This window comes from Chenopodium quinoa, unplaced genomic scaffold, assembly GCF_001683475.1.
Source record: "Chenopodium quinoa cultivar QQ74 unplaced genomic scaffold, ASM168347v1, whole genome shotgun sequence".
In the NCBI taxonomy this organism is placed as follows: Eukaryota; Viridiplantae; Streptophyta; class Magnoliopsida; order Caryophyllales; family Amaranthaceae; genus Chenopodium; species Chenopodium quinoa.
The window spans coordinates 11,253,506-11,325,594 of NW_018744239.1; the positions used below are offsets into that span (position 1 = coordinate 11,253,506).

Genomic DNA, 72,089 nt, shown 5'->3' on the forward strand with positions numbered 1-72,089 from the left:
TTATTTTTATTGAACTTAAATTATTTTCACTGAACTGAAAGTATTTTTACCAATCTAAAATTATTTTTACTGATTAAAACTTATATTACTTATTCTCTAATATTTTTTAAAATAAATTAAATAACAATGCATTTTGTATGCGGCTAATCACACCATCTTGGCCAAACAAAGTAACTCCTATAAAACTGATCGAGTAATCCATGTAATACTACCCCGATCTATAACACTAATTGAGTAACCACTATAACACTTACCAAGTAACCCCTATAGCATTAACGAATTAACTCTGATCTTGTAATAGTTGGTGACACGGTTAGCCAGCTACATATAAAAGTTGTGATTAAATATATTATAAATGGATTTTATTTTAAAGAACTTTTTAAAACGAATTTAATGTTGGAAATAGAATTGAGTTATAGGATTAAAAGTTATGATTAATTTTGTATATATGAAATATTAGTATTTTATCGATAATAAAACTCTATGCAACAATTTTATCTTAAAAAATCTATCTAAAAATTGCTTACTTAGTATCATATGAGTCACAATAATACCTAGTTTTGTGCCCGGACGATGCCCAGATGGTTGATAAAATTTTAAGACAACATTTTTACTTGAATGTTAAATACGGTCAAATAATTCGTTATGATAATGTAGGATATTTAGTCATACGATATCATATGGAGTGTACTTTGTATAGTTTTGTTCGTAATTAGATATCTATGCTATTATTGACTTGAAATTATTTTTATTGAACTTAAATATTTTTACTGAACTGAAAATATTTTTACATAACTAAAATTATTTTTACTGATTAAAACTTATTTTTACTGATTCACTAATATTTTTGTAAATAAATTAAATAACAATGCATTTGTATGCGGTTAACCACACCATCTGGCTGGACAAAGTAACCCCTATAAAACTGATCGAGTAACCCCATGTAATACTGAGTAACCTCTAACACTGACTAAGTAACCCCTATCTATAACACTTATTAAGTAACCGCTATAAACTGACCAAGTAACCCCTATAGCACTAACGAAGTAACTCTAATCTTATAATAGTTGGTGACACAGTTTGGCCAGTTACGTATAAATGTTTGTGATTAAATATATTATAAATGGATCTTATTTAAGGGATTTTTTAAAAACGAATTTAATGATAGAAATAGAATTGAGTTATACGATATTTATTAAAAGTTATGATTAATTTTGTATATATGAAATTTTAGAATTTTACCGATAATAAAACTCTGTACAACAATTTTATCTTAAAAAATCTATCAAAAAATCGCTCACTTAGCATCATACGTGTCACAATGATACCTATTTAACGCCTACGTGGCGCGACACTTGACGAAAAATTGAAATGCCTAATGTCGCTGTCAGACCACGAGACCGACTTTATTTATTAGTAATATATAATATGACTTGACTTGTATAAACATAATAATTTATCAGATATCTTCAAAGAGATTAAACATAACAATTTAGAATAACTCAAAGTTCAATTTAATTCGACCTACCGGACACGAATCGACACCACTTTCTAAATGAAAATCGTCCTACAACCCTTGGTATACGCGGGAAAGAAACCTAACTCACCGAAGCGCTAACAATATTCAATTAAACAGTCGAATTCAATTATTTTAGTTATGTTTTTTTTTTCCTTCCCTTTCTTCAGTCGTGCTTCCAACTACATCACCTCACCTCTACTCTCTCTCTCTCCTCCTTTTTCACCCATGAAGAACCAACGACTACTTCTCCATTTCTCACCATCATTCTCCATTGAAATCCCTTCCTCATTTCTCTCTCTTCCCTTTTCAATCCTTAACGGGGGAGACATTTGAGGTAGAAGACTGAGAAATTCCATCAATGGCGACCCAGAAATCGGGTAAGGAGAGGCAAACATGGCAGACTACATCACCTTCGTCATCGTCCTCATCATCGTCAAATGTATCGGGTAATTCTCTTAATAAAAGTGCTAATGGTCCTATAATCCATCAATCCAATCGATCTAAGGCGCCTGCTACGGCGAAACGGTCCGTAACCCCGAATTCTAGGGCTCATGATTCGAAACGCTCTGTTACTCCGGTTCCGAGAAGTCATAACAATGCCGGAGATGTTGATTTTATCAAAGCACCAAACACCAAGCGCCCTGTTACTCCTCTTAATAGAAGCAATTCTATTGTTGCTCATGACCCAGGTTCGTTCCTAATTTGCCAATGCAAAAATTCAACTATAAATTGAACTATCTCAGTAACTAAAAATTATCGGAGTACAAATTTAGGTATCTTGAAAATCCCATGTCATTATACTTTTTCTGTCTATGAATCACGAAAGCTAATCAAAGTAGGGTGAGAAGTATGTTTTTTAGGCGGATAAATGGATAAATTTCCTAAAATTTGGTTATTATCAAATACGTTTTATTGGAGTCGTATTAAGTTGAGAATATATGACATAATCTCGTTTAATTGGGCGGTATTAATTGATTATTTCTTTTGTACTCTAGGATAGACTTTATATGATGCTTAATCATAGCTAAATGTAACTTATTTTTTTAATTATCCATACTTATAGTTAGGTTAAATGATTGATTGGTTTTTTTTTATATAAATGAGCGCAATACGAATTACAAATGAGAGTGGGGGATTCAGTGTTAACCACTTGGTCAAGACCTCATTAGTTAAATGATTGAATTGTTGATAACCATTTAATATGTCAACTTTGAAGGAATTGTATAAACCATTTAATAAGTTTTGCCAAATGTTGTGAGTTAAATGTACAAGAATAATATCAATCTTTGTGATTTTACTTTGCTTATTACTTTGTACTTTGTATTAATAGTGTTATAATAGAGTCAGGATGATGATAATCATAGCGTTGATAAAAGATCTTGATTATCAAATTTTTGTTTTTTTTGTTGTTCTTTCCTATTGCTCAATTCTCTCTCTATCTTTTTTTTCCTTGATGTTCATGATCTTGACTTCTTGAGTTCAAAAACTAATGAGCACGGCCAACTCTTTTGATATTTGCTTTTCTAAAAGCCTTGTATCAAGCTAGATTATTGTTTGTGTCGATCATCTTGGATTATTGATCAACATGTAGTAGTTTAATTTAGTCGAATAAGGAATTTCAATGCAAGCTATAATAGTTCACATGAAGAACCGGACAATTTGAATAAGTTTGAGAGATATTAATGGACAAAAGAATTGGATATTTGCATTCATGGACAATAGCTTTGTTTGATTTATTTATTTATCTTTTTTTTGGTGGGGAGAGGGAGGGTAGAAGCTTGCACCCCATGGAGAATCAGACTATTATGGTCAAGTTTAGTGGAAAGGAACTAAATGAAGATTTGGACCAATTTTGGGAAAAGAAATACGTTGTAAAATATTTGCAAAAGTGGACAATAGTTATGTATCATTATTCATGGATTAAGGATTTGAATGTTTGCACTAAAATAAATGAATAGCTAAAAATAAGAGGGAGGGGGTGGGGAGGATCTTGCCTCATATGGAGAGAAATAAAAGGAAGCAAACAACTATTATTTATGGATTAAGGGACTACAATGCATGAACCATAGCTTTGAATTAGTTGGGGGTGGGGGGGGGGGGGGGGTGGGTTTTGGAGCTTTTAGAACTTTTGTAAAATTGAAGTTCAATAACTTTATATATCATTTTAGTTGCGTATGCTTTAAAACTTTGTTAAATCTAGGGTTTTTGATACAACTTTAATCTTTGAGAAATTCTTTTTCATTGTATATAGGGAAATTTTGGATGATAATCAAATTATTTGAATAGGGAAGCAGGACTTGCATGAAATGGGATTTTGTTTTCTTTTTTTCCTTCGTTTTACTGAACTAGCTTTAATACTTCCCATTTCAGAACCCGGAAGAGTCAGAGTGGCTGTTAGGCTTCGGCCAAGAAATGATGAAGATCTTGCTTCAGATGCAGATTTTGCTGATTGTGTTGAATTATTACCTGAGGTGATTATTTCTCCTCTTCTTTTTTTTTCAAGAATTTAATGATTTTAATATGAAAGGCTTTGTTTTATTAGCCTATTCTGTCTTTCTTTCCTTTCTTTCCATAACTAAATTAGATTGTGTTTGGGAAACCTGAAATTAATGTTGATTAGTTGAATTTAATACAAGAAATATAAATATTGATTTTCATTGTCGTTTTTAATGTTTGGAGAACATCTGGATTTTAAATTCCTAAACTTGTAAATTTATCTGTAACCTAGTACTAAAATTTAAATCACAAACTTTTCTTTCGTTACTTTCTCCACTCCTGCTCTAGCTTCAGTGTCATCTTCTAAGAAAATCCCTCCACTTGCAGGCTATGAAGTTGCCAACTTTGTTAAAACCAAACTCCTAATATAAACCCTGCCAGCTTCGTACTTAATTTTAAAAAGCGCTCCTATGCACAAGACACAATCCGACGCGAGAGCTGGCGTCTCAGTTCTGTGAGGCGCATAGACCTATAAAAGAGCACACCTATGCACTTTTTCTAGACTGCTTTGTGAGCCTTCACAATTTATGTCGCGTCTTATGTTGTAAGACGTCAATAGCTAATGTGTACGATAAAGCTTGTACAAAAAACACCACGTGACTTTGTGGCGGTCAGGTTTACTTTAGTTCTAGAGGAGAGATGAAATTCGTATCCCCCAATTTCATTTGAAGAACCCTAGGTCCCTAGCCATTGATCTCATGGTCCATACCTTATTTCAGAATTCTTTTTTTGCCTTATTAAATAAATATTAATATCTTTTCTTATATAAATAAGTTGCACCTCACCTACAAAAGGCGCGTGATTTTGCCTTGCACCTAGACCCAAGGAATTTTGCCCCTTGGTGCACCTTGCGCCCTTTAAAACTAAGGCTTCATATTTCTAGATATATATATACTCAGAAGACGAAGTTGGGAGGATAAAATGGTGAAGATTTGATGCTTAAAGGGTAAAATATTTTGAATCTTTGTGCATGGACTTAGAGAACTGTAACATAGAGAGAAAGGTAGACGTGGAGAGATTCAGAGGGGAAGGATGACAAATCTGTACCTGACTTGATCACCAAAATTTTTCATTGCTTGATGGATTGATAACCATGGAAAAGGATCAATTCAATAAATAGTCAATTGCCTAGGATTTTGGAAATTGATGAGGCTGCTGTGATTTTGTGACCTGTAATACTTGTTATGGTCAAGAGCCAAATATTGATTTAATGAGAGATACAAACATCTTTAATCACTATTTCTTATGATCTCTCTATTTTCTCCACCAGTAATTTTTTATAAAAATTCTGGTCTTTTGCCCACCAGACCATGTTCTGCTTCTTGGAACAAGTGCCCTCCCCCCAACACACACATTTCCCAACTGTTATTTTATTAATTTGAGACTTTGAGTGAGGTTACAGTTTATGCTTTTCAGAAATTTTAATTGCTGGTAATGGGCAAAGATGGTGAGATGCTTGGTAGAATTTATGAATTCCTTTCTGTAGCTTCTATTATTTACTTTCTTATAAAGGCTTATGTAGAACCCTATTAGTTACTGTACTTGCTTTGAATGATTTGGATTTTAGAACTAATGTATCTACATACCTGTGTCCATACTAATCATAAGTCCCCAACCTACAATTTGAGCTTTCATAATTTGGACACCCGGGTACTTACCCGTGCCTGATAGTGTAATGTAGGCACATACAAAACTTGTACATAAAGCTAGCCTAGCCTAGAAATTGAATTCCGTAAATGAGCCTTGCTGGGGATATCTTAATTGCTGGTCATTTCTGGAATTTCTTTGTGCATTTTATAGTTTGTTTAGCAGTTCTTTTATGCCAGATCTTTAGGGCACATATTATGCCTTGTTGATTTGGGGAGATTTGCATTCACATGTTTCTGTATTGTTTTTTGGCTGATTAAATATTAATATTATTACTATTTTTTCTTACCAAATTCCAATCTTACTAGGGCTCAAACATGTGAGGTTGTAGGGAGGGAGTGAATCTGCCCAGCCTCTATGTTTACACATTTCTGCTTTTGTATGGTTGTGGTGGAAGGGGAGTCCATTAGTTTCTGCTTCTATAGCCTTTTTGTGGATAACATGCGGTGAGGAATGATATGGTTCTTGAAGGATCTCTGGTCAATTGGTTGTTGTTATTTGACAGTTCTTGATCATATGCTTCATGTACTTTTGGGGGTAGTTATTTGACAGTTCTTTGACAGTTCTTGATCATATGCTTCATGTACTTTTGGGGGTAGTTGTATTGTAGTATTGTTGTATTGAATGTCGTTTCTGCACTCTTCTTTGCTCTCCCTTTTGTTTTATTGGATGCCTTCTTTTTTGTAAAGCTTTTTTGGCATGTCAATAACCTCTTGCTCCTATTAATGAAAAAGGAAAAAGTCTAGAGTCACTTGTTGCTTCATTATTTGGCAGTCTGCGGTGCAATTTTGGCTGGGTGGTTTACTGATTAATTGTTCTTTATTAATGCAGCTAAAGAAACTGAGTTTGAAGAAAAACAACTGGAGTTCCGAATCTTATAAATTTGATGAAGTATTTACTGAATCTGCTTCCCAAAAGCGCATTTATGAAGTTGTAGCAAAACCTGTTGTTGAGGTAATATATTGTTCTAGTCGACTTTAGTACTGTTTCTCACTAACAGAGTAACAGGTAACTTTTATACATCTGTTGGAGTGTTATGTAACTTCCATATTTCATGCCAAAATTATATCATTATTAATGATTTAATTTCCTAATTTTTATAAACGAACTTTCTCATTCCCATCTAATATTTTATTATATATCTTGGAAATTTGACAAAATCTATTCTATAAATAGAAAAATCTGTATACACTGTAAACTTCATAAAGATCAACTTTGCGAGGGTTGTTTTTTTTCATGTTGGACAACTTAGGCTACTACACTTTTGAAATATAGGGAGTTTATGTAGTTTTCGTGTGCTCTTCATATGTGCTACAGAGTAGTTACTTTTATCAATGTGCAGTGTCTAAGCCACTGGAATTCAGATTTTGATTTCCTCCTTGAACTAGCAAAGTGATTTTCTATTATGAGTATTTTTTTGAAAGGTTTGTTTCTCTTCATATATGATTTTTAATTGATTATATTTAATTATCCACATGCTTGGCAGAGTGTGTTGAGTGGCTATAATGGGACAATTATGGCTTACGGTCAGACAGGTACTGGGAAGACTTACACTGTTGGCAACCTAGGCAAAAATGATGCATCAGAGCGTGGCATCATTGTTAGAGCTGTAGAAGACTTAATTGCAAATACATCTCTTTCTAATGAGAGCGTGGAGTTCTCCTACGTACAGGTATTTGACTGCTCTATGTTTTAGAGGGTTATAAGTTGCTGATCCTAATGTATTATAGTAATGGATTAGCATGTATAGTTTGGGGTACTGGCAAATTGGCAATAGCTTTGCTTGCTTAAGTTTTGATATTGGTTAGCAGTAGCGTGGGATTGTTGTGAACACTAATACTAAAAAATGTGACTAGTCATGGTGCCACTTCTATTTTATTTCCTTTTTTTTTTTTTAAATTATCTCTCCTCTCACATCCCTTACTTTTTTTTATAAACTACTACCCCACTATCTCTTTTCTTATTATTTTTTGAATACCCAACAAATCTCACTTACACAGTATTATACTCCATTCAACTCACCTTCCTAAAACTTCTTGCCAGTCAACCCGATGCACTTTAAAAAAACCAGTGGAACTAATTAGTTAATTAATTATAATTGCAATTCTTGGTATATAGTGCTCCCCCAGATGCCACTACTGATATGGCCTATTGAGAATTCTAATAGCATATCTATTCTCTACCATTTTAGCTGTTACTCATTTTTCGTTTATTTACTCTAGCTGTACATGGAAACAATTCAAGATCTACTTGCACCTGAGAAGGTTAATATTCCGGTTGTTGAGGATGCTAAAACCGGGGAGGTGTTGTTGCCCGGTGCTTCAGTGATTAAAATTCATCATCTTGATCACTTTATGGAACTGCTTCAATGTGGTGAGGCAAATCGCCATGCTGCAAATACCAAGCTCAACACAAGCTCTTCGCGCAGTCATGCTATATTAATGGTGAGAATTATTTTAAAGTTGTTTCTTTGTTACTTATCTCTTTTCTTCCATTTTACATATTACTTGCTGTTTTTGTGTCTGCTTCAGGTTTCTGTTAAAAGGCCCATTGTTGGGAAAGGTAAAAATGTTACTTGTGAAAAAGTGGCTGCTACTGAAGCACAGAGTGATATGGGCGTAGATAAGATACGAAAAGGCAAGCTGCTAATTGTGGATCTTGCTGGATCTGAAAGGATTGACAAATCCGGTAAGTTGGTAGTGGGTGTTTTTATATTATGTTAGCCAAAAAGGTATTGTGTTTGATAAAATCTAGTATCTGTGAAAGCATCTTTTGTAACTTGAACTTTTAGTTCCTTTAAATATATATTCTGACTGTTTCTCTTTCTATAAGTATTGTACTATCAGCCCCGTCAGAAAAAAAAAAAATTTAAAAAAGAAGAAACTGAGATAAGTAATGGTGTATGATGATAGCATGCAACTGACTTGATGATTGTTATCTTTGAAGCTAATGGTCAGATCATACTGTTCTTTCTAAAATCTTAGCACCTTGTTTATTCATTAACTTATTTTTTCATGACAGGCAGTGAAGGACTATTGCTTGAGGAGGCTAAATTTATCAATCTCTCTCTCACTGCGTTGGGAAAATGCATAAATGCATTGGCTGAAAGCAGTCCTCATATCCCAACTCGAGATTCCAAGTTAACAAGGATTTTGCGTGATTCATTTGGGGGTAAATCTAAAAATCCTTACTAAATCTACATGTATGGGACTTAGTGGTATATGCTGGATACTTTCTCTGTCCTGAATCACCTGCTCAAAAAGTTAAGTCTAAGTAAGCAATCTTTGGCCATTGGTAATCACCCCCCCCCCCAAGTAGGGCTACCTGCAATAAGCTTTCACATGTTTGCTCTTTACTGAAATAAAATTCTTATTTGGGATGTCCCACATTTCTACATTTGTGTTTTAACTCATTGTCTTGGGCCTTCTCTGTTTTCATTTGATATTCTGTTGTTTAGTATTTCCCCTACTTTTATATTGTTTCCACATGTAGGAGATGCACTTTTTTTCAGGAGTTCATGTTTAAAGGAGAGAGACAGAGTGAGGGACCCATGTAATAAGAAGAGAGATCTAGCGAATCCATTGCCAATTTAGTAATGTTGTTATGAATATGCATCTTCCAAATAATGGAAATGTTGCAATAAATATACAGAGGAAGTGTATTAGTGTAGAAGGTTGTTTACCAAATTCACTGAATCTTTACATTACATATACTTCATTAAATTCTAAATGCCTTTTCCAAATTTTGATGTAGCAGACAGTTGTCGTTTTGAATCAAGAATTAAATGAGAACATCCTCTGTGTTATCACAAGGGTATGTTTATGTTCATATGGGCACCCCTACCTTGCCTTGGGTAGGAAGTAATCTTATGTTGATGGTGTTGAGTTTGATTAAGTGCTTTAAATTATCTCCTTGAAAAGAAGGCAGAGAAAGCAAAGTAGTCACCAAAGTTTTATACCTACTCTAACATCAAAAGCCAAGGAAAAGTTGGTGGAAAGTGGGTCATAGTGAAATCATATAGTATAATAATATAAGTGGATCATGTGGTGGGCTAAGGAAGGTAAGAGAGAATTTCTTTGGCCACCAAAGGAATCTAGCGAAAGTAGGAAGGTAAAAAAGAACACCCTAGAACGGAAAGCAGGAAGATAAATATAATGGAGGGAGTATCATGCAATCTCTTTGACTTGTCGTATTGTCCGTCAGAACTGATCTTGTAATCCTACTATGATATTGCTTGTCCTAATTTTGGTGTGCATCTTTGTTGAATAGGCTCTGCTAGGACCTCTTTAATAATTACAATTGGGCCTTCAGCACGTCATCATGCAGAAACAACTAGCACAATAATGTTTGGGCAAAGAGTAAGTAACTTCTCTGATATTATGGTTCAAAATTTCATGGAGCACAGATGTCTGTTTGATACCTGCTCTTGAGTTTTTCTTTTTGTTTAGAGATTTATATAAGCTTCTTCAACTGTACTAGCTAGATTTACTGGCTAACGTCGGTGAGAACTTTCAATCTTCTTGATTATTACATGGTGGCATGCTTTCTTAAAACTGTGGTGAACTGATTACTTTGATTTTGAAAAAAAAAAAAATCAATGCTTATGTGTCTTAAATAATCTTTTGAAGACAGATGGCTTATCTCTTACTTGTGTGTCTGGTCTTCAGATGGTCTGGTACAGTGTTGTTAATAATTACAAATTTTTTAATGTTTGCATGAGACAAATTTGGATGATGTGTCTCATCTGAAAGTTGATTGCTTTGGCAAATAAGTATTTTCTCTGCATGCTTCCTAATGTACCTTGTAGTTAAATTTTTCTTCCATTTCAATGGATGATGACTGCTTATTGCCATTGTAATGAATGCTCTCTAATATGATACTCATCATTGTTTAGTCACTTATGGGATTATGTAATTTTGAAACTGTGCTCTGTGGGAGGGAGATAGCTTCTCAGGTTATGCTCTTTGCCTAAATTCCCTCTTGTGTGAATTTTGGTCCGATATAACTTTTATTGAAATCACTAGCCTTTATTTAAACTTACTTAAGTTGTGATTTAAATTTTTTTAGTCCTCATCCAGATTTTTCAGAAATGGTCTGAATTATAAGCCCTAATTTGAACTTCTCAACTCAATAAACCTGAATGCCAGGCTGTTTCCCTCTCTTTGTGTGTGTGTGTGTATGTGTGTGTTTGTTTGTTCTCAATAACTATGCCATTTTCACATTGGTTCTTCTATAAGAGCTCTTTGTTGTTTGTTGTGATTTCAGGCTATGAAGGTAGTAAATGTAATGAAGGTGAAAGAAGAATTTGATTACGAGAGGCTTTCCAGAAAGCTTGAAAGCCAAGTCGACCATCTTACTGAAGAAATTGATAGGCAACAAAAGATGAGAGACAAATATAAAAATGAAATGGAGAAGAAGATCAAAGAGTTTCAACGTTCATCCGCTGAGGAAGAAAAGAGGCTAATTGCAAGGTCTGAGGTAGTTTCCTTGTCTTTTATATTCTTATTACTGTTGTTTCCTAATAGTCTCATGAGATCCATCAATGATTTTTCCATCACCTTTTAGACTGAATTGTATTGATTTTGTTCTGTCTTATTTATAGTATCAGATTTACTCATTTGTTTGTAGATCCTAGAGAAGGAAAATGCTCGTTTGGAGCAGGATATGAAAGCTATGTTGGATGAATTAAATCATCAGAAAGAGTATAATAAATTATTGCATGATGAAGTGGCACGTCTAGAAATGGGTATAGAACAATACAAGGTATCTCCTTTGACTTCTATTCATTTAGTCCAATTGTCACAATTTTAATGATTATTTACTATTTGTTTCCTTTCAAATGACATTTTATTGACTAAGTGTGATTTGCTGTATTTGTACTTTATATTTTCCTTTGGGGTGGTCATTGTATGTATTGTGGAGGTTGAGGCTTTGGAAGTATAAACAATTTGCGTATAAATATTAAGGGAATGAAATATAATATGGAAGAACAACTTATGAGAGTAAATATTTTGTCTATTTGAGAAACTCTCATGGATTAACTCCAACATGATATTAAAGAACTATATATCTTTTAAGCTTTCCCAACAAGCTTTTGTAAATGACTATTTTCTCTTTGGGACTTATCATAAGCCTTGTTTAAGATGATTGCATCACTTGCATGTCCGCGTTGTTGGTGAAGGTTGAAGTGTCCATGCCCATTTGGAGTTCCAGGTATCGGATATGGATACTTGAGCTGAAATGATGAATGGTTATTAAGATATATTATAGTCATTGAGTTGGCGTTTCCATGTTCCAAGTATAGTGTAACTTTCATCCTCTTGCACGCCTCAATTATTCCCTCAGTAATAAGTGTAAATAGTTTATCATCGATCTAATAAATCTTTGGTTCATGAGCTATACTGATTTTAATCTATTGTTGTAGCAAAATCATCAAGAAAACTCGACATACCAGAAAGCTCTTGCAGACACTACTCAGATGTATGAAAACCAAATAGCAGCATTGATTGAGCAGTTGAAGGATGAGCAAGCTCGCTATGAAAGAGCTGGAAATCAATCAGATGTCTTGAAGGCGCTTTTGAGTGATCACGAGGGCTCCATGAAGGTCAGTTGCTTTTCCTTTTGATTGCCACACCATAGGGTGGGAGGGGATTAGATTTAAACAATCTGATTTATACAATTGCAAAGACTTTATTGGTAGATCCTTGGTTCAGAAGAAAATTGACTTTTTAACTTCTTCACAGCTGATAACATATATAGGACTGCCAATTGCAATTAGTCTCATTACAGCCCAAAATTTACTATTTTCTGTTAACATATCTGTTTTTTAATTTTATTGTGACATGTAAGCACTGATTGCTCCCATCTCTGACTCCTTTATTTACATTTTCCAAATTCGATGTTTTCTTTCTGCTGGGAATTGCTATAATACTGAGAATTACATTCTAATATATGGGTTTACAAAGCGATTTCTAGCCATATTTTAGTTTGTGTTGAGTATACTTTTAGGGCCTTATTTTCTATTTTTTTTTTTCGAACTCCTGCCATTTCAATATTAATATTCATTTTCAGTTTTTATAATGATAATACAGGTATGCAACTGTATATTTCATTTGGTTGTATGTACTCTCAATTTTCGGCATGCTAATTTTGCTGCTTGAAATATCAATTTTTCTATACTATCTCTTTTGCAATCTATGATACTAATGTACCTCATGACTAATGTTGGGTTTTTTTTTCTTAGTAGCTATTTCAAACAGAAAATTCCAAACTGAAGAAGGAGCTGCTTGATGCCAAGGAAACTCATGAGAAGGCTATAGCAGAGTTACGTAAAAAATTAGATGACATGTATTTTCGTTGTGAACATGCTGAGAAGCAAGTGGACTCTCTTAGAAATGTCTCAAGTGATCAGACTACTGAACAAAAATTGCTCTTAGAAACCATCCAGTTGTATGAGGAGAAAATATCTAATTTAGAGAAGCGTTTTGAAGATGAGCATGCTTGTCGTGAACATGCAGAGGAACAGATGGAATCATTGAAGAAACATCTCTGTGAAGAGAAATCAAATCAGGTAGGTCTTCTAATATATGAATTTATAATTTTACATAAACCTTGATTACAGTGGCTTTGATGATGTGTCGAATTGGCTACAAGCCTACAAGTACCAAATTTGGGGTGTATCTTAGAGTGTAACATGTAAATTTTTTTAACTTGAAGATAATGGGGAATTATGAGTTTCAAATATTATGATACAAGGAAAATATTATTTTTTTGGACAGTATTAAAGTGTAGTGTTGATGCATTTTTGTAGAGTATTAATTATCAGACACTAATTTTTTTTTGGATAGTATCATACACTAATAGTTGGGGTGAAATAAAATGTTGTAGTATAGAGTGGCTTTCCCCCATGTTTGCTTCTCCTCTCCTTCCTGAGTTTTTTTAACACACGTTTGGTAAATACCAGTTATTTTCTGTTATGAGACTTATGAATATGTTATTATCAGGTTTCTTTAACTCCACAATCTGACTTCCCAATTTTAAAAATGAAAGAAATATGGAAGATTGTGGGAATTACTACACTTTCTTTCTACTATAGTCTATAGGGAAAACTACTAACTTGTGATGTCTGAAAGGGCTACCTTGGTTGGATTTATCTTGTTTTCACCTAATCTGATAAGGCAAGTAAATCTTGCTTAATAATTAACCTTATATATCGCGGCCTTTAACCATTAACTAGTTTTTAGGCCCGGGCGATGCCCCGAGTTACTGCATTAATTCCATGATTGGAATCCATATTTATATTTAATTTTAATAGAATGACATATAATATGGTAATAGCTTAGTGGCTAACACTTTACTTTTAAAACTTAAGGTCGTGGGTTAAAACTTCAAATCTTGTACAAGCCATATTATTAAGCGCGTGAATGAAAGACTCGATTGATTGAGGATGGTGCCATGTGGCACCTAAACTTCTTTAGGAACGTCTTTTAATATATAGTATAGATGTTATTGCGCAAATTTCAAATAGAGGTAAAAACATGACACTGCCAAATAGTACATAAGTGCAATTTAGTTTATTTATTACTGACAGAAGTTATAAACTAAAAAACATGGTACAAAGAAAAGACATAGAAGCCTGAAATTTAAAGGTAGTAAAATTAATGGGCTGTTACATGTTTGTTTATGAACAAGTAATAGGGGAGTTGGTCCTCTTTTATACCGTCCCTACCCCTATAAAATTTCCACACTTTCTTTTTTAATTTTCCCAAACTATATGTAACTCACAATTCCATTTTAATCAAACTCTTTTGGCAGTCTTTTCAAATCTCTCCATCATATTAACCCGACTTTCGCTCCATCATAACAATTTGTTTACTTCATCTTGTCCCTCTGTCAACAACAAATTTTTATTGACATTTATAATTTACATCTATACTTTATATATGAGCCAAACCCGCTAAATAAAAAAATCAAATTAAATAAATAAATAAATTTGGAGGAACAGTTGGAGTAATAGAGTTGATACTTGAATATTAAAAATATTATTGCTGACTTTTTTTTAGTAAGTCCATGATAATTTCTTACAGGTATTTATAATCTATAAAAATAGCTAATAATTGTTGTAATTTCATCATAAATTTGTTTTCATGTATAGGATCAGGTGAAGAGCAAGATTAATGATTTGACAGAAAGATTGGAAGAAAAAGACCAGAGTTATCGAGATGCTGTTGATAAAATGCAGTGTCTGCAACTAGAAAATGCGAATTTGCTATCAGATAAGGTAGAACCCTCTAACTTCAATAAATCACTGTATTGTCTAGCCAATCTCAATGTCTCTCAACTTAGTGACAAGGTTTTGTCATCTGTATTTTAAGGAAAAGTTCAAGGATGAACTTGATACTTTAAAGGAGAAATTCTTGGTGGAGGAGAAGCAAAGGATGACACTTGAAGCCGAATTGGTCAAGTTAAAGAAATGTTTATCAGCAAATAGTGAAGGCATTGAGGTAACTTGAAGTTATAACACCCTTATATCTCTGATGCTGCACCTTCCTGGCATAGAATATGAAGGTTCCAGATTATTTTTGCTTTCAGGACAAGAAATCATATGCCAAACAGCACATGAAAGAATCATCATCATTCCGGTCAGCCATGGGTTTAAATAGGTCTATATCTGGCCAGAGGGCAACAATTGCCAAGATCTGTGAAGAAGGAAAGTTATTGTTTATTATTTGCATTTTTATTTTTTGTAAGTGTGAAAAGCATCTAGTTTTCATCCAAAACTTTTATTTCAAAGGTCCTGATTATATGTCCTTCTATCAGTTGGGCTTGAAAGGATACTAAAATTGTTATCATCTGAAGATATTGAAGTTCAAATGCATGCACTAAAGGTTGTAGCAAATCTTGCTGCTGAAGGTAATTTATTTATTTCTTAGCTATGCTCTGATGTGTTCAGTATACATTTCCTGTCTCTTAAATTTGCTTATGTTCGCTTTATTGAATGTCCTAAAATAGTGTTCTCTTACTTAAAACAGTTTAAAGGTGACTGCTTTTATCTTATTGAAATACTCTTGTTGTTTCCTTAAAAAGTGATTAATTTACACTTGTTTAATCAAAATCATACATTTTATAAAAATGTTGATGCATTTTGGGCAAGACTGGCATGCTAAAGTGATCCTCAATTGCGCATGCGCTTGTTCTTGTGTGTGTTTTTGGTCCACTCCCCAATTTCTCTCTTTATGAATGATAATACTGGGGATGTTTGCTTTAGTTATTTAGGGCCAAAAGAGAGGTTTTACAATTCCAAACCTATTGTGGGCATAGAATAAAAATGCGGTATCGTTCACGATCGCGGAAACGGTTGCGGTGTCCCGGTATCGGAAATGATGTGTTGATCGCGGACCGGGTTGCGATCATCGTGGTAGAATTTTTATTTTGGAGCTATCAAAGAAAAAATATTTTTAGGTAATTTATTTGAATTTTAAACAGATTTTTTCTTATTCAATATACTTAGATTATATTTATCATTAAATAAAAGTAGTATAGTACATAGTAATTAAACGGTAACAACTTTCAAGCAAAAAAATAGTAAAAAAAGAGGATGAGTGGTCAAAAAGTCGAAAATATTAAAGAAAACTAAAGTGGAGAGCATCCACACAGCTGTCCACCTACTTTTAATTAATAACAGGTGTCCCACTTAACAATTTACATCGTTCTTATCAGCCTCAAGCCCTCAGCTTTTCACTTTCTTCTTCTTCTCTCTCTCTCTCTATTTCTCTATCACGCGGTTGCTACATGCTAGAAACCATGGAGTCTGCCACAAAAATCCGACCACCACTCACGGATTCAAGCTTTTTTTGGGCATTTCAACGCTGTATCAGCCGTATCGGCAGAAAATGCGGGGTTTTTTAAAACCCTGTTATAAAGCGGTAAATCTCGTAACGGTAGGCTCCAAATCCATTATGTCTCGGCCGCATCGTGACGTAACGGCCGAGTTTTTATTCTATGATTGTGGGAGTGTCGAGTGTTTGATTGAGAGAGGATTATAAGAGTGGTTGTAGGAGAATTTTGGAAGTGAGGTTTATTAATGTAGTTGTGAAAATCTAGGATGCTGGGTATAGGTGTCGGACTTGGGTATAGGTCTAAGTGTTAGACTTGGAAAGCTATATAATTAAGGATCCAGGGACACGTTTCCATGGGAAAAAAACTCGGCCATTCCGTTATGTAACGTCCGCTTTGTAACGAGTTTCAGACTTGCAAAAAAAAGGCTGTTATATAACGCCAAATTGAAATTCACACCCAAATAGGCGAGTTTCGTAAATGTAGAACGTTGTTTTGGAAACCGTTAGATTCGCGAGTAATTGTTTTGGGCATGCTGAGATGCTCAGAACAACCTTCATCCCTATGAACTTGCCATGGTTATGGAGTGTTGTTAAAATTAGGTGTCTATAACAAAGCAATAATAAAACAAGAACAAAATAAGAGAAGGAAATTCGGTGTGGCGTGAATAATCACTGCCTTTGAAAACGAATTCCGGTGCAACCGGGGTGCTCAATTGTATTCACCGGATCGTTCCCTAAGGTTACACACCACTCTCACGCTAAGGCACTCTAGAATGAGAGGTGGAGCCTACGCAAACTTATGCCCAAAGAAGGAAAAATGTGTTTGGCTCAAAATGTGTTTAGCTCTTGTATATGTATGAGAGTATCTCAGAAAAACTCTGACTTCAAAATATATAGAAAAGCAAGAGGGAAAATGAACGATCAAAAGAAGGTGAAAGGATGGAAAATAATCAGCAATTAGAAGTTGCTTTAATCATCATAAACACCTCTTAAGTGAGGGGTTACAAATGGAAGAGGAAGAAGAAAGAGAATCCAAGGAGGGAAACCCAACAGCCGAATCTTGCGCCCTCTCTTGTGGAGCTTCGCCCGGGCGAGCATCAGCCAAAAGATTGGTTGCTCTTGCGCCTGCTCGGGCAAACTTCCTTCAATTTCCAAGCTCCCTCTCGCGCCCGGTCGGGCGACGGAACTTCGAATTTTACGACTCTTCTCGCACCCGGTCGCGCGAGCATTAGCCAAAAGATTGGCTGCTCTTACGCCTGGTCAAGGCCATTTGGATTCCTTCCTTTATTCCAACATGGAGAAGGAAGAAATTTGAGGGAGCGGGAGGTTAAAGAAGAAAGGAAGTAGGGGTGTTCAAAAATTGGTCCAGACCGAACCTGACCGGACTTGACCGATTTAACCGGCCCGGTAGGGAAAAAAAATTCGTTCCGATCCGGTCCAAAACCCTATAAAAACCGATCTTGGACCGGACCGGATTTTTGCTTAAAATTATGCATAAAACCTTAAATAATGATTAAGATTATCCGTAGAAAAATTTAATTGTACGAGCTTTTTTGTACTAATCATACATAAAAAAGGTGTTATAATATTGCTTTTCCTTTGTTTTTTTTTTTAGTTTTCCATAAAGTTATTAAAAATTTAGATTTTTTTTAAAAAAATTCTAAAATCGGTCCAAAGCGGTCCGATCCGGGTTTTGGACCGGTTTTTTCGGTCCGGTCCGGGTTCGGTCCCAGCTTAATCGATCTGGTCTTCGGTTCTTGAAATTTTAATTTTCGGTGTAGTCCAGGTTGATTCGGTCCAGTCTTGGACCGATGAACAACTCTAAAAGGAAGTAAAAAAACTATAGTCAAAAGAGTCACATGGTGCTTTACAGCTATATTCCACCTTTTCCCCCTTTTTACTGTTTTTTTTATTACCCTTTTTACTGTTGTGACAGTTGTTTCCATCACTTTTTTAACCCTTTATTTATTTCTCCGTTGTGGTGAGTTACTTACCTATTAAGCAGTCTTCTTTATTAATAAGTGTTATTGTCATACTTTTAGCATAATATGGTATAAGTACTAAGACAACGAGTAAAGAAGCTATTATTTGAATAAGGGGCTGTTTGGTTTGCACGGGGTAAACGGAATGAAGTCAACAAAGAGAATGAAAGAGAATGGATTGAAACCCTTTCCATGTACTATGTTGTTTGTTTTAAAAAAACAAAGGGAATCACCATCACCACCACACAACCTCTCTTTCCCATTTCTCCAGCCACTCCACCGTCAGCCACCACCTCATCGGGACTCCCCGCCTGGCATTGCACCTCCCCCACCCCTCGCCGCCCCTTCCCTTCCCGGAAATCATTTCCCCGCCCACGCAAATCTATCCTAGCGGCTAGATTTGTGAAGCGCGATAAGCCTTTAGCCCTCTTGGTCTAAATCCGATGTTCAGGACTTCATTGCCGGCGATCCTGTTCATGGCCCCGTCGTAATTCTCTCTATCATTTTAATTTCTGGGTCTGATTTTGGATCGATTTGCAATGATAGAGAGACAGCTAGGGTTTCGATGGTTTTGCGTGGGCAGGGTAGGTTTTCAGGGGAGGGGGAGGTGCGACGAGTTCCGGCGAGGAGAGGGGCAGGTGCAATGAGTTCCGGCACGGTGGCTGGGCGGTGGGGGTAACTGGGTAAGGTAGTGGGTATGGTGGCTTAGGAAAGGGAATGGAAAAGGCTAGGGGGTGGGGAATCATTGTGGAATGATTTTGGGTAAACTCAAAAATAAAAATGGGTAAAGGGAATGAAAAATGTGACAAACAAATAGCAACAAAGGGAATGAAACATGTTCATTCCCTTTCCCTTTGATTATTAACCTCAACCAAACGACCCCTAATTGTCTTCGTTTGGCATTGCTGTTTCTGTTTTTTGTTTTTCAAAATCATATGATATATGTCATATAATGAATCAAAAATTAGTCAAACTTATTAAAATCATGATAGTTTTGAAAACCGACAACTAAAAAGTGGAAACACCTTTTTTCTTGTTTCTTGTTTTGTTTTTTTGCTTAAAAAAAACATACTTTAAACAAAAAATGATGCCAAACATATGTGATTTTTGTGAAAAAATTCACACCATGAAATCTGCGATTTGTTTTATTTAACCTCTACAAACCGTTCCTGCGACGTGGTTGTTACCGCAAATGCGATCGCCCTGCACATTTCTAAAGAGTTTAATTTTTTGATATGGACTGGGGACATGGTAATGCATAAAAGCTAATTTAAAAATCTGTAGTTTAATAAAAAAAAATTTTAAAAAATCGTTTAATAGTTAAACTACAACTTTTTAAAGTTATGTGAGAAATATTAAAGGTAGTGGTTGAATAAATCCATCGACAAGCGTGTAAAATGAAATGCTTCATTTTAAAAGAACGGAAAAAGTATATGATATGGATTAGTTTTCTACTTGGTTATAATTTTTATCAAAAAAATACAAAGATGTTACCATTGTTTTTTCTACTAATGTTTAAAAATTCTTAATATCAAACCAAAATATTTCAATGTTAGTAACACATAGATAAGAAAACAAAGTTAGCAAATAGTTGGTACAAATGAGTGCTCATTTATGAGTTTGTTATTTGAATCAATTAAAGCTCATTGTTAGTAGTTTATAAGGCTAAAACTAATATATAATCCAAAGCATGCATTACATGAGTTTATAAAATAATTATAAGAAATTAGAAAAAAGTGAACTAAAATGAGATGATCTAATTGTTTATTTCTGATCTTCTCTAATATGATCTGATTTGGTCTATATTAACTAAAAAAAGGCAATTATTAGCTTTTATAAGTTCAATTGAATGCCATAGGACTCTTTACCTTCATCAATATACTTGCAGTAAATATTATCGATGGGAATCACAGAAAGCTAGAACTTGAAATAGGCTATGCCAAAGGGTCAACATTCGACATGCAAGGAAAGACCCAATAAGCATGGCTTAAAGACCAAATAATGAAATTAAAATATGTACAAGGAAGATAGGAGAAGTTTGCTAGTGGAGATGCATTACCCATTCTTAAGGGACATTCCATGAAAAGTAAAGCATTAATTTCAATTTTGTTCTAAATAATAATTTAATAAACTCATCCTCTTTAGATATTTAAAAAAAAAAATCACTTAAATATAGTATGTGAATATTAGATCCAGGTTTTGTTAACTCATGATGAAATGAATCCTTCATACTTGTTAATGAAGTTACTTGTTCTATCTTCTTATTAAATTACCTTTTTTTTTTTTTTTTTTTTTTTTTTTATTTACTCTTGACATATCTTCTATTTTATGTCAGATATTAACCAGGAGAAGATTGTGAATGAGGGAGGCCTGGATGCCCTGCTTATGTTATTGCAGACATCTCAAAATACCACTATTCTTAGAGTGGCTTCTGGTGCTGTTGCTAATTTGGCTATGAACGGTATCCTCTTTTACCTTTTCCTTCTAATTGCTATTTAGAGATCATAATTATTCATTGGAAGAGCGCATGTATCTTATTATAGATTTTCCTAAGATTGAATATGTGTTTTTTTTTTTTTTTTTTTTTTTTTTTTTTTTTTTTTTGTGACTTCAATGTTATCACCATTATCCTGAGGCAACAAAGAAGGGCTTGTTGGTTAATGTAACTGTGATATTTTCCCAAGGGAGGTGATTTTGGATTCTGAAATCAGTAAACTAAGCTCTAGGTTTTAGTAGTATGGACTTTTTTAGATGTCTCAGGTTTGGGTTCTAAACCAAATTCCGTTAGGTTGTCACTTTGCAAACAGCTTTGATTTATAATTGGAGAATATAAAGGCTCCAATTGGATGTGAACTTCTTACTGTAGATTTAATTGTGATGCAGATGGGAAGAATAAAATGAGTCATGATGTGGGAGGCTGAAGGAATTGCTGATGGAAGTCTTTGGGTGTTGCCTCAAATTAAGTCCTAAACCAATTTCCTATAGAATGCCACTTTGCAAACAGCTTTGTTTGATAATGGGGGAACAAAAAGGCTGCAATTGGACAACCACCTCTTAGTAGAGATTTAATTGTAATGCAGATGGGAATAATAAAATGAGTCATGATGAGGGAGGCTAGAGGAGGTGCCATCACTGACTGCTATTGTTACTAATGGTATTTTAATAGAAGTGGTTTCTTTTCTTCAATGAGTAACTAATTATGGTTTGAAGGTATAATAATTTAGGAGAGCTAGACCATACTAAGGCCCTGTTCTTTTCACCTTAGTTTTGCCGAACTGAAATTATTTTCACTGAAATGAATTTAATTTTACTTCGCTGAAATTATTTTTACAGATTCTCTATTATATTTCTTCTTTACAGTTACTGATTTACTGAACTGAACTTGTTTTTAACGAACTGAAATTATGTTTACAAAACTAAAATCATTTTTACTGAATATTATTTTTGAACGGTGAAGAGCAGGGCCTAAGTATATCAATTTTAGGAAGATAAGTATCTTATCTTCAGATAAATTATAGGAATTTGTTCAAGAGAAGGTTGTAGAGGCTGTTTCAGGCTGTTTGGTACAGGCAAACCAGCATTACTTAAGGATTTCTGTTCTATAATCTTTGCTTCCTTTACCCACTAGTATTCTCTAGATTCTACTCTTATGTTCAATCTCTTTGTAGCTGACTTAATCAACCTCTCTGTGAACTATTTTCTGTCTGTAAATCAGATCGTTAGAACTCATGATTGTTATGTTGCACAATCAATGAATGTCTCTAACATAGCCTTTGTGTGTGTTTTTTCTAAGATATATAAGGTGGAAGATTGACATTAGAAGAATAAGATGACCATGATGATCAATTGGAAACAACTGTGTAATTGAAGGTAGTGCCAGCAGTTTTGTGACTTGGAACTCCCAAAGCTAATTAACTAAAAAAAAACATTACAATTACTCTCTCCCTACTTTGCCCTATATACGAAAAAAATTCTTATTCCGTTCTCACTCTCTCCATCTTATTCTTAGCTTTTCCCTCAAGCTACCTCTAAAAGCATTATAATGCCATTCCCCATTGTATTCATCCCCTTTGCCTAATGCTTAGCATTTTGCTGCCTAGCTGGGTTTGTGTCATAAGAGGTTACAACTTACAACAGTACATTCTCGTACAGTACAAGTATTTATCTGTTTGATTAAAGTTGAATTCTAATAGATTATGATTCGAGATATTAGGGCTTCTGTCGGGTAGTATGCAGTTAATTAAGTGGTTCCTTTTTTACCATAGTTAATTTCTGGTCACCACTCTAGCTGTTTTCTTTCTGATGATGAGCGGCTGGATATGCTAGTCTTTTCTGGTAAAGTTTCTTCATAAGCTGCACGGGGATTTGGGCATCCCCCCTTATTTTGTTTTACTATGTGGGTGAGTTTAAGGCCTTTAAGTAATTCACATGAAACTCGTTTTTTCTTTGAAAATCCTGTCTTGCCACTTTCTGCACTTATGCTAGCTTATCTGCAGGGGTCCTATAAGTGGTGAAACCTTTAATGACTAATTATCTGCCATATTATCCTCCAAGTGCTCAAAAAGACAAAAACACTACCAAATGCTTCCAGTTACCAATGTAGCTGTAATGCAAGCCTCAGAGTCCATTCAAACTCAACTAATTTGCCAAGTTTTGTATATATAGATAAAAGAAAGTTACCATCGTGGAGATCATAAAACACACCATATAGTGATCCTTAATAATCCTTGAAGTCTAGCAGCTCTGCCATGCTTCTTAATATGTTGAGATTATTGAAGCCCACAAATGTCCTTAACGTTGGCCACAAAATTTTGAGGCTTTTGTGTTTAATGTTGTTTATTGAAGAAAACAAATAAATGCAAAGGGTAGTTTTGGAGTATGTAGATTGCAGGGTTGGTGGTTAACTATTATGAAAAAGAAGTTAGAAAGGCAGAATGCAGAAACTTTCAGGAATTAGGCTATCTATTAACTTTATTAGATGAATGGTTGTTAACATGCCTCTTGTTAAACACACTGGATACCGCTTTGAAAGAGGCAGGGCCATGCTTATTATTAGGGGATTTTTAAACATGGATGTGGCCTTTTGAGATGAGAATGAGACAAGAAGAATGTGGCCTGTGTTGTCTCACTTTTACCTCTGATACCTTTCAACTTGTCATCATGGACATCAAATTCATTAATATTGAATAGCTATTGATCATCTGGATTAAGGTCAAAAGAGGTTTGGTTATTCTTAATTTTTTTCAACTTAGGAGAACCTTCTGAATTGTCATCCTTCTTTCCTGCTAAAGTTGTATATTACTGATTGCTACCCTCATGATTCAAAGAGATGGAGTTACTTGGCTTTGTACTATCAAATCTATGATGAAGTGTCTTGTTTTGTATGCCAACTTTCTGCTATATATTACTCGAAAGTCGAAACATGGTGAATGTTTATTGCATTGCTTATTACGACATTGGCTGTGGTAATGTTGCTTGCTCCCATTAAGATAGATATTTTTGCTGCAATTTGTCGTGAGAAGGGAACATACAATTTTCTTCACCAAGAAACTAAAGATGTTATTGAACATGATTGCCCTACCATATCTTAATTAGTTTCATACGTTTAATTTTTTTTTTTCGTTCTTTCATAACCTTGCTCCAGCGATTAGTTTATATAATCTTACATTTAAACTCAAATATGATGTGCTTAAGTTTTCTTCAGAGACTAATCAAGGCTTGATAATGAGCAAGGGAGGTGCTCGTCTTTTGGCAGATACAACAACAAAAACAGATGATCCCCAAACTCTGCGAATGGTGGCTGGAGCAATTGCAAATTTATGTGGCAATGGTAAGCAGACATGACCACTTTCGATGACTTGCCATGAAGAAAATTTGTATCACCATTTTTCTTATACAAGTCTAGCATATATTTCATTTGTGCCTTTGGGAGTTGGCTCTTCCTACAATATTAGATGGGGAACATCTTTCCACTAAAACCCTTATAGAAGAAAGATGTGCCCTTGTCTTGTCAATAATAGTAGAAATATGGATTTTGTTCATGCTACCCATCTGCATGATTCTAATTACATACTATTATCATGAATTTGATGTCTTCATGATTTGGATATATTCCAGTTGCATTACATTCAGCACTCAAAGATAATGGAGGGATTAAGGCACTTTTGAGCATGGCTGGTTCTACAAATATTGATGTTGTTGCACAGGTAGCCAGGGGATTGGCCAACTTTGCCAAATGTGAAACACGAGAGGTTATACAGGGTATGTGAAGATTATCCATAATTTGGTAAATATATGATCCAATCATCTTCAGCAATTTTAAACATTGAAAGTATTTTCCCCTTCAGGTTATAGAACAAGTCGCTCACTTCTTATGGAAGATGGTGCGCTTACATGGTTGATTGTCAACTCAAAGACTGCCTCTGAATCAACTATTCGCCACATGGAACTTGCCCTTTGTCATTTAGCACAAAATGGTATGTTAATTTATTTCATCTGTAAAATTTGGCAATTTCTTTTGTTAATTTGCTTAAAAAAAAATATAGCAGTAAATTAATTTTTTTCTGAACTTATGCCCTGTTTGACTAGGGTGCTTTCTAGGTGTATAAAGGGATGGTGTTGTTTTGCTTTAGTATGTAGATCTGGCTTATTGGGTGGGCTGTTGTGGGCCGGTATCTGGGTGGATCGATTTGGGGCCTATCAAAATTATTAGCGGGCTGTGATGGCTATGTAACTTAGGGCTAGGGTAAAACATTGTCATTGAGCTGGGTCAAAAATTCTAATATCTTGCTGGTCAAAATTTTCTCATCTGTGAGGATTCTTCGAAAAATACCACTCCCTCCATCCCCAAATACATGTCTAAAACTCTCATTTTACCTATATCTATTCCTTCACCTACTTTTAATCAACCAAAGCCCTTTTTTATTTTTTTTATTTTTTATTTTTTTATTTATTTATCTTAAAAATGTGTAGAAAAGGCAAATGATGACCCTTTTATCACAAAATCCTATATTGGCCATATCCAAAGAGGTAAAAGGGTCAAAGCCCTTTCATACATAGTCTAACTTTATCACCAATGAACAGCAATGTCCTATAACCACCTCTAGCCATATATAATATATTATGCATCTCATGTCAAATAATCTGGATGGTTAATGTTTTAAATCTTTTTCTAGTTTTCTAATTTTCTCAGGTGTTCTTATTTATGATTCAAAGTCTAGTGTGGCTGGGGAGAATATTCAATTTGTTTTAGATATGTCATGGACATGTTTTCTTTTTTCTGGCTGGGTTTATCATAAATGATCTGTTTATTACCTTGATCTTACTTGTATTTGAATTTTAGATCATTCAACATAGATGGTTTTAGTATTAGTTGATTACTCAACATAAGCATATACTTTGTATTTTTGCACCCAATAAAATACGGAGTATAAGGCAAAAGTTGCATACCCAAACTTAATAGTGAATCACTCATATTGAGTTGATCATTTATTGGAATTGTGGTTTGCAATGATACACCTTAGTAGCGTTACCTTATACTTTTCGCACACCTTGAAATCTTGCTTGTAGAGCATAAATATAATTTTATTTTATTTTTTTTTAAAAAAAAAAATAAATAAATAAAAAAAATCGGGTGGACAAAACTTATTTTAAACTTGAAAATAACATGAGCTCTTTCCCAAATTAAGGTCAAGAAGAACCGCAATTCCCAAATTGCAGCCAAAGTTTTAAGAATTCCCAAAGTACCGTCCACGTCACCGGTTCAGGGGGAAGAAATTTTAAATCCGGTCTACAGCAAAACCGCTACCTGAAGTAGCGGTTTTTACTAATAAACCGCTACTTCAGGTAGCGGTTTCTTTTTAATAAACCGCTACTTCAAGTAGCGGTTTTTGTTTAATAAACCGCTACTTCAAGTAGCGGTTTTCTAGCAGGTATAATTTCCCGATTTCACTTTCCTCTTTCATTTTCGTCTTCTCACCAAAATCCCATCCACGCCTTCCACCAAAATCACACCTCCTTCAACGGAAGCCGGCGCAGCCAAGGAATCCAACCAAAACTCAATAACAACAACAATAAACAAGAACACTAACAACAACAACACAACCAAAACCGAAACTCAATAACAACAACAATAAACAAGAACACTAACAACAACAACACAACCAAAACCAACAACAACAACACATACATACAATTCTGAAACTCAATAACAACAACAAACTCAATAACAACAACAAACCCAATAACTGAATACAAAAATTAATTAGGGCACTTACCACAAACAAGAAGATCAGCACGTTTCTTCTGAAATTAGCGAAGCCGACCACTAAAGTCGAACCCTCGGCGTCAACAGCGGCGGCCTTCGTTGCTGAGGAATGCTCCGGCGGCGTCGGTGGATTCCTTGGCTGCGCCGGCTTCCGTTGAAGGAGGTGTGATTTTGGTGGAAGGCGTGGATGGGATTTTGGTGAGAAGACGAAAATGAAAGAGGAAAGTGAAATCGGGAAATTATACCTGCTAGAAAACCGCTACTTGAAGTAGCGGTTTATTAAACAAAAACCGCTACTTGAAGTAGCGGTTTATTAAAAAGAAACCGCTACCTGAAGTAGCGGTTTATTAGTAAAAACCGCTACTTCAGGTAGCGGTTTTGCTGTAGACCGGATTTAAAATTTCTTCCCCCTGAACCGGTGACGTGGACGGTACTTTGGGAATTCTTAAAACTTTGGCTGCAATTTGGGAATTGCGGTTCTTCTTGACCTTAATTTGGGAAAGAGCTCAAATAACATATGATGACCAAAAAAAACTTGTTGAATAAAAAACAGGTATTGAATTTCACTATTGTTCATTGTTTGATGTTTTTTACAACCAAGTGTAATTTTTAATCCTATGACATGCATTATTTTGTGAAGCAAGATCGGGGAGCACCAAGTTCTCTCCGAGTGTATAATATAGCGATTGATTTTGGTTCTGTCCAGCTAAATGTTATCTGTAAATTTACTAATTGTTGCAGAGGGTAACACACAAGACTTCATAGCAACTGGGGGATTGAAGGAGGTGATTCGAATATCGTCTGAATCTGCCAGAGAAGATATCCGCAATCTGGCTAAGAAGACCTTGAAATTGAATCGAATGTTTCAAGCACAAATGTCAGCTGACTAATAATATCAGGTGTAGAGTGTGGTGCTTCATCCTTAGGCTTTTACTTCATGTTTGTAAAATAGTGTATATTTTTCCTGATAAAGGTTTGCTAGTGATGGAATGTAAATTGTTCGATCAGTATGGATAACTCTAAACAGAAATAGCTTTTGTGTTGGTACTAAGGTATTAGCAGGAAATTCATTTCATTTTTAATTAACTTACCTAGTTTCTAGCCCCGGGCTATTACATGTATTATAATAATTGTTTTGTTAGCGGTATTTATAAACACATGTTTTTTTGTTTTGTTTTGGCTTCTTTTTTTTTTTTTTTTTTTTTTTTGCTGTTAAAGACACAGATCAAGACATAGTTCAATGGTTAAATTCTTACTTTATATTAATTAACCTTGAGGTCAAGGGTTCAATTCTTTTTTAATTATTGTGTAATAACATGGTATAATAGTCGATAAAAAAGTAGAGAGAAAGCCACGTGGCATGTAGATTTGATTCGAAATGCCTTGAAGAGTGCTTCATGGCATGTCGACTTGATTAGAAACGGCTTTTAATATATAGAGTATAGATTGGACTTGAAACACCTACCTACGGAGTAGAAAACATATACACTCTTTCTATCTTTTTTTTTATTCTACTCACTAATCATTTTAGGTCGTTCTTTTTTGTTCTGCCAACTTTGCTTTATTTTATGGGTAATGATATATATAGCCCTTAAATATACTAAGGCTATATATAAGCATTAAATATACTTTTTAAAATGGAATTAAGTTGGAAATTCATGACGAAATTATGCATAAATCGGTGTAATTAATGTTAGTTTATACTAAATAATTCCTTTTTTAAGCTTCTTATACATAGCCCTAAGTGCAATGTTTATCATTTTCCTTATTTTATTTATGGCATATTGGCATACCCTTTTTTATCATCTTCCCTATCTAAGCCCGCGATAATTACACCTTTCTATAATCTCTCTTAATTAACCTTTTTTTTTACACAAACCCACTTTTTTACATTCTCTCCATTACTTTTTTATTTATTTTTTTTTAATTTTTTTACGCGCTCCATTACTTTATCTTACATCCACTTATTTTCTTCAATAATTTTTTATATTATGTATCTACATTGAGTACAACGCAAAAGAACAAAGGTAGTACTATGTACTTTTAATTCCTTTTTACACACAATTATCGTGTTTGAAAGAAAAATTAATAGAGGAAGAGATAGGAGTTTGCTAAAAATCTCTCGCAAATTATTCAGAGAATTATGCTTAGATATATATCACTTTCTAATTTCTTTTTCTACATGAGAACACAACAAAGAAGTTGCATATCAGCACAAATACTATGATGCATTAGAATGTTGGCGCCAAATATGCTATAGGAACACTGCCCGCTACTAGTTCATTTAAAAACTGAAGATAGATGGGATGATATTTAGTTCTCATACGTGCCACTGGCCAAGCAAGTCATTAACATAAATACATTACTACAATTCTAAGTAAGAGAGCACATAAAGGATAAAGCCGGTCCAACCATCAAAACCACCAAATACCTAGCCTTTGTACTGGCTATAATTGAAATAAATCAGTAAGGCAAATGTATGATAATTAAACTAATAATACACACATTTCAAAACTTCTTCCCAGCTAAATCTTCAAGAGTCAGATTTAAGGAATTAATAGGACCCTTTTTCACCAATTCCTCACGGGCAGCAAGAAGGTCCTCAATGCTCCCTGGCTCTCCAAACCATCCAAGTCGATCTGCAATGAGATGAAGATTATCACATCCATCACAACGCACAACAACTACACCCTTCTCATATGATTCACGACAGCACGACTTCATTTGTCTTGTCTCACAAACTTTACATGTAAAAACCATGGCAAGATCATGTCGTGGGGATGTTTTCAATTTGCTCATCATATCTTTGTTCACTGTATTTTGAGCATCAGCCTTTAAGCCAGACGGCACTTCAGAACTGCAGCAACTAGACTCAGAGCTACTATCTGCAGCACTTTCTGTAAATAGTCTCCTTTTGGAGGTTCCTTCTGAATGCATCTGAAGCACTCTGGTCAAACTAGCATATTTTTCGCAGATTAAATTGGTCATAGGAAGAGGGTGACAAGATGCTCCTGTTAGAATGTATGAAAGAGACATGTAAGATTTCCTTGTAAAGTCATTTTCCAAGTTAATGCACATGACATCCTAGGAACACAAAATAAGACCATGTCAATCAGATTTCAAATTGCGCTACAAATTCAGCAAACCTGATCCAAATTCACAAACGTAACACAATGACAAGTCATGACACTGGCATCCCCCCCCCCCCCCTCTCTACTAAACATATAAAAGTCACAAAAAAGAGTAAAAATAACATAGCAAACAAGGGATAAGCGGAAGGGAGGAGGGTGGGGGGGATGGAGGGAAGAGGAAACATTGTCCCTTGCTTGGTTACGTGAGGAGAGGGAATGCAAATTTCTCTTCTTCATTGAAGTAGGTTATTACTTTTTATTTAACTTTACTTTTTTTTTTTGTTGTAATTTCAATTGTGTAAAAAAAAAAGAGAGAAAATCATATTTTAAGTAAATAACGCAAGAAAATGATAAGAATAAAGCAAATCAACCTCACTAAGCAGCAAGCCAAATATAATGAAATATTTTATACACACTCGGGTGTACCGTGCACCCAACTAACCCAAAGTTAGTTTTTGCTCTTCATTTGATGATTAAATAAAAAAGTCATCAAAATGAGAACAAAATGCTCATAGGTGTACCGTGCACCCGGGTGTATATAACAATCTCTCCAATATACAAGTGAGTGTGAATTAATCAAGGACTCGAGGAGGGAGATGGAAATTAGGGAAAATCCCTTTAATTGGGTAAAATTTTCCATCCATAGGATCAAGGGAGAGGAGAGAGCAGAATAGGGAGGAGAGAGTAAATTTGACCACATAAAGAGAGGAAAGAGAAGGTTGGGTAGATGTCATGAGCGAGACTGTTATCATTTACTTAAAATTATGAATTATTATCCAATTTTCTTTCCAAATCATTCCAATTTTAAACATTGGTACATTAAAAAAATGAAGGGTCATAGACCTCTCTTAACCCCCCCCCCCCCCCCCCTCTTTTTATTTGCCTCCTTGTACCAGAAGTCATTGATATATCATGAAAATAGAGGTTTAATTTCTAACAATTTGTATAGCAAAAGAAAAACAATTAAAGAAGTAACATTCTTTTTCTTTTTTTTTCTATAGAAAATCAAAACAGAAATTTTATTAATCATCAAATAGATAAATAGATAAAGGAAAAAAATTCTCAAGTACAAAATAACAAAGAAGCTACAAAAATCCATCTCCCCGCCTTCTACGAAAGGTTGAAGAGGAAAACCTAGAACAAATAGAGACACCTACAAAACCAAAGCACTCATAGAATTACATGATTAGCAACGGCCTTAGACTTTCACTACAGCAACAAGAAACTCCAAAACTAATTCCCCTAAATACATAAAAAGGATCAGTGCCTTGATTCCTAAAAATAACAGCATTCCTCTCAAACCAAATTTGATATGACAGCAATCCTGTGCAACATTTCCATGTACAGAAATGCTCAATATTTTTTTTTATTCTAAACCATTATATATGTGAAGAATGGGCAGGTTCCGATTAGTACATACCGCCTGATATAGCATTTTCAGGTTCGTAAAATAAAAAAATTACCAAACTCAGCCACTATGATTTAATATAGGATCAACATTCACAAGTCCCCACATTCCCTAACCCCCAAAGAAACAAAAGAATTATAAGGGAAAGCATTATGGGAAAAAAAAAAAAAAAAAAAAAAGGGTAGCAGTAGACCCTACAGTTGGGACTTGTTCCCATCTTTGTAAAAGTACAACAACTGACAAAAGTTTAAACGCCAAGTAGCTCTGATGCAAAACAATCATGCTTCTTTCTTTTGCAATTGACCCAATATTGCATTGAAATCCCTTTTAAAAGAAATATAGCTCAACAAGAAATTAAATTTAGTCGAGCACATCTGGTAGCACCAGGCTTTCCCCCATAGAATTTGACAAGAAATTTGCCTATATACTCCAAATCTCCCTTTAAAAAAGAAGCCTTTTAACCAGTGCGTTGTTAAATAAAAATACAAAATACACCACTATTTCACATTTAATATGATCATATCTTAGATACATTCAAAAACCCCTAAGAGTATAAAACTCAAAAGGGCAAGAAGATTGACAAACATCAACTTCTTTTGCTAAGACAATTTAAATAGTGATGCAAACTCGCCAAAGACACGAACTGTCAAACATAAGATACTTAAGATAAGTTTAAATTCTCCCACCTCTGACTTTCTTTCCTGTTTCCTACCATAAATACTTCTTATTTCTTTTGTTCCTAAAGAGGTAGCCTATTAAATTTTACCTGCTTTAATAGTTATCTCTGTTGTATGGTTATGTATTTTTCACTCACATTTTAATGACTTAATTAAACGAAACAAGCTCAAATGTATGAGTAAATGGATCTAGGTAACTTAGGTAGATTAGTTTAAAGAATTTTCAGCAAAAATAGGTTCATTAATTGGCCTAGATAGCTATTTATAGGGTGCTTGAATATGAACATTTCTTGGTCACTACAAGATTCTACTCTTATACCAACCGGATAAAATCAAGGATTGGTGTAACTCTAGTCCTATATGCATAGCATGGTGGCTCTTTCAATCAAACTTAAAAATCCTTCAACATGGCTACTCCTACAAACTAGTAGATTTGCAAGCATTCATCTATAATAATTCTGTTGAGTCTAATTTGTAAATAAACCCTTTTTTGTTTTCCAAAACTCTTCTTTCCTTGTTTTTGTGCTTCCATTATGTCATTTTGTTGGCTAAACTCTTAGGAAACCCCCATGAAAGCATACTTCTCCTTTATAGTGATCTAAGGGTTTAAATGGCTTGTGAGTTAGTGTATATTCTTTGTTTCAAATCTTACATCTATACTTTTCCCCTCATTCCTCTCTTTCACCCTTGCTTCAATTAAACCCTTTCCTTTTCCCTTTCTTTCATGGTCATTTATCGTCCTTTCCCTATTAATTTTAGGTCGTGAAAAGTTAAATGAGCGACATAATGTCACTCATTAGCTAGTGAGACAGTAGGTTTTAGGATCGTTTTAGGTATTTTTTCCTTTATTTTTTCGCATGTTTTAATTCATCTTTTACTTCTCCAATCTCTCTAGAAAAACATTTCATGCCCCTATTCTTGCTTTTGCCTATTAGCTTCGGCTATGATGGTTTTAAATGGCTTTAGGGCATGTGATGAAGGATTCATCAAGCTCAAAGCAAGGATATATCAAAGAAAAATGCAGATATTCAGCTTAGAACAGTTTGCCCAGCAAATTAGGCAGCAGTCCAAGCAGGAGTTCACCCAAGAAATTCATCAAAAATTGTAGCTTTGAAGTTATTGGAAAACCAGGAAGGTCCGGAAACCTACCCTAGGTTCGCCAAGACTTTCATGCCAAGTTTGCCTGAACATACCCGCGATTCAGTTTGTCTGGATCATCTAATTCTGTGATTTACTATTTCAGGGTTGAGGCCCTCTTGTAATGAACACTTTTTCAATATCATTAGTTTAAAGGTTAGCTTTATTAGAGACAGAAAGACACATTATTAGATTACATTTAATAATCCTTGTAATCAACTTTGAAGATTCAATCCACCAACTTTATTATTATTTCTTAGTCCATTATGTTAATCTTCTTTATTGCTCGATTCTTTTCTTTTTATTTTAATTGTTTTCTTATTAATGATTGCTTATTCTTTGATGATGGAATGATTGAATTTTTTATTTTATTTTTACTTTAGTTAAGATAATGCATTGTGAGTGGTGTTTTGGTTAGGGGTAGGGTTATGGGTTAATAAATTTTGTATGAGATTATGGGTTATGCTTAATAATATTAATTAAATTATTCCTTAGCTCTCTTCTTATACTCATTGCATTCAAGTGGCCATTTGCAAGTAATTAGTTGTTAGGAGTTTATGTGTAATGCATAGGGAATTTGTCTAGGTATTGAGAAATCATTAGGACTAATTTAGAGGCTAATGATATGCATATGTAGTACTTGAGTTTAGCTTGTGTTCTCCTTATCCCATACTTGATTAATTATCCTTGAACCCTATTATACCCCTAGTGTCTTGTTATTGAATAAAATTAGAGATTTTAGATTTAGTTTATACCTTTGTTTTAGTCAATATAGTTAATTTTAATCAACAAATTACCTACTTTTTGATTGAACTAACATAATTATATGCAAGTAAGAGTAGTATCATTTATTGTCCGTCCTCGAGGAATTCAACCCTATTCGCCACCATACTTGGTACAGTTGGTAAATTTAGGATCAATTTGATAGAGAGTTAGCCGAGGATCCGAAAATCTGATAATCTGATCCGCAACCGATCCGAATTTTTGGATATCCGATCCGAAAAAGTGGATATCAGATGAGGATTTGGATAATAATTTCAAAATTTCGGATTGTACATATAAAACTGACCCTGAATTATTAACTTATTATAATATTCTTAATATATTTGATGATAATTTTTATTGCAAAAAGACTACTATTTTGTTAAAATATGTTGTACAACTTAGCGATAAAAAAGCGGTAAAATTAGTGAAATTTAGAAAGTAATCATAATCAATTTTACTTAAAATTGGATAATGGATATCCGAAAGTCTCGGATCGGATTTGGATATCAGTTTCTGATATCCGAGTATTCGGATATCCAATCCGTGAACAGCCTAGCCACGAGCCCACGACACTAATTTCTCGCATCAATAACAAATTGAGGTCAAACTATATGTCAAAGGAAAAGACCCAAAGCATATTTTTTAAGACAATGCACTTGCTTTCTTTTGGAATTGACCCAAAACACTATTTTCTCTCTTCAACCACACCCTTTGCTTTCTCTTTCTTGAATTTTCTACCCTATTTTCCCAGCCAAGCACTACACCATTCTTCGACCACTTATGCACTACACCATTCTTCGACCACTTCTGGTTATCAGATTGGCATGAGAACATTACCATGGAAACGCCCTCTCTATAGCGACAAAAAACCCTAACATTTAGAACCTTATTCTCTTAAATTGATCTATTAATTTCCAGAACTAGGGTTTCACTAAGCTTGTCATACCCAATGACAACATGGTGTGTCCGGGCCATATTCCATACCAGTTTCCATGTTAGTCGTATCGACCCGGGTATGATGGCATTTTTGCCGCGTTCGAAAAACACAAACTATATAGCGCTCTCAAAGGCATCAATCAAATTAAACAAAAGTTATTAAAAAGAAGAATTACACCAAAATCAAAACTAAGTAGAATAAGCTATGTATATATGAGATAAAGCAAGGTAACCAATCAAACTTTCAGCATGAATTTCCTACCCCAGTTTCCCATAATTTTAAATGTTCTTTTTACTTGGACGCTTCAGTTCATGCTGAGTACCTGATCCTTTACACTCTTGCATACCACATACGCATAGATATGGACACTAGACATTTCATTTTGGACCAAAATCATTCAAATTAGTTGAACCACATTTAGACACAAACCCATCTCCAAAATTCGTAGCCGGGTCAGAGTAACATAGGCAATCCACCCAAAGAAACCACTAAAAATATTAATAAATTAATAATTCTCACTAGACTAGACTAATTTTCATTTTTCATCATTCAATTAATACCTAAGGTAATCAGATAAGGAAAAATAAAACAAAAATAAAGTATTCAACAGACACTCAAGTTCAAAACAAATTTTAATCAAACTTTGCACAATATACTAATTGTACTCTCAGCTAATTAGAACTTAAGTCAGATAATATGAATACAACTACTAAACAATGGTAAACAAATCAACAAAGCTTTAAAAGTTGAGAACTTTGAGCAATTAAATTAAAGCCAAATATGGGTACAATTCGAACAAAACAATGTAATACAAAGTGATAAATCGAATCAAAAAAATCAAATGGGAATAAATTTAATTTCAGAGTAATTGCAAAATGAAGCTGATACAAAAAAATGAACAAGGAGAGAAAGAGAACTTACGGGGTTGGGATGTGAGGAGACGCCACCAAGAACCGCTGCTTGTGATTGCCTTCTTCATGGTTGCTTTGCTGCTTTCGACTTTGGCTTTTCGCCTTTCAACTAGACCTGTTCAACGGGCCGGGCCGGGATTTACATGAAATGGGCAGGCAGGGCCAAGCCAAGCCTAATCCGAAATGGGCCGAGCTTGTTAATGGGCCATTAAGCCCGGCCCGGCCCAGCCCATTTAAAATGTATAAACAAACACAATATAAGAGAATTATAAAGGGTCTTTCAGGGGCCTTATAAAGGACTTTAGAAATAAAATTACAAAGCAAATATATTGGTATTGTAAAACTCTGGAAAAGTACAGGATAAATCTCGGACAATAAAATTTGAAATTCAACACATTGTATTATGAAAATAGTTCATATCACCTACTATAGTACTATGAGAGTTATAACTATGCAAATATGCTAATCCTTTTGCAGCTCCAAGGGCAATCCTCAGTCTTACAAGCCTTTCCATGGTAGGTTGCCCTTTACCTGTAATTAGACCATTTAAATTTCATTTAAATCAATGCCAATCACTAATTATAAGCATAAGAGCCAAAATTAGTATTATACTATGTTGGCAGTAAGTGCATTTCAAGAGAGACAATGCAGACACATATAAAAGCAAAGAACTAAAGGCAATAAGCTTACAATGAAGATGGAACTCCATGGTATTGATTTATACCAAAAAAAACAGCAAGATTAAAATAATAAGAGTAGAAAAATTAAAACAATTACCTAGTATAGGAAACTATCATCAACCTCCTCATCATCATCTCCATCATCAACGGTCTCATCATCATTCGAGCTAGAATCACGATCCAAATTTGAAGGGATGTTATATTCATCATGGCGCCAATTTTGAACACAAACTAGGGCTTGAGCTGTTGAGGGTTTCAATGAGCTACGATTAGGAGATATAGTTTTCCCCCCTACACTAAAAGCCGACTATGAAGCCACCGTACTAACCGGAATCGTTAGAAGATCTCGTGCCAATATTGCAAGCTCCGGAAATCTCACTACATTTTGTTGCCAATACTCTAGAATATCTAGCTCCATGTTCAAATCAAGCTCCGATTCCTCCAAATATGACTCAAGTTGGGACTTTTTTGTTTGAATCCTTGTAATTCTTGAACTATAGCTTTGATAATCATCAAAGAAGTTTTCATCTTCAACCCTACTACTTGTAGTAGAGGGAGCAACAATTGGGGAAGTTGAAAATGTTGACTTATACTCATTATACAAATATCTTAAAGTGTTCTACACTTTTTCAACTTCATACATAGCCTCATCCAAACCATATATCGTGTCAAAACAATACTTCACAAACTTTAACTTAAACCTTGGGTCAAGAATTGCCGCACTAGCTAGATATATGTTATACTCAGACCAATATTTATCAAAATTTTCCAACATATGTAACACCATTTGAGCTAAAAATTCATGTGGACCTTTAGATGTCTCAAGTAAACGACGATGCACCATACATGCTCCCTTAAAATACATGTTAGAATTTGGAGACTTATTGGCCGAGAACATACATGTAACATCATAAAAGAATTTCAAAAACTTGTGAACAACACTCAATTTATCCCATTCATCCACCAAAGGCACATTACTCTTGAAAGATGCATGTAATGACTCCAAATGAATAAACACATCTTTATAGTAAAGCACATTATCAAGCATCATATATGTAGAGTTCCAACGAACTTGCATGTCCATACAAAGTTTCCTCTTAGCCTCTAAATGAAAATGCTTTTGAGCAGTATCATAAAAATCCTTGCTTCTAGAAGATGATCTTATAACAAATTTTACCAAGTTTTTAATCCTATCTAATATGTTCTCAATACAAGATATACCAGATTGGACAATAAGATTGATGATATGAGCACAACATCTAATATGAAAAAAAAACAACCACCACTAACAAACATTCCCCTTGATCTAAGACGATTTTTCATGTGCTTAACCATCACATCATTGCAACTTGCATTGTTAACCGTTAAGCTAAGCACTTTGTCATCTAAATGCCATTGGTTAAGAAACATAAAAATCTCTTTGGAGATGCTTTGTCCATCAAAAAGGGGTGACAATGATGTGAACTTAATGATCCTTTTATGAAGTTTCCAATCATGATCAATAAAATGGCGGTTATGCAAGTGTAATGTTGCCAAGTGTGTGATGATTTCCAATTATCAGTTGTCAAACATATTCGTCTGAGTGCACTCCTCAATTTTTTTTTAAAATTTCTCTCTATAAGAGACATACAAAGAAAAATTAGACTTTAACATCATCCACCTTAAACTTTTTCTTCCACGGTCGAAAAAGAATGAGAACGTTCAACAACATACAATAGAATCTCCTTTCTTAATTCACTCATATCAAAAAAAAATTCTTCCTCATCATCAACCGCCTCCCCAAGTGGAAGTCCATTAGTTCTTTTTTACACACTTCAAGCAAATTACGTATTAAATGAGATGTGCCACTATTTTTGTGGGCAATTAACTCCACTTTACAATGCTTACAAATAGCAATTCGCTCACCTTTTGCATGTTTTCCTTCCGTCATTTCTTACCAAACTTTAAATTTCCTACTTCTTTTACGCTTACGGGCGGCATTAGATTCATCAACCTCATCATCTACCGGCATTAACGTTGTAGTTTCTTCACTTTCCATGGTTAAAAAAAACTGCAAAAGTAGGTAAATAATAATTATTAACCCACTGCAGCAGAAGCAGAACAAAAACAGTAGAATTAGAAAGCAATCTTTCAGATGATCATCCAATCACATTCACTAAAGTACCAGAGATAAGCAAGGGAAGCATTTCCACATAACATTTCCATCTCCCACAACCAAGATTAATGTAATCAGCAAACACACAAAGTTTAATTGCTTAATTTCAATCAACAATTCGAACTACATCTGAACAACAACAATAAGTGGAATGCAACGAAGATCTATTCATTATTACTCCATTATTACAATCAAGTCATATTAGTATACGATTTCACATCAGAATTTCAGATTACAACTTCAAAAAGATTAATAAAATTCGTGAAAGCATACTATTAAAATCAAGCAATTACAATTTCACGAATTTAAATCCCAATTTTTAAACAAAAGCAGTCACTGGGTTTTGCTTTCACGAATTAAACAATCTTAATTCCAAATGAAAATTTCAAATAACAATCAAAATAATTAAAAGAAATGGGGCAAAACACAAAAACTACCAAACAAATCGCTAAGTGCAACCAAATTCGTGTAAGCAAACTGAATTAAGAACAAACTTACCGATGATGGAGTGAGAATTCTCAGCCAATCGACAAAATCGAAGCCGAAAGTGTCACTTGACTTGTGAGATTTTGCATTTGCGAGCAAGAAGAAGGGTAATAAATTGAAGATTGACGCGAGTAGATTTTTTTAGGGTTTAGAATTTGGATATTTTTTTTAAGGGTTCATAATTTGGAGGAAATTGAGAATTTTATTTTCAAGGTATTATAATTTGATGTTAAGAAGTTTTAGAAATTAAAAAATTAGGATAAAAAAACCTCATAAGTGTTACCCAATTTCAGCCCTTTTTAACTTAGACCCAACCCTTTAAAAGCCCATAATTTAATAACCCTGTAAAAGCCCGCCCCATTCCTTCTTATTGGATGGATAAAACTCTTTTATAAAAGGGCTGGGTCAGGGCTTTAAATGGGCCCCTAACCCATTAAACAGGTCTACTTTCAACACAAAAATAGGAGTATAAACTAAATATATTAGAGGAAATCTTTATCACCAAGATAAACTTGCAAGTGGCAATAATGTAATAAAATGCCTTGGAATTCTGAATTGTGAATAAACAAATATTATTCGTGTGGGGTAGGTCTGCTAATTACTTCTCCCTCCGTTTCATAATGTTAGTCCCATATGGAATCAATCACATAAAATAAGAAAAGAAGAATATTTGGAATCTAACATTAAAGTACTAAATAATTCATAATTAGTTTACCTTATTTAAGTTTTTTGATTTTTTTGGAAAGCATAAGTCATAGTTGCATAATTCAAGGTAGAGATTTCCTTACTTAAAGTCATGTCATCAATCCACAACCAATTAATTCCAAAAAAAATTAAGTTAAAATTGGAACATATTCAATATGGGTAGATCTTTTTGAAACGCCCAAAATAATATATGGGACTAACATTATGAAACGCAGGGAGTACTAACTTTAAAAAAAATAGTTGTCAAAGTAAGTTAGGATGTGAACTAAAATTGTATTTCCTCCGCCCACAATTATGTGCAACAAAGAGGTATTATTTATGAGATATAAAATATTCCTTTGTTGCACATAATTGTGGACGGAGGAAGCATAACGTCGTCACTCCAATTAGATAGTTAACTCACCCAAGTTAACTTGGGTAAATTTTTTGTAGTAGATACTTTTTAAATTTGTGTTTCGTTGTTGATGAGATGATGGAGGTCCAACGCTCAGGTGGTCGATTTATCAATAATGCTGTCAAGTTCTCAAGCGGCGCTGCGTCTATTTTTTCCTGAGTTGGTTATATTCATTTTCCATTGTTGTTGAGGTACTTTGTACTTTATTACTCCCTCCGTCTCTTATTTACATGCCTACTTCCCATTTTATACGGGAATTAAAGAACTTAAAAGCCATGATTGAGAAGTACAAATATGCATATGGGGTTAGAGAGAGATAGAGAGATAGAGAGAAAGAAAAGGTAGTTGGTAATTATTGAAGAGATGGAAAGAGAAAGTGTTGGAAAATGAGAGTGATTTCCATGAATATTGTTAAAAGAAATCAAAATTCCACAATTACACTACATTTTATAAAAATTCCTTACATACTGTCCACGTCATCTATCTTTTTTATTTATTTATTATTTTAATTTTTGTGTAGAACAAACTACTAATTCAATTAGCGGTTTATTTGAGTAAAAAAATCACCTTACAAAAAATTTTGGGTTTAATATCGTAAAACCGCTAATTCAATTACCGGTTATGCTCTTAACTAGGGAAAAAAAAATCATATTTTTAGAGGTTGGATGACGTGGACGCTATGTAGGGAATTTTGATAAAAAGTGGAGCAATTAAGGATTTTGAATTCTTTAAGCCATATCCATGGAAATCGCTCGGAAAATGATGTCAAAAGTACAAAAAAAAAAAAAAAAAAAATTAATGACAACTCAACAAAAAGAGGGAATATTGTCAAAAATTACATTCTTAAAATAGAAATAGACATGTAATTTTGAAACCCCCAAAAAAGAAAATAGGCATGTAAATAAGGGACGGAGGGAGTATTATGAATCTGAAAAATATTTTTTTCTCCCTGAACATATAACTTCCCCATTCAAACACAAAATTAAAATTGGAAGACTTATGTCAATTAGTTTGTATTCAAAAGGTTTAATTAGATGCTCAATTATATGCTTCTCGCTTTCATTATTAATAAAAAAATAAATAATATAATTGAGCATCTAATTGAAGTTCATATAAAATCCAATACAATTAGCTTTCATTAATTCACATATAACTTAAGTTCGTGTAAAATCCAATACAATTTAATCAAACTAACAATAATCTATATCTATATTATAATTAAAACTCATAGGGACAATATTTTAACATCATGTGTCACCTTTATTTATTATTTGGTGCCACATGTGCACCATGTGTCATCCTATGTATGTCACCCTTTTCTCAATATATTGAATTATAGTGATATGTAGTTATAAATACCTAAAAATGTCTCCCCAAAACCAAACCCAATGATGAACAACCTTTCACTGCCATTATTGGTCGGGTTGAGTATTTAATATTTGGAGTGCTTAAATCCATATTCAATCCAATACATTTCATAAACCAACCCAATTCTTAGCCCATTTTCCCTAATCATAACTTATTTTCCTCTTTTCGTGTCCACATCATAAAACCGAGCTAAACTGATTTTGTAGCTCTGATCCAAATATTATTTGTTTGGATAGGCCTTGAAATAAGATTTCCAACGGTATATCATAAGCCTAATTTAAAACGAAGAAGATATGAACAAAACACTAAAACTCGGCCCAAAACCGACACCCTTGCACTAAAACGGCCATATCTAACAATATAAAAAATATTTTGACATAATTCTAATTGAGTTGGAAATTATACTTGAATATATTTCCAATTATATATTATATGCCCTATTCCGAGTTACGGATCAAAAGTTATCGAAGTTTTAAAAACGAGTAAAAACTGAAAATTACCGCGACACGGTAAAAATACTGTGACTTGGCAAACATTGCCATACCACAGTATTTATTGACGTGCCACGGCAATTAATTTGACCAGCGGATCTTTATTCTTTTGTGGCACCTCATTTCTAGGGTTTCGGACCTCACCCTTCACATTTTCTCTCTAAATACGAGCTGATTTCGCAGTTTCGGGGCACCAAATAATTCTCTCTTTCTCTCTTATGCTCTAGCCTAAATACTTGCCTTCCCTATTCTCACAATTCATCCCATAAGCACTCCCCAAAGTCTGTACTTTACCCGAAATTCTATATTTATACCAAGACTTGAAAGGTAGAACGGTTTGAGGGTTTGGCCCCAAATCAACTTTACTTTCATTTAATTTAATTTCCATTATTGTTTATTATTTTCCTTGAAGTTATGTGTTTGTTGTTTTATAGTTGCAAGAAAACACAATAAGAGTAAGGAATCATGTTCCTTTTGTCCCTATTATATTTCTAACGATTTTTATTATGTTTATCATATATTAATCGTCGTTATTATGGTAAAATTGTTTCCAATATTATTGCTTATTTTATATATTTTTGATCACCATATTGCATGTTTAAAGGGAATATGTAATTGAAAATCACGACTAATAAGATAATTTGGACAACCGATTTAGGTTCCTTTTAATCTAGTTATTTAATCAAGTGGTCACTAATATTTAGAATTATGTGTTGCATCAATATTAAACCAATTTAGCCTAATTTAGTTTGGAGCAAATTGAATCTTTATTTGTATGCCTTTGAGATCGCATGGAATACTTCTCATTATAAGAATTGAGTAGAGGCCAATACGGGCGAATGTGACTCCATGACTCACTTTGTACCATCATCCCCGATCCTCCTTTCGTGCTTTCGAACCATATGGAGTTAGTAATCTCATGGATTATGAATGGGGTGTAACCTTTACGGGTCAGTCGTTGTTACATATCGTTGTCCCTCTATCGTGATTGCCTTAAATAATCCGTGAACGGTTTACAAGTTCCTTAAAAACTTGTTGGTTGCTCCCCTACTTTCCTTGTCCCTAATCATATAGTGTCAATTCCCACTTCCTATGACTGCTAAGCATATTCACAACATGCTTAAGTAGGCGCACTTCAAATGACACCAACCGTAGTTAATTTAAAAACTCTTCATTGGTGTAACTTTAATTCTCTCTAATAATGTTTTGTTTACTTAAGAAACTCTTTATATCATATAACTAATATATAAAGCTAAAATTTTAGTCAGCCCACGAGACCGCGACACTTGGCGTTTCAACTTTTCGCCAAGTGTCGCGCCACGTAGGAAACAATTAAATATTAGTATGCCACGTAGGATTTATTTGGATATATTTTTTATGAAAAAAGTTGTATTTTGTATTAGGATAAAAACTTGGATAGATTTTGTAGGATACAAAAGTTAATTTAGAGTTTTATTTTCAATAAAATTTGGATAGATTTATAGGATAAAATTGTTGGTTTATAGTTTTATTTCGATTAAATACCAATATTTCACTGATACAAAATATCATATCATATCATATCATATATATCACTAATAGATAAAGCTGGTCTCGCAGCCAAGCCACTAGACAACGACACTTGGCATTCCAGTTTTTCGCCAAGTGTCGCACCACGTAGGCCATAAATAGATATTATTGTGACTAGATTAGATACCACGTTAGATTAAATTGGATAGATTTGTTTAGGATAAAAAAAATAATTTATAATTATTTTAGAAAAAAAATTATCTTTTTATTGACAATAGAATTTTACTTATAACAACACACCACATATTATAATTAATATAAATATCTAATTAACAATAGAATTTTACACTTATACGAATAATCACGTAATTATAATTATGGCCATGTATCATTAATTTTTTTTAGTCTATCCATTAAAGCTTTTGAATCAAGTATTCTTCATATTCGGTTTTGTAATATTTTTGTGTATGTTTGTGATTTTATTAATGAAATTAAAGAAATAAAAAACTACTAAATTTAAGACACAACAAATATTGTACAATACAAGGAAATCTTGAAGTGAATTCAAATCAATGCCAACAAGGTCTTAGAACTTTACAGGTTTTTCACTTAAAAAGCGTTTAAATAATTTTTTTTTTTATTTATGTTGATCATATTTTTTTTTACTCTTTTGCGTTATCAAAAGGGTTTATTTGACCATATTTAACATTCAAACAAAAAGTTTATCTTACAATTTTATTAACATTCCGGGCATTGCCCGGGCATAAAACTAGTATGTGTGTATACATCTACTTTTGGTCCCCTGTCTCGGCCAGAAGTGCTATGACGACAAATAATTCTATCTTTGTGCTAGATTGGAGTAAGGAATGCTTATGGACTATTGCTTAATGCCTAAACACATAAAACTAACTTGACCCAAACGAAATGAACTAAAGCTCAACACTAAGCCTGATCAGAAATTAGGCCTTATCCCAAAATTAACCTAATTTCGGACGGATTTAGAGCGCCTAGGTTAAAATCTAGGGCTGCCGCAGGAAGATCCGCGCACAACTCATGAAGTCACGTTGGCCTGGCGCGCGCAACTCATAAGGTTGCGTGCGGCACCCAGCGCGACCCTAACAGATGCGCTTACGGAAGATTCAAAATTTAAAAAATATACAAAATTGAATCTTACCATACAACCCCGCGCAAGACTGGAAGTCGCGCTGCCTTGAGCAGCACAACCAACCTTCAGAGTTTCGCGCGCCACCTACTGCGGCAGAATCTCCAAAACCTTAAACTCACCCATTCCCTATAAATAGAGGTTCAATACGAGCTTTAAACAAACAGAAAAATAGCCTAAAAGTTAGAAGTAACATCATTGTGAATTTATGCAATAATCAACCCTCTTGTCCTAAACACTCACCCTTTAATTGTTTTGTTCTTACGGTGGAGGATCCCCAACAAGAAGGTGTCCAAAATCATTCTAAACAAAAATCTAGCAAGGAAAGGGGTAATCCTGAGTACTTAGATAAATCACATTACTTTTCTTGTACTAAATCACTTAAATTAATTAATTAGAGTTGTTTGATCACGTTAAAATAAATATTTAATTAATTAATTTGACATAGTGTTCTCTCGTTAAACAAGACTAGAATTGGATAAATTAATTGATTGTTTTATTTCCTAAGCCAAGGCGAATCTTGTTTATTATTGTTCTTTCACGAATTTGGAATAAATAAGACTAACGACATTTGTTGTCATGTAATCTTTATGTGATTGACGCGTGTAAATAAAATCAACTATATTTTTAGGTAAATAAAATCAATTAGGGAGAAAGGCATGAATGAGGTTTATGAGTTTTCCTAAAACTCATTAGCGACTTCCCTATTAGTTTCTTACAAAAAAGAGTAATGATAGAATCAATTCTAATTCAAGGTCCTCCAAACACTCAGGAATTCAAATCCTAACACACCTTTAAAAGTAAAGTCCTAGGCTTTTAATAGGCCATGGGCATAGAGGAAGTGGGATCCCCAATGACAGGTCACGGTGGTGGCTGCTCTGGGGATTTAGAGGTCACAAGATTAGTTTTTAGTTATGGTTCAAGGTTTCCAACTTAGGTTACCTATGTGTTATAATGATGTCTAACTTGGATTATATCTAGTTAGAAAGCGAGACTTTAACGCATAATGTCTTCCTTTTTTCACAAAAGTCAAAATCAAACAAGCAACATTGCATCATGCATATCATAGCACACTTCAAACAATAGGGATTAGCTCATTAATTAGGGGTCGCCAACACTAGGCTTCTATCCCGAAATTTATAACAATCATCCCACCCATATCGCCAATAAAATGTTGGGAGAACTATGTCATGGGTCAACACGTTGAGTGATTGATTCGTGCATCGTTTCTTAAGATATGGTACCTTTTGACACCCAACCCTTGACCTGAGAATGACATTGTATGCTTTGACTGTTCCTTTCATATGCTTATATGATTGCGTGATTATTTGTGACGTGTATAGGATAGTCTTTCTTTTTTAGTCCTAACTTAGGTTTTCAACTACGAAGTTGTCCCTTTGTAGTTTTGAGTCACGTTCAAGGGACATCATATAAAAAAACATTTAGAATATATATATATATATATATATATAGCGCAACTCTAAACCTTGCACGCACCTTCTACTACAAGGACACTTTGATTCTTCTTGAACTATTAGATTGTCCAAACAGTATCGTTGTCTATGAATTGTTGAAAGGCGCTGAATCCCTTTGAATGTAGTTTTTGCGTCTTTTTCTTTCTTCCTCTTTCTTTTATTCCTTTTTTTTTTAAAAAAAAAAAACAAGCATGTCAGTTTTCTTAATCTCTCGTACTTCCTTTAGGGCTGCTTACCAAGCTTAGGAACGAAGACACCCGGGCGCTCGCATTCTACGTTTACCATCTAGCAATCCACACTTTTCAAATCATCCCCCTTTGTCAACTCATCCTAGTCCAACAATGTCAACCGCTGAACAACTCCAAGAAGAGATTATGTATGATGGAAGAAAAGGCTCAAGAAGCCGAGGATAGAAGAATTAAGAAATTTGAAAAGGCCAAAAAGAAAGAGGCTGAGGCTTTAGCTATACCACAGAAAATGGATGCTTTAGCCGAACGAGAGAAGACGTTTTAGAAACTTATTATTCGTTCTAATATGGGGAACAAGTACTTTGACGCAGAAAAGTTTGCTCCCCTTGTGAGACTTACTCTACCTAAAAAGTTTGTAGCTATAGACTTACCAATGTTTAAGGTGACCAATAATCCATAAAATTATCTAATGAGTTTTATTAACACCATGGCTTTAAAGGGAGTTGATCCTAAGCTTTATGCTTTGACTTTCCCTTTATCTCTAGACCCAGCCGCAAGAGAGTGGTACTATGGGCTAGATGCCAAATTCAAGAGTACGTGGGAAGATGTAGTTTCGACTTTCATCACCCAATATGAGAGTAACGTAGAGTTCAAATCAACTTTGCGTGAACTTGAAATGGTTAAGAAAGGCGACGATGAAGGTTTCCTTGCTTTCTATGGTAGATGGCGTGAAAAGGTGGCCCAACTTGCCCAAAGGCCGCCTAAACTCAAGTTAGTACAAAAATTCATTGACAATTGTCAGGAAAAGTACAACAAACATCTACGTTACCTTGGTTTAGACACTTTTCAAAAGGTTTATTCTGTGGCCACTAGGATTGAAGACGATCGCAAAAGAAAAGGCAAAAAAGTCTCAACATCATCAACCTAAGAACAACTACAAGAAGGGGAATTATAACACCTCGTCCTCTATTGATGTTTTCACAGCGTCCACACATAATAATAATAATAATAATAATAATAATAATAATAATAATAATAATAATAATCGAAGAGCATGGATGAAAGAAAGAAAATTTACACAATTCCCTTTAACTTATAAAGAACTCTAGAAAAATTGACTAAAAAGGGTTTACTATTGCCAACTGGGCCAACACCGCCTGCTCCCATAGAAAAAAGATATCCTCAATGAGATGGAAATGCTTACTGTACTTATCATAGGGGTGTTGGGCATGATACTAAACGTTTCTTTGTTTTGAAACACAAGGTTCAAGATCTAGTAGACGATGGGTAAATTCCTACGCCTAAGCCCAATAATAATGTTTCCCCATTAGGAATATTTCACATTGATGAGGAGCATGTTGATGGGCATTAGAACGGTAACACATTCCACACTCGTCAAACACATTTATAAGCAAACACCTCATAAACCAAGCACAATGATAAGTAAGAGTTCGGTCCACAAGGAACGGGGTATAATTGCTAAGGATCTTAACACTTAAGCTAATTCGAAGTCTTTTGTTGAAAGGGGTGTTCGTCAAGTAGACAACAAACTATTATTTTAAATCAAGTAATTAAAAGCACTAGGGAATGGGATCCACTCAACCATGGCAATTAGGCATATTGGGAGTAAAAGAGACAAAAGATAGCCAGGACTATGTGTAAGATCAACCTCATGCAATTAGGAAAACAACTCACACTCCTAAACTTAGATCCCTCATTAGTTTAGCAATAGGAGATACATAATCAAATTGCAATAAGTAATGACATACTTAATCTACATTTCCATGTCAAACTAAGCATGACATGCCATCAAGCTCCAAATTCAAGGGTAGCTACTCCTATCATGAAGAACTAACAAGCAATCTCATACAATCAATTAATCACAAATCAAACATCAATACTTCTCCCAAGTTTACTTAATTAACCATTAGGTTGAGTTTTACCCAACCCCTAGCAAAGAGGACTACTCACAACTCATTGTGAGTAACATGCAAAGTTCCAAGTTGGGATTATTAGTAATTCTAAAATTGGGAAAAGTGATTCACTATGGATAAAACTAACATGCAACAACAATTTATCAAGATTAAGAGAGATTCAAGTGACTTGCAATAACAAAATAAAATAAGAAAATAAGTAGAGATAAGTGAAAGAAGTTACTAATTGAAGCTTCAAATGTTGAATAAAAATGCTGAATTTCTAAAAATGATCTTTGAAACTTGCTACTACAATGATTAATTTGAGAGTTTCAAAGCTAAAATACCAAAGATGATTTTTACAAACTAAGAGGAGGTTGCTAAGAACTATGCTAAGACTGCTGCACATTTTAAAATAAACTAAAGGGGTAGTATTTATACTCCCCGAATTACATAGGTTAATCCGCCAAAAGAAAACGGATTTCCAGCTAGGAGTGCCCGCTCCAGAAAAGAGGAGCGCCCGCTCCTCAGCAAGGAGCACCCGCTTCTTATACATGCGTTCCCGCTTCCCTTCTCTTCAAAAGGTTGGCAAATTCAAAACTCCAGGGAGGAGCGCTCGCTCCTCGCTCTTCTAACATGAGGCAGATTCTATCAGGGTGCACGCCCGCTCCTCTTATCTCAGATTGAGGCCGAATGTTGAAGTCTTGGAGGAGCGCCTGCTCCAGCTCGGGTGCACGCTCGCTCCTCACAGCACTAGTAGAAAAAAATGAAATAGGCACCCCCCCTTTAGCACTGGTTCTTGAAAACCGGTGCCAAAATAAATGGGCGGGATTGGAAATTTGAGAGTTGGCACCGGTTCTATCCTAAACCGGTGGCAAATAGCTTAATTAGCACTGGTTCAAACTGGTGCCAACCATTTAAAAAAAAAAAAAAAAAAAAGAAGGGAATGGAGTTGGCACCTGTTTAGAGCGAACCGGTGGCAATTATAGCAATTAGCTCTGGTTTGAACCGGTGCCATTTAAAAAAAAAAACCGGGTATATGCAAATTCCTTCTAACGTCTTTCAATTCTCAGCTTCTTCAATTCCTTGCTTCATTCTCCCACGTTTTTCCCTCTTCTCTTTGCATTGCTTCCACCCATGCATAAGCTATCTAGGTTTTACTCACTCCATTGAATTGTTGTTCGAGGTTTATCACTTCCATTGGAGCAGTTGTCGCCGCATGCACCACCTTCATCTCTCCTCCATTAAAGCATCTTCGAGGTAAGTATACCTAGGTTTCAATTTGTCCATTGAATTCCTTCCCATTCATGGGTTTTTTGAGGATTTTTGATTCATTTTAGTAATTGTAAGTTTCTTGTAATATAGGGTTTGTCAACTAAACGCGCAAGGCCCCCCTCCACAACGACCCTCCACATATATACTTAGCTTGTATATGGTTATGAAATGTAAGTTCTTGTTTTGATTTTTTAGCTATGTTACTTATTGTGTATGTGAGTATGTTGGTGATATGACAATTATTTTATATATATGCATGCTGGTTGGGGGGTTTTGGGGCTGCTGCTTGCTGGTTGTTGGGGGCTTCCAGGGCTGCTGCTGGTGTTGTTGTATGTGTGGCTGCTGCTGTGAGTTGCTATAGTGGTTTGAGGTGATATTTGGCTGCAAAGGGTGGAGATGGTCTTAGGTGTTGGGTGTTTGGCGTGGTTGGTGATTAGGAGTAGTATGGCTGCAATGGAGCTGTGGGAATGCGGGCTGGATGTGTAGTGTTTTAGTGTAGGTGTTTGAGTGAGGGAGTAGGGGAGCAACTTAGTAAATGAGTGCTTGAATTAAACCTCGATCTTTGGAGTTCCTAACATGGCCTCAAATTAGAAAACGTACCTCGACCCAAGCGCATACCTACACACATCTAGGAAACCGAGAAGAGAAGTAAAATAAAATTAAAATTAAAATAAATAAAGCAAAATGGAAACACATGGGGAATATGTGCCATGTTTTGGTTATTTGTTGCCCTTAATATAGAAATTGTTTGATTTGCCTTTTTGTGTTATACCTTTTGTAGTTGTTGTGGTTTGTTGCCCCATTTTCTCTCTCATTCCTTAATCATATGCCCCTATCTTTTCTTATTACCCATTTCTCATACTTACTAACTTTTGTTTATTGTTTTGTTTTTTCTTTTTGCGTTTTTATAGATTCATATGTGATTTGAAGTTCAAGTTTAGCTTGAAGACTACATATTTAGCTCAAGTGGGAAGTTAGAAAGAATACATCCATTGTATTGGTATGAATTATAAACTTCTCTAATAAGCTATATATATATATATCCTTCTCTTTATTGTTTTAATAAAAGTTTTTTCATGACAAACTAAATACAACAATAAATATATGAAATGCTTGCATCATCATATGCCTAGATACCCGTTCAAGGCTTTCTCATTAGGAGAAAGTCTTGAATAGTCCCCGGTTGGGACTGTTCTTGAACGTTTACTCTCACTTAGGTGGTGAATGTATGTCTTTTTTTTTTTCGATTTTAAGGAACATCTTGGCTTACCATTTCCTCCATTACCATGTTCTCTGGGTACATATGTGGGTAAGTAATTACCTACGTCGTGTACTTGGAGAACTGGGGGGAAATACTAATGGATTTTCCTTAAAATTGGAAAGTCGACATACATTCACTAGTGAGAGTTAACGTTCAAGGATGAATTAGGTTGGAGTGATAAGGACCCTTTGGAAGCATAAATGCATTTTTGTATCTATATGAATGTTATATGCTGGGTACGGTGTGTGTTTGAATTTGATTTACATATATAATAGATGTAGCAATTATACATTATTTGTTATATGTTGCCATGTTTAGAGACAATTTACTTAATGGAGAAGGATCGTGGCTGGATGTATGGTAGACGTGATATATTGGAATTCTTTGATGGGGTTCAAGAGTTTTGCGAGAGGGCTTCATCTTATCAGCGCAGAATGGGTGTCGATGCCTCTATTGTCCTTGTGTTGATTGTAATAATGTGAAGGTGGTCAATAGTGTTGATATCATTAGAGATCATGTAGTTTGTCGTGTGTTTAGGCTTAAATACCATGTGTGGATTTGGCACGGTGAAGAAGGAGAGTACAGTGGGGATGTTATTGGGAATGATGTGCATGATGATAGAAGCAATGACATTCGTGTGGACTAGGAATACAAGAATGATGAACATATTGTTGATAATGGTGCTAAGGATGGATTTGAGGATGATCATGAGGATGAGGTCGAGGATGAAGGGGTGATGAGATGATGCGTGGTTTTGAAGGTGACGTGTTTGAGTCATTATCGGAGGCTTCTAAAAAGCCTTTGTATCTTGGGTGCAAAAAATACTCCAAACTATCAGCCGTGCTAACACTTTTTAACATTAAGTCGAAGCATGGGTGGACGGACAGTAGTTTTACTTCTTTGTTGACCGCGTTAAGTGAAATGTTGCCCGACGGGAATGAAATTCCTAAGTCTTACTATTACGCAAAGAAGCACATGTGTCCATTTGGTTTGAAGTATAAGAAGATACATGCATGTCCTAATGATTGTATTCTTTACCGAAATGAATATGAACAATTGGAGGAGTGTCCACGATGCAAGAAGTCGCGCTACAAGTGCAAAAGTTGCAATGCTGGTACGAAAGGACCCCCTGCTAAGGTGTTATGGTATCTTCCCATTATTCCACAGTTTAAGCGTCTATTCTCAACTCCAAAAGACGCTAAAAACTTGAGGTGGCATGCAGAGGGAAGAAAGAAAAACAGAATGCTGAAGCATCCAGCCGACTCCCCGCAATGGAAGAACATTGATATGAAGTTTGGGGAATTTGGTGATGAAGTCAGAAATTTAAGGCTTGGTTTGTGCACGGACAGGATGAACTTACTTTTCTATATAGTGTTATGAAGAAAATAATTTGTCGAGCTCCTCGAGGTCTTACATGGAAATCACCGATGGTAATGCCACATGATATTGTGATTTTCGTAATAAACAATGCGTAAAATGTTACTAATTTGCTATATATGCATGTTCGATTCATGTACTTTGTTCCTATACTAGTGCACATAACAAGATAACGGAGTTAATTGTGGCCTATACATGATGAGATTCATGTATGACATAGTGAGTCATTGTACAGACACATTACAGCTTGAAGAGGTATGCCATTGACTATATCTTGTAATTTCAAGCCTTAGGCACCTATAAATAATTTATAATGACGTTTTATGAGTAAGTATGAGTTCACTTGACAAGAAATGTAAAAAATAGGCATCATAGCAGTCAAATAGGCGTTACTTGGGCCATTTTGGTTGAAAATGCGTCCTAAAGCCCTTACATTGCTGTTTTCTTGTAATTTCATGCCTTATCCACCTATAAAAAAGTGATAAAGACATGTTATGAGTAAGAATGAGTTCATTTGATAAGAAATGTAGGAAATAGGCATCATAGTAGTCAAATAGGCCTTACTCGGGCCATTTTGGTTGAAAATGCGTCCTAAAACCCATAAATTGCTATTTTCTTGTAATTTCAAGGCTTAGCCAAATATAAATAAGTGATAATGACATGTTATGAGTAAGTATGAGTTCATTTGATAAGAAATGTAGGAAATAGGCATCATAGTAGTCAAATAGGCCTTACTCGGGCCATTTTGGTTGAAAATGCATTCTAAAACTCTTACGTTGCTATTTTCTTGTAATTTCAAGGCTTAGCCAAATATAAATAAGTGATAATGACATGTTATGAGTTCATTTGATTAGAAATGTAGGAAATAGGCATCATAGTAGTCAAATAGGCCTTACTCGGGCCATTTTGGTTGAAAATGCGTTCTAAAACTCTTACATTGCTATGTTCTTGTAATTTCAAGGTTTATCCAACTATAAATAAGTGATAATGACATGCTATGAGTAAGTATGAGTTCATTTGATAAGAAACATAGGAAATAGGCATCATAGTAGTCAAATAGGCCTTACTCGGGCCATTTTGGTTGAAAATGCGTTCTAAAACTCTTACATTGCTATTTTCTTGTAATTTCAAGCCTTAGCCACCTATAAATAAGTGATAATGACATGTTATGAGTAAGTATGAGTTCACTTGATAAGAAATGTAGGAAATAGGCATCATAGTAGTCAAATAGGCCTTACTTGTAAATGTATTTTTACATGCATATATAACCTAAGTAATTCACTCCTAACTTATGTTTTGTTTAATCCAAGTTTTAAAAGGGAAAAACGGGACGTTCGTTCACGATCGAAGAACTCAATGAAGTTCGAGAAATGTTGGCATGCTTCATCACATTTAATTTGTAAATTTCATTTCGCTTTGAACTTGTGTACTACATTACTGAATAATATTGTTTGTAATTATGACACTTTTTTCTAATTAGTATTATATTTGGGGATTATTATCAATTTTTATGTATTGTAATTATTTCAATTATTATTATTAACATTATAATAATAATAATAATAATAATTATTATTAATATTATTATTATAATAATAATAATTATTAATATAATAATAATTATTATTATTAATATTAAAATAATAATAATAATAATTATTACTATTAATTATTGTTATTTTAATGCATAATGTACATGAGTAATATTAGGATTAATATTATTATAAATTATGGCAAAAAAAAAAATAAACGCAGGCATTGGCACCGGTTCATGCTTAAAACCGGTGCCAATTACATTTAATATAATAAAAAAAAAATTGGCGCCCTTCAAGTTGGCACCGGTTAAATGCTTTAGTTGGCATCGGTTTTAAACCGGTGCCAAAATTTTAGGGATTTGACATCCCTCAAATCCCCAACTGCTCAAAATCGGTGCCTTAGGGGGGGGGGGGGTTTGAACCGGTGCCTATTTATCTCTTTTATGTAAAATCGGTGCCTATTATGTAAACTCTGCAGGAACGCCCGCTCCTAGGGAGGTGCACGTCCGCTCCACCAGGAACAACCTCTCCCTCCATCACTTTTTGCCTCTAATATCGATCCATGAACTTCCTTGTTTTGCCTCACTTCACCATTACCTACAAATTAACTATACAAACACACAAGGAGGGGGGGGGGGGGTAAATCCAAAACGCAACATTTATATACAAAAGGGGGTTAGAAAGAGGGGAAAAGATTACAAACCGAGTTAAAATCACCACAATAAATGGTCAAAATAAACCACTTATAAAATTCCCCCAAGCTAGCCAATTGCTTGTCCTCAAGTAATTCACATAGCACAAAACAACCTGATAGATTAGTTTGCTCAAAGAAATGCACCTGCATAGATAAAAGAATCCTTAAGCAATAAAACTCGAGCATGAGGTATATGCCTAAGATCAACCACGGTCATGACTAGCCAAGGCCTAGCTAACCATCCTGAAGATACTCAACTTAAGTCCATTCAACAAATCTTACCGCGTCCTCATCACAAAGTTCAAATCCCCCCTAATGGTAGTGTCTCATGACTCCTTGAAGGAGTCGGAGAAAACATAACTATAGCGGGTTTTAAAACACTCGACATCTTAATGGAAAAGTACCCTCTCCATATGCTTGTGAACCAACTCCCTCCACCGACAATTGCTTCAACTACTCTTTCTAACTATACACAAAAATATGAGGATCTCGACACCAAGTTAAGGTATAGAAGAAAACTAAAAGAGCTTGTATTTGATTTCAAGCTAAGATGTAATCCATTAGGAACAACCCTAATAAGTAGGGCTCTAACTTTGATCTCCAAATACAAACTATGACCATACTCTAAGCAGAAATGCACCCCCAAGCTTGTTTATTTGCTAGGGCGGTGACTATTTATCATATCCTTTTTTTATTTTTGATAAGTGAAAGCTTCATATACAAAACCAACTATTATTTACGATGAACAAGGAAAATACACTTAATAAAACGAAATCCTGATGCCTTAACTTGCATTTTGCATATACATCTTATTAAACAACCTTCATTAATAACAAGAGTAGTTTAAGCCGCGATCTTAGGAGGTGGAGCTCAAGTTCTCGATCTAGGTACTAATTCAAGGAGGATCCTTGCCACTCATTCAAAATGTTGATGGCTTGAAAACATAAAACCTCACTTTTTGGGACAAATGTGGGATCAAATACTACCTTTCGGGGTTCAAATTCCTTTGAAACAGGCGACACCATCTTACCACAAACCTAGACTTTAAGTCTCGTACATTAGGTAAGGTTATTCTCACACTAGCCTAAACTAGCCAACTATATGTTCAACCAAGGACATCTAAACCATGCTCGAAATTTTATTACAAAAAGAAAGCAAGTATCTACCATATACAATCCAATATCATCATCGCAAACCAATCAAAGGCAAAACATATATATATGTATGTATATATTATATATTTTTTTTCATAGAGAGGTGAAAGAGTGGGGGATAAGAAAACTAGATAAAGAATTTGGATATTAGGGATTTGGATATTAGGTTAAAGAAGATTTGAAGAAAGAAAGAAATTTGGATGTAAGGGTTTTGGATTTTTAGGGGAAAGAATCAATTGATCAATCATCAACATCATCATCAAAAATATCATCATCAATAGAGACCAAACGCAAGCCAACCATACCATTCATTCAACCATCAAGACAACCAACCATAAATAGACCAAAGCTAATATTAGAAGAAAGACGCTCTAATGCACACATATAGTAGAGAAGTGAGACAAACACATCAATATGCAATTGTTCTAGCCTAGGCGTGCCATATCATCATGAAAAGAACAACAACCAACCTAAAGTAGGCACGCAATCTAGAACATAATACAATATGAAACCAACCACAAGTCCCAAAGGCTAAACCAAGCCTTACATTTTAAAAATTTTACATACAAACTCAAACTTCTCCATATATGCACAAAATAGCATCACATATAAGCACATACATTATCAAAACCAAGAACCACCCTATACACAAAGACCTCTAGACCTCTCCCCCAAGCTAGACATTTGATTACCGTTCCCGCACTTAAATGTACACAATGAGAAACTTCTCCCCCCCAAGCTAGAACTCAACACCGGTGATGTGATTTTTAGTCCGAAAACTAAGCCTCACAAAGATATGAATCTAACCTAATTCTATACAGAAAATTCACCAAGAATTAAGCAAGAAACTTAGATTAATTAATCAAGAATCCACCTAATTAATCAACCTAGGTGATTGTTTTAACTAAAACAAACAAAACAGCAAATTGGAATCCACCAATCAAGAATTTAAGTAATCCAACTTAAACAAAAGCAATAAGAAATATTATTATGAATGTATGATTAAACTTGTATATTATTCGAAGATTACAACCCTATATTTATAAACTCAATCAATTTATCCTAATCCCACTTGAATTAGAATTCTAATCCCCTAACAAAAACCCACGGATTGCATAACTTAATCAAGTTTAGATAACTTTGATTTAGTTATTTAATCCTACTTAAACTCTAACTACTCTTAAGATAAAACTTGCCTATTTTATCCTAACTCAAGCTTGCACTCCAAGCTATTATTGACGCCTACTAGACTAAAACAATTCCTAATGCAATTAGAAATCCTAAGTGCTTAAAACAAGAAAAACCCTTTCAAGTGAAAGGTAAAAACTTGTAAGCAAAAACCTAAGAAAGCTTTTAAAGAAACCTTAAAGAACTATCAAGAAGCTTCAAGAACTCCCAAGAACGCCACCATACAAAGCGTGGCTTTGTCTTGATGCCCCCGATAGTAAGTTTGACCTATTGAAGAAGCTTCCAAGTATAGATTCATGCTTTCTTGACTTTCTTGGAATAATTCTTCAACATGCTCATCGTTCACATTGATGCACGCATCATCCTCCCCTTCTTCAAAAGAATTTGCCCTCAAATCTTCAATAGCACCATCTGGCAAATACTTCACCAAATCCCCAATATTAAATGTTGCGCTTACACCATATTCTCCCGGCAATTCAAGCTTATATGCATTCTCATTGATCTTCTCAATAATCTTGAACGGCCCCTCACTTCTTGGCATCAATTTATTCTTTCGTTTGTTAGGAAATCTCTCTTTTCTCAAGTGTAGCCACACCAAGTCGCCAACTTCAAAACTTTGTGGCTTTTTGTTCTTGTTAGCTCGTGCTTTGTAGAGTTCATTGACACGTTCAATCCTAGCTCTAACTTGTGCGTGTAGCTTTATCATGTACTTGATTTTAGTCTCGGCATCCTTATGAATCACTTCCCCTTTTGGAATTTCAATTAAATCAATGGGCATTTTTGGATTGACACCATAAACAACTTCGAACCTTCCAAGAAATGGTTTCAACACCTCGTTCATCAATCTCATAAATGTACTGGGCGCATTGGTTAGACCAAAAGGCATGACCAACCACTCATACAACCCCACTTTAGTCTTGAAAGCCGTCTTCCATTCATCTCCTTCCCTCATGCGTATTTGATGATAGCCACTCATAAGATCAATCTTGGAAAATAGCTTTGAACCATGCAACTCGTCTAACAAATCATCAAGTCTAGGTATAGGAAATCTATACTTGATGGTTATGTTGTTCACACTCCTACTATCAATGCACATACGCCAACTCCCATCTTTTTTTGGAACTAACAATGTAGGCACGGCACATGGGCTCATACTCTCTTTCACGTAGCCTCTTTGCATCAATTCCTCTATTTGACGTTGCATTTCCTTTGTTTCTTCCGGATTACTTCTATATGCTGCCTTGTTAGGTAGTGGAGCTCCCGGAATAAGATCAATTTGATGTTCAATACCACGAATTGGTGGTAATCCCGGTGGTAATTCACTAGGAAAAACATCACAATACTCTTGCAATACTACTTCTAATTCCACGGGCCTCTTTTCTTGTTTACTTTCATTCACTTGCACATTGTTAGCCACCATAATATATACTATATTGTTGTTGTTGATCTCTTTCTCCAACTCCTTTTCCCCAATTAAATATGCACCTTTTGAACTAGGGTTAATTCTATGATCAACAAGTGGTTTCAATGCATATGATTTTTCCCCCTTTCCTTTTCGAATTATATACACATTTGTCCTACCATTAAACTTGACAAATCTATCATATTGCCATGGTCTACCCAATAAGATATGACAAGCATCCATAGGGCATACATCACATAAAACTTTATCATGATATTTGCCAATTGAAAAGGTGATTAGGGCTCGTTTCGTTACCTTCACGTCACTAGCATCATTGAGCCAATGTAGCTTGTAAGGTTTTGGGTGATCGGTTGTAGGCCACTCTAATTTGTTGATCAAAGTTGTAGACACCACATTTGTGCAACTTCCCGAGTCTATTATTACGTCACACAATCGATCTTCCACCTTGCACCTTGTTAAAAAGATTTTCTCTCTTTGATTCTCTTCAACGGGTATAGGTTTAGAGTGAAGAGCTCTCCTTAGAACCAAGCTCTTTCCTTGCGTTTCACCATCAACCTCTTCGGCACTACCCTCCTCTTCTTCAAAATCACGTTCTTTCTCGACCACAACCTCCATGTCACTATTTCCCTCGCACCTAGCTTTCTCTTCTTCCCATTCTTGAGCCGTCATAGTGCGTTTTGAGTAGCAATTGCTTGCTATGTGGCCAACACTCCCACATTTGAAACATTTTCTATCTTCGGTCACCTTCTTGCTAGCTTCGTTTCTGGGTTTGTTATCTTTAGCATACGGATTAGGAGAAGTCCTATCAAAGGTAGGCTTGTCACTAGCCTTTGTGAACGTGCGTGTGAACGGTTTCACACTTGAGGTCTTCTTGGCCTTGAATTGTCTTTCAACCTTAATGGCCGCCTTGCATACTTCTTCAAACGAATAGTATTCGTGCAATTCAATCTTCTCTTGAACATTTTCGTTCAAACCTGCAATAAAACGTGCTATTTTGTGCCCTAGAATTTCTTCTAAATCACACAATAAACATAGTTTCTCAAACTCACACAAATAAGCCTCCACGGATTGATTTCCTTGCTTAAAAGTCTGCATCTTGAGATACACTTCTTGCACGTACTCATGGGGCACAAATTGACGCTTCATATATTTCTGCAATTGTGTCCAAGTAGTGATCTTGGATCGTCCCTCCTTGCGTCTCTTTTTCTTGAGATTATCATACCATAAACTCGCATAACCTGTGAGTTTTAATTCAGCAAGTTTGCACCTCTTTCGTTCATCATACTCCTTGTAATCAAAGAGTGTTTCGGCTCTTCTAACCCACTCAAAATATTTTTCGGGGTCTAGCATACTACCATTGAATTCCGGAAAATCTAACCTTATATTTCGGTCATCATCTTTGGCCTTGTTCTTCCGTCTATGCCTTCTAGGTTCATCACTCGAAGATGAATCTTTATGGCGTGATCTACTTGCTTTTCTCCTTTCATATTCGTCTTCACTTGAACTAGAAATTGCAACTGATTTGTTCTTCCTTGAAGATGAAGTTTTGTCACGTTCGTCAAGCCTAGCCAATACTTCTTGCAATTGTTGTGACAATCGCTCTATTTGACGATCCCTCCGCAAGTTATGCGCTTGATCAAGGTTCAAACCCCTTGGAATCCCTGGGATTTCTTCGTCACTCATTGCTCCTACACAAACCAGGTTTAGTTTATGCAAAATCTTGATTAAAAGATTGAATCTTGATTGATTCTTGAAGCAAATAAGAACCGTTCTCCAGATCGCAACTTTGTGTAACACTCTCAAAAGTTTGAGGTTGCACAGACTTCGTTACGCGTCCAATTGACACGAAATTTTGACACAATGTTGATCTACGTTTTCTGAATCTTGCCACAAAATTTCAGCCAAAAATTCCAAGCCTAACGTCACCAGTTTAAATTCTACCGAAACTGTGCTCTGATACCAAGATGATGTGATTTTTAGTCCGAAAACTAAGCCTCACAAAGATATGAATCTAACCTAATTCTATACAGAAAATTCACCAAGAATTAAGCAAGAAACTTAGATTAATTAATCAAGAATCCACCTAATTAATCAACCTAGGTGATTGTTTTAACTAAAACAAACAAAACAGCAAATTGGAATCCACCAATCAAGAATTTAAGTAATCCAACTTAAACAAAAGCAATAAGAAATATTATTATGAATGTATGATTAAACTTGTATATTATTCGAAGATTACAACCCTATATTTATAAACTCAATCAATTTATCCTAATCCCACTTGAATTAGAATTCTAATCCCCTAACAAAAACCCACGGATTGCATAACTTAATCAAGTTTAGATAACTTTGATTTAGTTATTTAATCCTACTTAAACTCTAACTACTCTTAAGATAAAACTTGCCTATTTTATCCTAACTCAAGCTTGCACTCCAAGCTATTATTGACGCCTACTAGACTAAAACAATTCCTAATGCAATTAGAAATCCTAAGTGCTTAAAACAAGAAAAACCCTTTCAAGTGAAAGGTAAAAACTTGTAAGCAAAAACCTAAGAAAGCTTTTAAAGAAACCTTAAAGAACTATCAAGAAGCTTCAAGAACTCCCAAGAACGCCACCATACAAAGCGTGGCTTTGTCTTGATGCCCCCGATAGTAAGTTTGACCTATTGAAGAAGCTTCCAAGTATAGATTCATGCTTTCTTGACTTTCTTGGAATAATTCTTCAACATGCTCATCGTTCACATTGATGCACGCATCAACCGGCCTCGATGTTACAAATGATGAAAAAGAAGAGAAGGGAACGGTAAATACAAATGTCTACATGCTACTCCCATCATCCTCACTTGGCGGCGATGCCAAATAATTGTAGTTTGGTGAAAGGAATGGTGTCTTTCCAACAAGTGTATTATTCCGATAGAGGGTTCGGAATTATTAGAAAGCTAATTCTTCAGTGAGGTCAAGTGATCGGAATGCCTAGGTGGAGGCCGCTTCCGATCAGTAATATTAATGCATAATTAATATTACGGCTTAATCTTGATTGAACCCTTCGGGTCGCACCCTAATCGAATAATCGATCCGAAGGATTAGATGAGTCATTACAATATTACGAACAAAGACGTCGGATATCGATCTTAGAGCGTCGAGACTGAGCGTCGCAAGTCGAGTTGAATTTAGAATACGACGAGTCGTGGAATCAAGTAAGCGACAAGTTCGAGCCAAGCCATAGCCTCGCATTAGCCTAGCCATGCGAGTGCTAGACTAGGCGCGGTCACCAACCCATGTGTATCATGGGTGCCTAGCATCCCCTAACACAAGCACATCATATGGCACAAGCATCGCAAGATGCGTGCATGCGTGTGTATGGTGTGGCTGTGCATGGCTGGACGTGCTAGCATAGCAATGCCAGCCATCACATCATGCTAGGCATGGCCAAGCACAACCCACAAGCATGTTGCCTTGCGTGTTTGCTAGCATGCTAGGCCAAGCACCTAGCCCATCGCTAGCATGCAGCATCGCAAGGCTGGGCCTTGCTAGAACGAAGCATCACATTTGCTAGCAGCGTGCTAGGCTATGCGTACTTGCTAGGCAGCGCCCAGCATACGCTAGGCAACAGCAGCAGCCCACATGGTATGCGTGGCTTGCTGGCTGTGCACATACGTGTGCTGGCTGGGCTGCTAGCACAACCAAGGAACCAAACGCCAGTTGGGATGCCTTGGGGCCTAGGGCTAGCTGGCTGCCAGCTGTCCCTAGGCCAGCTCACGGTCAAGGAGGGGACCAAAGGGGTTGGTGCTTGGCTTGGAAAGCAAGGTGAGTTGGTCCCCCCTTTGATGGTCTTCACCTACTTTCTCTCCCTCCTTGTGCCACTTGGAGCTTGTTGATTGCATTGGCATTTCATTTTGTTTTTGATTAAAATAAATTTAGGGAAAAATGCAAATCTCCCACCTTGATGGGAGAAGGGAGATCAAGTCTCCTTTCCCTATAAATACCCAAGCTTTGGGTTTTGGGAAGAACACTTGAGTTGAACTAAAAAGGCATCTCCGATCCTTTGTAAAGTTAGAAAACCTTAAGTTTGTAATACTCTAGTTTTTATTGGTCAAGTCCTAACTAACCTTCGGGATTAAGACCGTCCGGGTCGGGTCGAGGGTGCGAGGCTCGAGCTTTGAAGTAAGAGCTCATGAATCGAGCGAAGCACGCGTCAAGGGTAAGAATGTCTTTTCTCTTTCTCTCTCTTATGTTGTTAATTATGTGATTAAATATTTATTTGCTTTAATTAGTGAGCGGGTCTTGGGCGGGTTTCTTTTCCGCGTAGCGTTGGACGCTATGAAACCCAACAACGGTATCAGAGCCGCGTTCATTTTAATTATTGTAACTAATAGTTAATTGATGTGATTTAAAATGGATTTAAATTCTGGTTTTGCTTTTTAATTAGATTAGAAACTCGTTTTAATTAGTTTTAATCTCGTATTTTACTAATTTCGGCCAACGAACCCAAATTTCGACTCAAAAATAGTGATTTTTGGGTGGAATTGATGTTCTAAATCGTTTTTGACCCTCTTCGACAACTGTCCAGAAGCCAAAATCCACCCAGAAACATGTTTTTTGAGGGGTTTTCGTTTTTGATGAAAAATTTTAAATCTTTAAACCCTGATTAATTATGGCTGTTAAAGGTAGATTAAATGTATGGTTGCATCCCTAATTTACTGCAATTATAAGCCTTATTAAGCATGTTTATGAAGTCATAATTGGTGCTTAATTTGGTGAGTTCATTTTCACATAAACTTGAATTTTAACATTTTTGCAAATAAATTTCTTCAAGTGAATGTTTATGGTGAACTTGTAATTTTTGAAGTCCCTAATATGTTAAAGATCCAATCTTTAATTGTTTATTTGGTTGGAACTTTAATTGCTAAATTCCATGTTAAACTAATTTTTGGATTTAATCATTTTTGAGCTGATTAAAGTCCTAAAAGTTCAAAACTCATTGTTGAAATTTAATTAATCTTCATATTGGAAGATGTAATTTTTCAATTATGCACAAGTTAGAGTTGGAAATTTTTCATTGGATGAAAGGGTTTAATTTTCCAACCCCTTTAATTTTGTCAAATCTCATTTATAATTTATATTTGGTTAAATTAATTATGAGTGTAGCCTTTCAATTTTGTAGCATCAAGATAGACCTAAATTGATTTAAAGAATGGTTCTTGAATAATTTAGGCTTGTGCACTATTACAATTGAATTTAATTAAGTTGGACTTGTTTTATTTTCATTTTGCTCTTAATTGGTTCTAAAATAACTTTAGAATTAAATTTTTTATCACACATAAATCGGGAATTAAAATCCCGAGGCATGTGCACGCAAATCAAGGCAAAATCGCCCAAGCCACGCCCTTAGGCTAGCCGGGTATGTGGCTGCCAAGGTGCGTGGTGGGATGCCTTGCCTCGCAGATGCGCTAGTGTGTGTGCAAGTGTGTGGTTCATGGTGCTACGATGTATGTGCAAGGCTGCGCTTGGTGCTATGGTCGTGTGTGAAGATGCGTGCGGTGTGTGAGGGTGCCCACATGCTGCTGGGCAGCAAGGCAGCGAGCCCCAGCCAACCCAGCACATGTTGCCAGCACCAGCATGCACGCAAGCATGCGTAGCTTGCCGCGATGAGTGTGGTGCCAGCATGCATGGCGCGCTCTGCTAGGCAGGCAGGCCAGCACGCTCAGCCACAACACTTAGGGGCTGCTAGGCAGCCATGGTGCGCAACCCAACACCCAAGGCAAGCAGCCACGACCTTAGTGCCTAGCAAGCCTATCCCCCTGGCTTTGATGCTAGGCATTTTGGGTATGTTGTGGGCTATTTTTTTGCGTAATTGGGGCCATTTTAATTATTTTATTTATTTATTTTAACGAGGCTAGGCCTCGGTTCTTCCGGATCTTGCAAAATATTTTTTGACAAATTTTGGGTTAACCGGCTTAATTAATTGGATTAATTAAGTTGGATGCGGAATTTTGTGGGAGCTTCGTTAATTGCATGAACTAATTTCATTTTAATCACATAAAATATTTAACAACTTTGACTAGTTTTAATTAGGCGCGTTAATTGGATTAACCACCTAAGTTAGTTACTAGTTTGCGCGTGTTATGCATTGTTACTTGTTTATCATTGTAAAATGCATGGGCCATTCACATATAGTGAATGGATGAATGGAATCTATATAGTTTCACAGGTTTTGTGAAAATGGCAACTAGTAGGGCCTGACTAGGATTGTAAAAATGGACTGCGATCCGTTATGTATTTTTGTAAATGTAAATATGGTCTACGTATCGTTGCGTATTTTTGTACCTTAATATTTAGATTATTCCTAGTCGTAGTAGCTAGTAGATGCATAGTTGGCGGAGATGTCTCAAAGACAGCGTTTCTAAGATGAGCAGCCAAGAAGTTGCATCGGAGACCCTTGAAGATTTGAAGACTCAAGGGGTCATGCTAGTTGCCAAATGCATCTTATACTTATGATTTATATATATTGTGTTTATATATGATTGAATTGTATGATAGATGCTTGTTTAGGATTTCAAATGTTGCGATGATTAATTAAATTTCACTTAAATCAATCAACATAGAAATCCTAGGTCCCTATAATATTGAGCCAAATTTGCCATTCCAAGAACGACACTTACCGAACTAATGCACGTGGTGATGGGCTACGCCAAAGCGAGGCATCACCGCTTCCCTAGGAACGTAAGGTATACTAGGTATACAAGTCGTCTTGGTTAAGCTTAATGATATCAGTAAGGAGTCCCTAGATGTCGTGGCAATGGAGATAAAATGTCAAGGAAGCATTAGATACGACGTTTTATCGAACCAAGATTATCTTGGAGCTATTAGCAATTAGATTGCTTACCCTAAAATATTAAGTGGTAAGACAAGTCAAAGCATGCTTAATCACTTTTTGATTTTTGGGATCTTGGAATCATTTTATTCTCGCTTAAAAGGAACTTATGTTAATGCGTGGATAAAATGCTTAATAAGATTGAAAATTTGCATGAATTCTTTAAATTTCAAACTTATTGGGTTATGAATGGTTTTTCATTTCGAATTCTTTAAATTGTAGAAACATGTCTGCAAATAACTCAAACAACCAGTTTTCAGTATGCTCAATTCTCGACAAGGAGAAGTTAAGTGGGCGAAATTTTCTTGATTGGAAAAGGAACTTGCGTATTGTTCTCATGCAAGAGCAAAAGGAATACGTCTTTGATGAGGAAATGCCCGACACTCCCAATGAGGAGGTCACTTAGGCTGCCCTTAACCGATGACAAAGTGCCAATCGGATGTCAAGTGCATCATGCTGGCCACTATGTCTCCGGACCTTCAAAAGACTTTCTTTGAAAAGGAGATGGCTTTTGAAATCATTTCTGAACTTCAAAATATGTTTCAAGAGCAGGCCCGAACTGAAAGGTTTGAAACCCACAGGCAGATCCTTAAGAGCAAGCTCAAGAAAGGGGAGCCAGTCAGCCCGCATGTTCTTAAAATTATTGGATTATTTGAGAACATGGAAAGACTTGATGCTGTGTATTCAATCGAGATGGCAATTGATATCATTCTCCACTCGCTACACAAAGGCTATGATCAGTTCAAGATGAACTATAATATGCACAGCATGGAGAAAACTATCACCGAGCTTCATGGTATGTTGAAGCAGGCCGAGCAAACCCTTAAGGATGAGGGGAAAGCATGACATGCTCATGGTGAGAAAGGGCAAGCAATTTAAGCGCTCGGGCAAGAAGAGAAGCTTTAAAGGGAAAAAGAAGTCAAGTGCTGCTAAGAGCAGCAAGGACAAGAAGGTAGCCTCTTCTAAATCCGATTCCGAATGTTTCTACTGCAAGAAGAAAGGACATTGGAAGCGGGATTGCCTTAAATTCAAGGAAGATAATAAGAACGACACCGTTGTTTCTGTATTAGGTATTTTTTTATAGACTTAAACTTCGCTAGCAAAACATCATGGGTATTAGATACCGGATTGGCTCACACCTTTGTTCCAATGATCAGGGACTAAGGATAAATAGAAGGCTAGAGAAGGGACAAATCGAGCTTCGGGTCGGCAATGGAGCCAGGATGTCTACCGTATCCGTTGGAACTCTCAGTTTGTCTTTGCCCTCTGGGCTTGTTTTAGAACTTGACAATTATTATCATGTTCCAAGTGTTACCAAAAACATTATTTTAATTTCGGCATTGGACGCCAAGGGATTTGAATTTCAAATTAAGAACAATAATTGTTCATTTTATTTCGATAATGTTTTATATTGTATGGCATATTCAGATAATGGTCTTTATGTGCTTTCTCTAGAAAAACAAGTTTATAACATTAATGATACCGCCAAATGAGCTAAGACCATTGAGTCGAATCAAACCTACTTGTGGCATTGTCGTATCGGCCACATTAAAATCAAACACATCATGTAACTTCTTTATGAAGGTATTCTTGACTCATTCGACTTGGAGTCGTTTGAAAATTGTGAAGGATGTTTTTTAGGCAAGATGATAAAGCAGCCATTCTCCAAGTTGGGAGAAAGGGCTAGTGACTTATTAGGTCTAATACATACGGACGTATGTGGACCAATGAGTTCACCTACAAGGAATGGTTGTGGATATTTCATTACCTTCACGGACGGCTATAGTAGATATGGCTATGTCTACCTTATGTCAAACAAATCTGAATCTTTTGAGAAATTCAAAGAGTTTCAGAATGAAGTTGAAAATCAGCTTCGCAAGAAAATCAAAGCACTTTGATCGGATTGAGGTGGTGAGTATTTGAGCCATGAATTCGACGATCACTTGAAAGAAAATGGTATTCTTTAAGAGTTGACACCTCCCAAAACTCCACAATGGAACGGAGTGTCCGAAAGGAGGAATTAAACCTTGTTAGACATGGTTCAATCAATGATGGGTATTAGTGAACTTCCTATCTCTTTCTGGGGACACGCACTTCTAAATGCGACACTAACACTGAACCGTGCTCCATCAAAAGTTGTCGAAAAGACTCCATATGAATTATGGACGAAGAAACCTCCACGGTTGTCCTTTCTTAAGATTTGGGGTTGCGAACCATATGTCAAGAGATTAATTTCTGACAAACTTCACCCAAAATATGACAAGTGTTTCTTTGTGGGCTACCCAAAAGAAACCAAGGGGTATTACTTCTACAACAAATTTGAGAACAAAGTGTTTGTTGCTCGTGATGGTGTCTTTTTGGAGAAGGAACACCTTTCCAAAATGATAAGTGGGAGGAAAATCGAACTCGGCGAAGTTCGAGAGGTCGAGCAACAAAGTCAATCTGACAAAACTGACAATCAAAGTGCTTTAGAAGCAGCTAATGACTTTGGTCAGAGTCAAACTGACAATGAAAATGCTCAACCTATTACCCTGCGTAGGTCGCAACGGCCAAGATCTCAACAAGACAGATACCTTGGTATTGTCTTAATCGAAGATGAAGATATCCTAGTTACGGATGGAAATGAGCTAGCGACATCCAAACAAGCTATGACGAGCCCCGACTTTGCAAAATGGCAAGATGCCATGAAATCCGAGATGGACTCCATGTCTGAAAATTATGTTTGGGAGTTGGTTAATTTGCCCGAAGGTTACAAACCTATTGGTTACAAATGGATTTTCAAGTTGAAAACAGACAAAGATGGAAATGTATCCATATACAAAGCTAGACTGGTGGCAAAAGGTTACAGGCAAATTCACGGAGTTGATTATGATGAAACCTTTTCGCCAGTCGCAATGCTTAAGTCTGTCCAGATTATCCTAGCGATTGCTGCATATTATGAGTATGAAATATGGCAAATGGATGTCAAAACCGCCTTCCTTAATGGGATTTTGGAAGAAACTGTGTATATGACACAGCCGGAAGGTTTTGTTGATCCAAGCAATGCTGGGAAGGTATGCAAGCTTAAGAAGTTCATTTATGGACTAAAGTAGGCAAGCAGAAGTTGGAATCTGCGATTCGATGAAGCCATTAGTAAGTTAGGTTTTATCAAGAATCCAGATGAGTCTTGTGTTTACAAGAAGGTCAGTGGGAGTGACATAGCATTCCTAGTCTTATATGTCGATGACATATTACTCATTGGAAACAACACTAAATTTTTAGAGTCCGTAAAGGGCTGGCTTTGTAAGTGTTTTTCAATGAAGGACTTGGGAGAGGCACAATACATATTGGGCATTAAGATCTATAGGGATAGATCTAAAAGGATGATTGGATTGAGCCAAGTACTTATATTGATAAGGTACTGGCACGATTCAACATGGAAGGGGCCAAAAGAAGGCACCTACCCATGTCACATGGCATAACTCTCAGCAAGAAGCAGTGTCCACATACACTTGATGAACGAGAGAGGATGAGTCAGATTCCATACGCTTCGCTTATTGGATCGATCATGTATGCCACGATATGTACTAGGCCGGATGTATCGTATGCCTTGAGTGCTACGAGTCGATACCAATCAGACCCAGGAGAGGCGCATTGGACTGCGGCCAAGAATATCCTAAAGTACTTGAAAAGGAACAAGGATAAGTTTCTGGTCTATGGTGGCTGTAATGATTTGGTTGTTGAAGGTTATACTAACGCGAGCTTCCAGACTGACAAAGAGGACTCCAAGTCGTAGTTAGGGTACTTATTCTGCCTAAATGGAGGAGCATTTAGGTGGAAGAGTGCTAAGCAAAGCACCACTACAAATTCTACAACTGAAGTCGAATACTTGGCAGCTTCGGAAGCAACTAAGGAGGCAGTTTGGATTCGTAAGTTCATTAGTGAACTTGGTGTTTTACCCTCCATCAAGGGTCCGATAGACCTCTATTATCATAATAATGGAGCTATTGCTCAGGACAGGGAGTCAAGGGAACACCAGAAGGTCAAACTTGTCAAGCGGCGATTTCACATGATAAGGGAATGGAAGTCCGAGGGTGAAATCAGAATTTCTAAGATTGGAACGAACGACAATGTAGCTGATCCATTGACTAAAACTTTACCTCAAGTGAAGCACAACAAGCACTTTAAGGCAATGGGAATCAAGCATGTTGGAGATTGGCTTTGATTTCCCTGTATAAGTGTTTTAATTAAACTTGATGTCTTAATGTAAAACATTATGTTGAACCATTCGGTTTTGGAGCAATTAAATTTTCAGCAAATTTATTATTACTCCATTTCTATTTAATTGTGGTTTAAAATTAAATAATGAGTCCATTCGATTATTGAGAATATTCAAAACTGGGTATCAAGACCATGTCTTTTATAAAGAAACACCAGTTAAGTGAACATTGAATATTATAATCGAAAATTATCCCTAATCAAGGTTATTTAAACAATGGATGATTAATGATCACTTGAGATAGTGTGTAGTATGATTTATAGCACCGTTTCTTGTGCTATGAGGACATGATTGTCATAAATCATTTGCACAGGTACTAGTTTGGAACTATACCGGATCGACCTATGAGAGTACTTTAAAGGATTTAAAAACAGTCATAAGTACATTTCTCATTATAGCTATCGGAACCTTTTTCCTCGACCATGAGTATTGTAAGTTCTTTTGTTTTAGTACTAGTCGTTTTGATGTTGTCAAACGTCTGCCGTAAATGGGGATTATAACGCAACACTCGGGCGACTAGGTCCTTTTAATAAAGTAAGCTAACAATACAAGACTGGGAATGTCCCCCTATTAACAATAGGGAATATGTTTTTTTGTTTACAAGGCCTCTCGAAGAGCGAGACTGTGAAAATGCATGGCCGTCCTCAAATGGATTTTAGAAATCATCTGCTTATTGACAGTCAAACTCGGGAATCGAGACACACTTCTGGACGTAATAAGGACGACGAAGAATTTTACCTTATAGTTCATGAAGAGACATTAAGCGACATAGGAAAAGGGCTATACACTAATTACACACTTGTCCGGAAGGATAAGTGGGAGATTGAAAGGAATGGTGGGCCTTCCAACAAGTGTATTATTCCGATAGAGGGTTCGGAATTATTAGAAAGCTAATTCTTCAGTGAGGTCAAGTGATCGAAATGCTTAGGTGGAGGCCGGTTCCGATCAGTAATATTAATAATCTTGACTGAACCCTTCTGGTTGCACCTCAATCGAATGACCAATCTGAATCGACAAATCAATTCGAAGGATTAGATGAGTCATTAGAGTATTACAAACAATGACATCGGATATCGAGCTTAGAGCGTCGAGATCGAGCATCACAAGTCGAGTTGAATTTAGAATTCGACGAGACATGGAATCAAGCAAGCAACAAGTTCGAGCCAAGCCGTAGCCTCGCATTGGCCTAGCCATGTGAGTGCTAGGCTAGGCGAGGTCACCAATCCATGTGTATCATGGGTGCCTAGCATCCCCTAGCACACGCATATCGCATGGCACAAGCATCGCAAGATGCGTGCATGCGTGTGTGTAATGTGGTTGTGCATGGCTAGGCGTGCTAGCATAGCAACGCCAGCCATCGCTTCATGCTAGGCATGAAAAAGCACAGCTCCCAAGCATGGTGCCTTGCGTGCTTGCTAGCATGCCAAGCCAAGCACCCAGCATCGTAAGGCTGGGCCTTGCTAGCACGAAGCATCGCACTTGCTAGCAGCTTGCTGCATATGCGAGTGCTAGGCTATACGTGCTTGCAAGGTGAGCAGCGCCTAGCACTAGCAGCTCTTGCTAGGCAACAGCAGCAGCCCGCATGGCATGCGTGGCTTGCTGGCTGTGTACATGCGTGTGCTGGCTGGGCTGCTAGCACAACCAAGGCACCAAGCGCTAGCTGGGCTGCCTTGGGGGCCAAGGTTGGCTAACTGCCAGCTATCCCTAAGCGTCACGGTCAAGGAGGGGACCAAAGGGGTTGGTTCTTGGCTTGGGAAGCAAGGTGAGTTGGTCCCCCCTTTGGTGGTCCTCACCTACTTTCTCCCCCGCCTTGCGCCATTGGAGCTTATTTATTGCATTGGCATTTCATTTTGTTTTAGATTAAAATAAAATGAGGAAAAAAAGCAAATCTCCCACATTGATGGGAGAAGGGATATCAAGTCTCCTTTCCCTATAAATACCCAAGCTTTGGGTTTTGGGAAGAACACTTGAGTTGAACTAAAAAGGCATCTCCGATCCTTTTTAAAGTGAGAAAACCTTAAGTTCGTAATACTCTAGTTTTTATTGGTCAAGTCCCGACTAACCTTCGGGATTAAGACCGTTTGGGTCGGGTCAAGGGTGCGAGTCGTAGGGGGCCGTCACACTTGCGAGGCTCGAGCTTTGAAGTAAGAGCTCGTGAATCGAGCGAAGCACGCGTCAAGGGTAAGAATGTCTTTTCTCTTTCTCTCTCTTATGTTGTTATTTATGTGATTAAATATTTAGTTACTTTAATTAGTGAGCGGGTCTTGGGCGGGTTTCTTTTCCGTGTAGCGTTGGACGCTACGAAACCCAACATTTGGGTTTACATTGCCAGTATATGAGGATTGATCCACGTAGGGAGAAAGATCATAGTTGGGGCAACTTCGGTAGTGACCGAAATCCGGTGTACTACTCGTGCCCCAACCACCATCATACTCGGGTGGAAACCCGAAGTATCCTCTTGAGGGGTGGTTATCGATCTCCTCGGAAGTCATATTACCACATGTCTCGGGGACGTAGTAATAAGAAGGGTCCCCCCTAGAATCACAACCCCTGGGTTGTGTATGATCAAAGGGAGGGAAAGATCGTAGCTCCAAAATGGAGGTACGATGTCCTTGCCAATAGGAGTAGGTGGGTCGGTTGTTGCTCCAACCCGGAACCGGGCCTTCTTGAACCGGGCGGTTAGGGTAGTTAACATAGGGGAGAAAGTCTCCCCTCTCTACTGGGTTTTGATAACTCATCTCCGAAACATAACTTTGGTACGCGTTTTCTTATAGGATTCTTTGGTTGGTTAGATTGAGATGGTTGAAAG

General features: G+C 35.9%; 2 protein-coding genes across 4 annotated transcripts; one reads left to right on the forward strand and one right to left on the reverse strand.

The window, feature by feature from the left end:
• Window positions 1–1,608: 1,608 nt before the first annotated feature.
• Window positions 1,609–27,920, forward strand: LOC110694501 (kinesin-like protein KIN-UC). Of its 3 annotated transcripts, none has more exons than XM_021871686.1 (21): window positions 1,609–2,208; window positions 3,890–3,990; window positions 6,494–6,616; window positions 7,149–7,334; window positions 7,885–8,106; window positions 8,194–8,350; window positions 8,684–8,833; window positions 9,932–10,020; window positions 10,928–11,140; window positions 11,291–11,425; window positions 12,087–12,266; window positions 12,909–13,232; window positions 14,817–14,942; window positions 15,037–15,165; window positions 15,254–15,371; window positions 15,482–15,574; window positions 20,818–20,943; window positions 24,187–24,312; window positions 24,600–24,743; window positions 24,830–24,958; window positions 27,490–27,920. In XM_021871686.1, the coding sequence occupies exons 1-21, from the start codon at window positions 1,878–1,880 to the stop codon at window positions 27,636–27,638; spliced, it is 3,351 nt and encodes a 1,116-aa protein (XP_021727378.1). In that variant the 5' UTR covers window positions 1,609–1,877; the 3' UTR covers window positions 27,639–27,920. The 3 variants fall into 3 exon arrangements, with proteins under 3 accessions (XP_021727378.1, XP_021727379.1, XP_021727380.1); XM_021871687.1 differs by having other exon boundaries at window positions 1,878–2,208; window positions 14,823–14,942; XM_021871688.1 differs by lacking the exons at window positions 24,187–24,312; window positions 24,600–24,743; window positions 24,830–24,958; window positions 27,490–27,920 and adding an exon at window positions 21,366–21,735 and having other exon boundaries at window positions 1,878–2,208.
• Window positions 27,921–29,027: 1,107 nt separating this feature from the next.
• Window positions 29,028–35,850, reverse strand: LOC110694502 (DNL-type zinc finger protein-like). Its single transcript, XM_021871689.1, has 2 exons — window positions 35,725–35,850; window positions 29,028–29,759 (listed from the first exon to the last, which is right to left on the reverse strand). The coding sequence occupies exons 1-2, from the start codon at window positions 35,780–35,782 to the stop codon at window positions 29,257–29,259; spliced, it is 561 nt and encodes a 186-aa protein (XP_021727381.1). The 5' UTR covers window positions 35,783–35,850; the 3' UTR covers window positions 29,028–29,256.
• Window positions 35,851–72,089: the final 36,239 nt, after the last annotated feature.

Excerpts from the sequence above, each read along its gene's own strand:
- LOC110694501 (XM_021871686.1), top strand. The coding sequence starts at position 1,878 with ATGGCGACCCAGAAATCGGGTAAGGAGAGGCAAACATGGCAGACTACA. Across the intron at positions 11,141-11,290 it reads GGCTAATTGCAAGGTCTGAG|ATCCTAGAGAAGGAAAATGC; the intron begins GTAGTTTCCTTG and ends ATTTGTTTGTAG. Across the intron at positions 24,313-24,599 it reads TGCAAATTTATGTGGCAATG|TTGCATTACATTCAGCACTC; the intron begins GTAAGCAGACAT and ends GATATATTCCAG.
- LOC110694502 (XM_021871689.1), bottom strand. The coding sequence starts at position 35,782 with ATGAAGAAGGCAATCACAAGCAGCGGTTCTTGGTGGCGTCTCCTCACA. Across the intron at positions 29,760-35,724 it reads TCTCCTCACATCCCAACCCC|GAGCATCTTGTCACCCTCTT; the intron begins GTAAGTTCTCTT and ends ACATTCTAACAG.